Below are 72,089 nucleotides of genomic sequence, written 5' to 3' on the forward strand. Positions count from 1 at the left end.
ATATTAATTTCATGGAGCTTATGAGAGAGAACCCAGCATATCCATCAGAAAAGAGAAGAGACAGGTCATTGTTTTAGGTAAGACGCTGCATCAGAATATATTTGAACCAGTCTGTTCTCTATTCAGATGCTGACAGGCTTATTCTCCAATGTTTTTATTTTGGATTTTCAGCATTCACAGCTTTCTCTTTTCTTATTGTACGAGTGCATACATTGGGAGAAAGGGTTGAGACAGTGGGCTAGAAATTCAACTTTTGGCGATATTTTTTTGACATTTTTGCACAAAAATACCATTGCAAATACCACTATTTTTTAAAGGGATAAAATTGGCAACAAAATGCGCCCGACAGTAAAATTCGGCATTGCACGAGGGTTTGCAGTGGAAATCACGGTCCTCGCTGTCGGAAGGCTGCTTTGCTCTTTCCGCTTTGTTGCTTTAAACGTCGAATTATACACACACTCAGTTGCAGTAAAGGCAGGATCAGGTCTTTTATTTAGACATCCATACTAAACAAACCCAGTATGAAAGTTACTGAGATACTTCACAAAGGCAGCTCTCTGCTTGCTCCGATTTCCGTGGCTGCTTGTGACACACCTTCCGCGATTCCAGTGTGTAGTGTCCAATGTCTAAACTCTCAATTTTATACCAAAAAAGCCTTTGAACTTTTTTCATACATTTAGACAATTAACATGCAGACGATGTAGAATCAAAAATGGCATTATCCTGAAATCACGACAACTGCTTTCTGAATTACTATACACAAGCCAGATCATTTCCTCGCATAGTAACAAATGGTACATTCAAATAATTAACATACAGACGATGTGAATTACTGTACACAAACCAGGTGATCAGCATGCATAGATAGTATCGATGATACATACAAATAATTCATCATCATAGGCAGTCCCTCGAACCGAGGATGACTTGCTTCCATGTCACAAAGTTCACAGGCGTTTCAATAATTAACATACAGATGACCAGCACTCATTTCAATGGCAAAAAGGCACCATATCATCTAGTAGCCTGTTTTAATCCAATCTTGAATCTTCCAACTTTTAACTCTTTTGATTTCTCCAGACTGCACCGAAGCAAAGAGTTTCAGAAATGCAGCCTTGCCAACTTTAGTCCGAGGCCGATTACTGCTAAAAAGACAGGCCCTGGGAGGGGGGAAAAACACACAAAAAAAATTGCAAAAAACAAAAAAATCAAAAATCACAAAATATTTACAAGGCCTTTAACTAAGTAATCGCTGCAAAAGAATTAAAAAATAAAAGCTTTAACTTACCTTTTTTGCGGGTCTTCATACTTACCGTTGTTTCTGAGGCTGCAACACAGCTTTTTACCTGGCGGGTTGTTTCACGTGGAATACGGATGCGGCGAATGGCCAATTCAAAGCGGTATCGCGTTTTTTGGCATTGCACGACGGCGGTCCATTTTTCAATGGTATCTAAAAACTGCCGGCGCACAACTTTGGTCAATTTAGGTGAGCACCTTTTAATGTCAAAAAAGGCGAAATATCGCCAAAAAAATGGGCGCAAGGCTGGCCAATTTCTAGCCCAATAGGTTTAATTTTGACTTTTGGGTGACTGACCATTGCAGTGCATTGATTGGCCACCCGTCCCGGCAGCAAAGAGGCCCCTGTAATTTTGAGTCCCCGGCCACATTTAAATTTGGCAGGCAAGTTGTGGGGTGCCATCAGGCATCGCGATGCAGATTGCCAAACTGAGGTCCATTAGCGCCAGGCAAAGGCAGTGGAAATCAATCCCAATCTATTTGATCTTAACCCTGGAGGTCCAGTTGGTGTGTGTGTGTGTGTGTGTGTGTGTGTGTATGTGTGTGTGTGGGTGTGTTGAGTGGGGAGAGGGCAGTGGCCCTAACTATGTTGACTGATGCTTACTGTCCTAGCCTGACTTCATGCACATCACTGATGGCCACCTTAGTTATGCCAGCTTCGTGATAGTATGCTTTTTTTCTCCAATTTACTGCTAGTTTCGTGATGATGGAAAATGGCAACTGCTCATTTTTATGACTTTATGACCTCTTAAGTTTTGATTTAATTAGGTCTTAATTACTCTGGCAATAACCATTACTATCAGTCAATGACAGCAGGTGGTAAATGAAAACAATTACAGCAAATTCCGCCATGAACCAACTTACTGCTCCCATATTTGTTTTCTGCTGGGTTAAACCTGTCGACATATAGCGAAATCCAGGCCAAAGTGATTGATTGCACTTTGCATGGTATGCTATATTTTGTATTGCAGTCCATTGTTAAAGCTGATATGAAAAATGTAAAAGCACTGTTTGAAATGTGAATTTAACCAAGCCTACCTGACAGCAACATGGCAGGTTGAGTCACATGCCTGTTTTATACCCTGTCCAATTTTACTTTCTATTCAAGTCAATGGGGCGTAAAATCAGGTGGTGTATAAAACCGTGTCCAACCTGACCCTGCCCCATTCCCGCCAGGCCAAAATCGGGGCTGTGGAGTTTTAGATGATCCCGCAGAAATATCAACCTTTGTCCAACACTCTTGACTGAGATATTAACTTCTCCTTTGGGATTAGTTAATATCTATATCATCAATTTATATTGGCTCTTTTCAGTGTCACTTAATTGTGCTTTACCCTTCAGGTTCATTGATTAGAACCATAAGACCTTGATCTCCTTCAATACTATCGACCAGACATTCAATCATATGGCAAAATCCAGACATTTTTTGAGGAAACATTTTTGTGCCATTGTTCGACACAAAAAGTTTTAACTTTCTTTACATGACCTCTCCAATCAAAAACTCCTTGCTGTTGAAATAACTCTTTCTGCTATTGGAAGCACTCACGAACTGTTGCTCAAGCTGCTGCTTGCGTCAGGCACTTTTAGCTTTCATCACGTTTGGTAGGACTCCATCATTTTCACTCCTGATAGCACTATCCAGTTCATTATAATACGTCTTAGTCAAATGTTTCACCTCATTTAAATCTTGCACACAATTGGTGGGTGTGATTTAACAGAATTGTATCCCTTTGGGTAATGAAGGTGAATTCATGAATGAAATGGAGAGGGATCTGCATCCAGCAGAACACAGGGCATTCCAAAATTCCAGAGTCAGACCTATTAAAATATTATAGTGAGCTTCTAGCCAATATTAGGCCTGGTTCTGGGATCCGACCAAAGGTGAGAGGCCAAAATTTCATGTTAGCAGCAATTAAAGGGCTGTTTGGTCACTGAAAGGCAATTTCTTCAGCCCTTGTAAAAGCTCTAGATATATTAAAATTGATTTTTCTAGATTAATGGGGACTATATATATGATATAAGACAGGTACTATAATATTCATGGGTGATTTTAATCTTCATATAGATTAGACAAATCAAATTAGCAAAGGTAGCCTTGAGGACGAGTTCATAGAATGTTTTCGGGACGGTTTCTTAGAACAATACGTTGTGGAACCAACCAGGGAGCAGGCTATTTTAGATCTGGTAATGTGTAATGAAACAGGATTAATTAATGATCTCATAGTAAAGGATCCTCTAGGAAAGAGTGATCATAACATGATAGAATTTTACATTCAGTTTGAAGATGAAAAACTTCAGTCTGAAATTAGTGTCTTAAACTTAAGTAAAGGCAATTACAAAGGTATGAAGACAGAGTTGGCTAAAGTGGACTGGGAAAATAGATTAAAAGGTAAGACAGTAGATATGCAGTGGCAGGCATTTAAGGAGATATTTCATGACTCTCAGCAACTATATATTTCCGTGAGAAAGAAAGATTCTATGAGAAGAAGGAACCATGGCTAACGAAGGAAGTTAAGGATGGTATCAAATTGAAAGAAAAGGCATACAATATTGCAAAGATTAGTAGTAGACCAGAAGATTGGGAAATATTTAGAAACCAGCAAAGGATGACGAAAAAAAAATAAAGAGGGAGAAAATAGATTCTGAGAGTAAACTAATAAGAAATATAAAAACAGATAGTAAGAGCTTCTACAAGTATATAAAAAGGAAGAGAGTAACTAAAGTAAATGTTGGTCCCATAGAGGATGGGACTGAAGAATTAATAATGGGGAAACAAGGAAATGGCAGCAAATTTGAACAAATATTTTGTATCCGTTTTCACAGTAGAAGACACTAAAAGCATCCCAATAATAGTCGATAATCAAGGAGCAAAAGGGAGGGAGGAACTTAAAACAATCACTAACACTAGAAAAATAGTACTATGCAAATTAATGGGACTAAAGGCTCACAAGTCCCCATGACCTGATGGCCTGAATAAAAGAAGTGGCTGCAGAGGTAGTGGATACATTGGTTGCAATCTTCCAAAATTCCTTAGAATCTGGAAAGGTCCCAGCAGATTGGAAAACTGCAAATATAACACCACTTTTCAAGAAAGGAGGGCGACAGAATGTAGGAAACTGTAGACCAGTTAGACTAACATCTGTCATTGGGAAAATTCTGGAATCCATTATTAAGGGAGTAGTAGCAGGACATTTAGATAATCATAGTACAATCAAACAGAGTCAACATGGTTTTATGAAAGGGAAATCGCGTTTGACAAATTTATTAGAGTTATTTGAGAATGTAATGAGCAGGATGTATAAAGGTGAACCAGTAGATGTTGTATATTTGGATTTCCAAAAGGCATTCAATAAGGTGCCACATAAAAGGTTACTGCACATGATAAGAGTTCACAGTGTTGTGGCTAATATATTAACATAGATAGAGGATTAGCTACCTAACAGAAAACAGAGAGTCGGAAAAAATGAGTCATTTTCAGGTTGGCAAACTGTAACTAGTGGAATGCCACAGGGATTAGTGCTGGGGCCTCAACTATTTAAAATCTATATTAATGACTTGGATGAAGGGACCGAGTGTACTGTAGCCACATTTGCTGTTGATACAAAGATAGGTGGGAATGCAAGTTGTGAGGCGAACACAAAGAGTCTGCAAAGGGATATAGGTAGGTTAAGTGAGTGGGCAAAAATTTGGCAGATGGAGTATAATGTGGGAAAATGTGATGTTATCCACTTTGTGGGAAGAATAGAATAGCAAAATATTATTTAAATGGAGAGAGACTACAGAATGCTGCAGTACAGAGAAAGAAAGACTTGGATTTATATAGCGTCTTTCACTACCACTGGTTGTTTCAAAGCACTTTACAGCCAATGAAATACATTTGGAGTGTAGTCACTGTTGTAAAGTAGGAAACGTGGCAGCCAATTTGCACACAAGCCAAGCTCCCACAAACAGCAATGTGATAATGACCAGATTTGGACTGGATTTTCCACTTTTTTGCACCTCAGTTTGTGCCCCAGAGGTGTGGTAAATTGCGTTTTGGGGGCGTAATGCCGGGCATCCAGGTTGTCGGGCCCGGCCAGTAAATTATCCTCCTGATTTGCGCTGGCATAAAATTATAATTTGATTGAAATCAGGATGTCAATCGTCGTGCAAAATTCGGCCCTAATGCCACATAACGCCCCAGGAAATGTCTGAAAATAACAGCGTTCCCAGGGTGCAGCAGGCAGTATTGGTGGCATACTTAAATAGTGGGAGGAGGATCCAACATCGCAGGTCACATTGACTGCAATGGTTGCGCACAGCATGCTGCGTGAAGCTCCGACTTGCAAACGGCACTTTTATCTGCAGTAACAGTGTCCTTGCAAGGTCAGTGACAGAAGTTAATGAGGGCATTAATAGTTTGCCAGCGTATCATGCTGGTTGCTATTGGCAGGTGGCTTCAAGCTAGAAGAAGGGCTGCTGGTCATGTGGGCCATGGATGAGGAGAGGCTGAAGACAACTGGAAAGGAGGCCTTACCCCCGAAGGGTTTACAGGTAACAACGCTCATACCTTCAGCTCTCTGAGGAGCACTGTGTGAGAATGCTGCACTTCTGAAAGGAAGTGTTGACAGAGATATGCCATCTCCTACAGGCAGACCTACTGCTTTCCAGTGCCATCATGACAGCACTGCCTGTCACAGTGATAGTGACTGTGGCTCTGGCCTTCTATGTCTCTGGTTACTTCCAGACATGCAGCATCTCTCAGTATGCTACATATCGCTGCATTTGCCACATTCACAAAGACTCTGTACGCCCGCAGAATGAACTTCATAAAGTTCCCAATGAGCAGGGATAGCCAGAATGAGTGGGCATGTGGGTTTCTCAGAATAGCAGCCTTCCCAAGGGTTCAAGGAGCCATTGACTGTACACACGTCATCTTGCGAGCCATTGGACAACCCAGAGGTATTCAGAAATCGAAAGGGATACCACTCCCTAAACGTCCAGTTTGTCTGCGATATTGGGCTCGTCTCCAGATGTGCCCTGTTGCCTCATCATCCCCACCATGGCCAGATGCCGATGGCCCCCTGGACGCCTGTCGCGATTGTGGCTGTTCTTCCGCAAGCAGAAAACAACAGACGTGTGGTTAGCAGCAGGGTAGGGGGCAGGATGATAGCAGGAAGGTGCCACTGGACATGTACATGTGAAGGCCCCAAGCTACTTCATAATATGTCTCAATGAAGTCACATCAGTCGTGCAATCCATTGACATACCCTCACTATCCAAAAGGGGCTCAGCATCGCCCCCGGCAACTATCCGAGCTGGTGCTCCAATAAGGCAAGACACCCGTTCCTCCACATTTGTCAAGTCCAGGATCTGAGACGGGCCCCCGCCTGTCTGCCACTGCCCACGCCTGTTGTATGTGATCTTCTGCAATGAGAAAAACAGGAAGGGTTCAGAAAGGGTACACCTCCTGTTGTGCCACATATGCTTACCATAGTTCAATAGTTGTTACTGTGCGGATATGCAAATGTCTTCAGTTCAATCTGTGTGGATCTTGCATGAGCTTTGTGAGCGATTGGTAGGAGGTGAGAGGGAGATAGCATAGGGGCTCAAGGTGATCTTTATGAAACCCATATCAGCAGTGGGAGTGTACTGCGTGGAAGGTTCTCAATGATTAGGGAACAAAAGGGTAGGGGAATCCTTCATTAAGAGTCAATGACTGGAGAAGTCAGCCTTCAGCATTCTGATGCATTATGAAACCCACTCTAGAGGCTGCAAGAGTTTGAGAATGGGCAGATACATAAAAGACTTTACATAGTGTCTGACATTCATGTTGGAAGGATAGCAGGCATTCATAAATATGAAAGGTACTCACCCTGACGACCCTGGTGAGGTCGATGAACTTTTTGCGGCATTGGGTTTGGGTGCCAGTTCTGGCAACCGTGTCTGCCGCAGACATCTCCTGGGCAATTTCACACCATAATCGTTTGAAAATTGTTGGGAGCGGACTCCAACCCTCAACCAGATGGAATGATGTCCATCTCCTCTCCATTGCGTGGACTAAGTCAGCAGCCCCTGCTGAGAAACACCTGCCACACTGCCTGGCCTCCTGCTGCTCCATCCCTGCAGAAGTGCCAGAAGTCGGGTGAATCATCTGCGCATACGTGGAGGAACCTGCCGCGCTCTGAAATAACATCTGTGCCCGCGGAAACAAAAACACGACTGCGCATGCGCAAAATAGCCGCCTCTTTTATCTCCGCATTTTTGGCTCAGGCGTTCAAAGTCCGTTGTATAGCGCCTGATTTAACGCCCCCAATCATGGATCCTCATTTTTTGCCAAAAGTTGCAGTCGAAGGCGCGAACTTCTTTCAGGCGGTATCTGTACTACTCCGTCGCGATTAGCGCCCCGAAATCGGAAAGCCAAAAATCCAGCCCATTTGTATTTTTGTTATGTTGATTGAAGGTTAAATATTAGCCAGGACACTGGGGATAACTCCACTTCTCTTCTTCAAAATAGTGCCATGTTCACTTGAGGGAGCAGCTGGGGCCTCGGTTTAAGGTCTCATCCGAAAGACGGCATGTCCCACAGTGCAGTGCACCGTCAGCACTGCACTGGAGTGTGAACCTAGGTTTTTTGTGCTCAAAACTTGAACCCACATCCTTCTGACTCTGAGGCGAGTGTGCTACTAACTGAGCCACGGCTGACGGAGGGATCTGGTGGCCCTTGTACATGAAACACAAAAAGTTGGCATGGAGGTACAGCAAATAATTAGGAAGGCAAATGGAATGTTGGCCTTTACTGCAAGGGGGATGGAGTATAAAAGTATGGAAGTTTTGCTAAAACTGTACTGGGCGTTGGTGAGATCACGCCTTTGAGGATGTAACAAACTGGGTGGATAAAGGGGAATCAGTGGATGTGGTGTACTTGGACTTCCAGAAGGCATTTGACAAGGTGTCACATAAAAGGTTACTGCACAAGATAAAAGTTCACAGGGCTGGGGGTAATATATTAGCATGGATAGAGGATTGGCTAACTAACAGAGAACAGAGAGTCGGGATAAATGGTTCATTCTCTGGTTGGCAACCAATAACTAGTGGGGTGCCGCAGGGATAAGTGCTGGGCCCCCAACTATTTACAATCTATATTAACGACTTGGAAGAAGGGACTGAGTGTAACGTAGCCAAGTTTGCTGACGATACAAAGATGGGAGGAAAAGCAATGTGTGAGGAGGACACAAAAAATCTGCAAAAGGACATAGACAGGCTAAGTGAGTGGGCAAAAATTTGGCAGATGGAGTATAATGTTGGAAAGTGTGAGGTCATGCACTTTGGCAGAAAAAAAATCAAAGAGCAAGTTATTATTTAAATGGAGAAAGATTGCGAAGTGTCACAGTACAGCGGGACCTGGGGGTACTTGTGTATGAAACACAAAAGGATAGTATGCAGGTACAGCAAGTGATCAGGAAGGCCAATGGTATCCTGGCCTTTATTGCAAAGGGGATGGAGCATAAAAGCAGGGAAGTCTTACTACAGCTAAAAAGGTATTGGTGAGGCCACATCTGGAATACTGCGTGCAGTTTTCGTTTCAATATTTACGAAAGGATATACTTGCTTTGGAGGCAGTTCAGAGAAGGTTCACTAGGTTGATTGCGGGGATGAAGGGGTTGACTTATGAGGAAAGGTTGAATAGGTTGGGCCTCTACTCATTGGAATTCAGAAGAATGAGAGGAGATCTTATCGAAATGTATAAGATTATGAGGGGGCTTGACAAGGTGGATGCAAAGAGGATGTTTCCTCTGATGGGGGAGACTAGAACTAGAGGGCATGATATTAGAATAAGGGGTCGCCCATTTAAAACAAAGATGAGAAGAAATTTCTTCTCTCAGAAGGTTGTAAATCTGTGGAATTCGCTGCCTCAGAGAGCTGTGGAAGCTGGGAATAAATTTAAGACAGAAGTAGAAGTTTATTAAATGATAAGGGGATAAGGGGTTATGGGGAGCGGGTGGGGAAGTGGAGCTGAGTCCATGATCAGATCAGCCATATTGAATGGCGGAGCAGGCTTGAGGGGCCATATGGCCCAATCTTGTTCCTATTTCGTATCTTCTTAGTGTTGTGTATCTGTAAAGCATGCACTCCCATGTTCCACCACCAGGGAGCGCATCCCCTGAAGTCCCAAGGGATCCCAGCATCCCTTGGGAGCACTATAAATAAGCCGGCCCCTAAGGCCTGTTCCTCACTCTGGAGTGTCTTAATAAAGACTGAGGTCACTGTTACTTTAACCTCCCTGTGTGCAGCCTCATCTGTGTTAGGAACACAACAACTGGTGACGAGTACACGAATCCAATGCAAAGATGCAGCAAACTGTGGGCATCCTGGAGAAGTTCTCGGAGGGTGAGGACTAGGAAGCCTATGTCGAATGGCTAGACCAGTACTTTGTAGCCAACGAGCTGGACGGAGAAGGAAGTGCTACAAAAAGGAGAGCGATCCTCCTCACGGTCTGTGGGGCACCAACCGACAGCCTCATGAAGAATCTTCTGGCTCCGGTGAAACCCACAGATAAGTCATATGAGGAGCTGTGTACACTGGTTCAGGAGCATCTTAACCCAAGGGAGAGCGTGCTGATGGCGAGGTATCGGTTCTACACATGCCAGCGATCTGAAGGTCAGGAAGTGGCAAGCTACGTCGCCGAGCTAAGGCGACTTGCAGGACAATGTGAGTTTGATGGCTACCTGGAGCAGATGCTCAGAGACTTTTTTGTACTGGGCATTGGCCACGAGACCATCCTACGAAAACGTTTGACTGTAGACACACCGACCCTCAGTAAGGCCATTTCGATAGCACAGGTGTTTATGTCCACCAGTGATAACAGCAAACAAATCTCTCAGCACACAAGTGCTAGCAATGTTCATAAATTAACTGGAACTGTGTTTACGAGCAGAAATGTACAGGGCAGAAACCATGAGTCTGCAACTGCCCGCAGGCCTCAGGTGACCCAGATGACTCAGAGTCCACAACAAAGGATGAATGCAAGGCAATTCACACCTTGTTGGTGTTGTGGAGGCTTCCATTCAGCCTATTCATGCCGCTTCAAAGGATATGTTTGCAAGAGCTGTGGAACAATGGGGCACCTCCAACGAGCTTGCAGACGAGCTGCAAGCTCAGCAAAGCCTGCTAACCACCACATGGCAGAGGAAGATCGGTCCATGATGGATCAAAGCAATTTTGAGCCTCAGATAGAGGAGGCAGATGCTGAAGTACACGGGGTGTACACATTTTCGATGAAATGTCCACCTATAATGCTAAATGTAAAATTGAATGGCTAACCCGTAGCCATGGAACTGGACACTGGCGCTAGCCAATCCATCATGGGTAAAAAGATGTTTGCGAGACAGTGGTGCAACAAGGCACTCAGACCAGCCCTGAGCCCCATCCACACGAAACTGAGAACGTACACCAAAGAGCTCATCACTGTCCTTGGCAGCGCCATGGTCAAGGTCACCTACGAGGACATGTTGCACGAACTGCCACTCTGGATTGTCCCAGGCGATGTCCCCACACTGCTTGGAAGGAGCTGGCTGGGCAAAATCTGCTGGAACTGGGATGACATCCGAGTGCTATCACATGTCGATGAGGCCTCAATAACCCAGTTGCTTAACAAATTCCCTTCCCTTTTTGAGCCAGGCATTGGAAAGTTTTCCGGGGCAAAGGTGCGAAACCACTTGGTCTCAGAGGCAAGACCCATTCACCACAAGGCGCGAGTGGTACCTCACATGATGAGGGAGAGAGTGGAAATCGAGCTGGACAGGCTGCAATGCGAAGGCATCATCTCCCCAGTGGAATTCAGCGAGTGGGCCAGCCTGATTGTTCCAGTACTCAAAAGTGATGGCACGGTCAGGGTTTGCGGCATTTATAAAGTAACTATTAATCGTTTCTCGCTACAGGACCAATACCCGCTACCTAAGGCAGATGACCAATTTGCGACGTTGGCAGGAGATAAGACGTTCACCAACCTTGACCTGACTTCGGCTTACTTGATGCAGGAGCTGGAGGAGTCTTCGAAGGGCCTCACCTGCATCAACACGCACAAGGGACTGTTCATCTACAACAGATGCCCATTTGGAATTCGGTCGGTTGCAGCGATCTTCCAGAGAAACATGGAGAGCCTACTCAAATTGGTACCACGCACGGTGGTTTTTCAGGACGACATATTGGTCATGGGTCGGTACACCGTCGAGCACCTACAAAACCTGGAGGTGGTCCTCCAGCGACTGGATTGCGTAGGGTTGCGGCTGAAGAAGTCGAAACGTGTTTTCATGGCAACAGAAGTGGAGTTTTTGGGGAGAAAGATCGCGGCGGACGGTATTCGGCCCACAGACGCCAAGACAGAGGCTATCAGGAACGCGCCTAGGCCACAGAAAGTCACAGAGCTGCGGTTATTCCTGGGACTCCTCAATTATTTTGTTAACTTCCTGCCAGGGTTGATAAAGCCAGAAACATTTTATGCTCCAACAAGCTGCTTGTATTGTATAAACCGTGTAAAAGACTCGTGCTAGCATGTGATGCATCGACGTACGGAGTCGGGTGTGTATTACAACAAGCTAATGTTGCGGGAAAGTTGAAACCTGTCGCCTATGCTTCTAGGAGCTTGTCTAAGGCCGAGAGTGCCTAGAACATGATTGAGAAAGAGGCATTCACGTGTGTGTTCGGGGTAAAGAAAATGCATCAGTACCTGTTTGGCCTCAAATTTGAGCTGGAAACCGATCACAAGCCCCTCATATCCCTGTTCGCTAAAAATAAGGGGATAAATACTAATGCCTCAGCCCGCATACAAAGTTGGGCACTCGCACTATCAGTGTATACCTATACCACAGGCCAGGCACCGAGAACTGTGTGGATGCTCTCAGATGGCTATCATTGCCCACCACGGGGGTGGAATGGCGTAGCCTGCAAACTTGTTGATGGTGGCGCAGCCCACAGACTTGTTGATGGTCATGGAAGCATTTGAAAATGATAAATCACCTGTCATGGCCCGCCAGATTAGGACTTGGACAGCCAAGATCTTCTGCTGTCCCTAGTAAAAAACTGTGCACTGCATGGGAGCAGGGCCTGCATCCTTGTTGAAATGCAAAAGCTAATCAAGCCGTTCCAGCGGCGAAAGGATGAGCTGTCCATTCAGGCAGACTGCCTGTTGTGGGGTAACCGCGTAGTGCTACCCAAAAAGGGCAGGGAGACGTTCATCTCGGATCTCCACAGCACACACCCGGGTATAGTAATGGTGAAAGAGATATCCAGATCCCACGTGTGGTGGCCCGGTATCGACTCTGACTTAAAGTCCTGTGTACGGCAATGCAGTGTGTGTGCTCAGCTGAGCAACGCGCCCAGCGAGGCACCACTAAGTTTGTGGTCCTGGTCCTCCAGACCATGGTCGAGGATCCATGTCGACTATGCGGGCCCGTTTCTCGGTAAAATGTTCCTGGTGGTGGTGGATGCTTTTTCAAAATGCATTGAATGTGAAATAATGTCGGGAAGCACTGCCACCACCACCATTGAAAGCCTGAGGGCCATGTTTGTCACCCACGGCCTGCCTGACATACTGGTCAGTGACAACGGGCCATGTTTCACCAGTGCCGAATTTAAAGAATTCATGACCCGCAATGGGATCAAACATGTCACCTTGGCCCCATTTAAACCAGCCTCCAATGGGCAGGCAGAGCGGGCAGTACAAACAATCAAACACAGCCTTAAACGAGTCACAGAAGGCTCACTCCAAACCCGCCTGTCCCGAGTACTGCTCAGCTACCGCACAAGACCCCAATCGCTCACAGGGGTGCCCCCGGCTGAGCTACTCATGAAAAGGACACTTAAAACCAGACTCTCGTTGGTTCAGCCCAACCTGCATGATCAGGTAGAGAGCAGGCGGCAGCAACAAAATGTAAACGATGGTCGCGCCACTGTGTCACGGGAAATTGATCTGAATGACCCTATGTATGTGCTAAACTATGGACATGGTCCCAAGTGGATCGCGGGCATGGTGATAGCTAAAGAAGGGAGTAGGGTGTTTGTAGTCAAACTAGACAATGGACAAATTTGCAGAAAGCACCTGGACCAAACGAGGCTGCGGTTCACAGACTTCCCTGAACAACCCACAGCAGACACCACCTTTTTCGAGCCCACAACACACACCGAAAGAATCAACGATATCACTCCTGACCAGGAAATCGAACCCATCACGCCCAACAGTCCAGCAAGGCCAGGCTCACCCAGCAGTCCTTCAGGGCCAACAACACGCCAGCCCAGACATTTGTACCGAGGCGGTCCACCAGGGAAAGAAAGGCTCCTGACTGCCTCACTTTGTAAATAGTTTTCACTTTGACTTTGTGGGGGAGTGATGTTGTGTATCTGTAAAGCATGCAGTCGCATGTTCCGACAAACGTAGGTCCCCTGCAGTCAGAATCAGGGGAAGTCATAACGGGGAACAAAGAAATGGCAGACCAATTGAACAAGTACTTTGGTTCAGTATTCACTAAGGAGGACACAAACAACCTTCCAGATATAAAAGGGGTCAGAGGGTCTAGTAAGGAGGAGGAACTGAGGGAAATCTTTATTAGTCAGGAAACTGTGTTGGGGAAATTGATGGGTTTGAAGGCCGATAAATCCCCAGGGCCTGATGGACTGCATCCCAGAGTACTTAAGGAGGTAGCCTTGAAAATAGCGGATGCATTGACAATCATTTTTCAACATTCCATTGACTCTAGATCAGTTCCTATCGAGTGTAGGGTAGTCAATGTAACCCCACTTTTTAAAAAAGGAGGGAGAGAGAAAACAGGGAATTATAGACCGGTCAGCCTGACCTCAGTAGTGGGTAAAATGATGGAATCAATTATTAAGGATGTCATAGCAGCGCATTTGGAAAATGGTGGCATGATAGGTCCAAGTCAGCATGGATTTGTGAAAGGGAAATCATGCTTGACAAATCTTCTGGAATTTTTTGAGGATGTTTCCAGTAAAGTGGACAAAGGAGAACCAGTTGATGTGGTATATTTGGACTTTCAGAAGGCTTTCGACAAGGTCCCACACAAGAGATTAATGTGCAAAGTTAAAGCACATGGGATTGGGGGTAGTGTGCTGACGTGGATTGAGAACTAGTTGTCAGACAGGAAGCAAAGAGTAGGAGTAAATGGGTACTTTTCAGAATGGCAGGCAGTGACTAGTGGGGTACCGCAAGGTTCTGTGCTGGGGCCCCAGCTGTTTACATTGTACATTAATGATTTAGACGAGGGGATTAAATGTAGTATCTCCAAATTTGTGGATGACACTAAGTTGGGTGGCAGTGTGAGCTGCGAGGAGGATGCTATGAGGCTGCAGAGTGACTTGGATAGGTTAGGTGAGTGGGCAAATGAATGGCAGATGAAGTATAATGTGGATAAATGTGAGGTTATCCACTTTGGTGGTAAAAACAGAGAGACAGACTATTATCTGAATGGTGACAGATTAGGAAAAGGGAAGGTGCAACGAGACCTGGGTGTCATGGTACATCAGTCATTGAAGGCTGGCATGCAGGTACAGCAGGCGGTTAAGAAAGCAAATGGCATGTTGGCCTTCATAGCGAGGGGATTTGAGTACAGGGGTAGGAAGGTGTTGCTACAGTTGTACAGGGCCTTGGTGAGGCCACACCTGGAGTATTGTGTACAATTTTGGTCTCCTAACTTGAGGAAGGACATTCTTGCTATTGAGGGAGTGCAGCGAAGATTCACCAGACTGATTCCCGGGATGGCGGGACTGACCTATCAAGAAAGACTGGATCAACTGGGCTTGTATTCACTGGAGTTCAGAAGAATGAGAGGGGACCTCATAGAAACGTTTAAAATTCTGACGGGTTTAGACAGGTTAGATGCAGGAAGAATGTTCCCAATGTTGGGGAAGTCCAGAACCAGGGGTCACAGTCTAAGGATAAGGGGTAAGCCATTTAGGACCGAGATGAGGAGAAACTTCTTCACCCAGAGAGTGGTGAACCTGTGGAATTCTCTACCACAGAAAGTAGTTGAGGCCAATTCACTAAATATATTCAAAAGGGAGTTAGATGAAGTCCTTACTACTCGGGGGATCAAGGGGTATGGCGAGGAAGCAGGAAGGGGGTACTGAAGTTTCATGTTCAGCCATGAACTCATTGAATGGCGGTGCAGGCTAGAAGGGCTGAATGGCCTGCTCCTGCACCTATTTTCTATGTTTTCTATGTTACCAGGGAGCGCATCCCCTGAAGTCCCAAGGGATCCCAGCATCCCTTGGGAGCACTGTATACAAGCCGGCCCCTAAGGCCTGTTCCTTACTCTGGAGTATCTTAATAAAGACTGAGGTCACTGTTACTTTAACCTCCCTGTCTCATCTGTGTTAGGAACACAATACTTATGTTCTAGTACTGTGTACAGTTTTAGTCTCCTTATTGGAGGCAGGTCAGAGAAGGTACACTTGGTTGATTTCTGAGATGAAAGGGTTGTCTTAAGAGGGAATGTTGGGCCTATACTCATTGGAGTTTACAAGAATTAGAGATGATCTTATTGAAATGTAAGATTCTGAGAGGGCTTGACAGGGTAGATGCAGAGAGGATGTTTCCCCTCGTGGGTTAATCTAGAACTAGGGGGCATAGTTTCAGAATAAGGGGTGGCCCATTTATGACAGAGATGTGGAGGAATTTCTTCTCTCAGAGGGTCGTGAATCTTTGGAATTCTCTACCTCAGAGAGCTGTGGGGGCTGAGTAGCTGAACATGTTCAAGGCGGAGAGAGACAGATTTTTGAACTACAGGGGCATCAAGGATTATGGGCAACAGGCAGTAAAGTGGAGTTGAGGCCAAGGTCAGATCATGAATGGCTTAGCAGGCTCGAGGGGCCAAATAGCCTCCTCCTGCTCCTATTTTTTATATTCTTACGTACATGGCACAATTATGTTTCACCTGCTCCACATTTATTGCTGACCATGTAAAATCCCTCACACAATCTTACAGCTCTTTCATTGTTGTTCATGCACATCCATACCTCATTAAGGCACACATTCAAGCTACAACTAACAATTGAAAGCCTTGACACCTCACATCTTCAAAAGGCTTCACACATAAAAGCACTGTGACACAGCCTAACTGCATCATGCATGGTTACTTACTGACACACAATGGGCACACGTCTATCACTGTTCATTTGTTTCTTTAAGTTATAAATTATGAAGATTATCTCTATGCTTGCATAGCAAAATGGAACAAAATGGAAAGCAACATACCTGAACTAAGAAGGGTCCAAATATGACAAACCTTATGCTTCCTTGTGCAGGGACTGCAGCACAGGGCTAATATTATCCAGTTTTTATGATTGGTTACACTTCTCATTAATGCCCACACAGGTATACACAGTGCTATGCAAACATAACACATAGTACATTATAATGCAAGCTCAATTGGAAGATGTGTCATGGAGCAATTGCAGAGGTGCTGGCCACAATCTTCTAATTCACCTTAGAAACAGGGGTGGCGCCAAAACTTGAGAATTGCAAATGTTACAACTTTGTTCAACAAAGGGGAGAAAGATAAACCTGGCAATTGCAGTTTAACATCGGTGATGGGGAAGCTTTTAGAATTAATAATCTGGGAGAAAATTTACAGCCGCTTGGACAAGTATGGATCAATAAAGGAGAACCAGCACAGACTTGTTAAGGGCAAATTGTGTTTGACTAAATTGATTGAGTTTTTTGATGAGGTAACAGAGAGGGTGGATGAGGACAGTGCAGTTTATGTTGTGTATATCGAATTTCAAAACGAGTTTGATAAAGTACCACATACTAGACTTGTTTGAAAACTTGAAGCCCATGAGATAAAAGGGGCAGGAGCAGCATGGATACAAAATTGACCAACAGATAGAAAGCAGAGTTGTGCTGAATGGCTGTTTTTCGGACTGGAGGGAGGTATGCAGTGGGGTTCCCCAAGGTTCAGCACTAGGACTGTTGTGTTCCAAACACAGATGAGACTGCACACAGCAAGGTTAAAGTAACAGTGACCTCAGTCTTTATTAAGATACACCAGAGTGAGGAACAGGCCTTAGGGGCCGGCTTATATACAGTGCTCCCAAGGGATGTTGGGATCCCTTGGGACTTCAGGGGATGCGCTCCCTGATGGCAGAATATGGGAGTGCATGCTTTACAGATACACAACATCACTCCCCCACAAAGTCAAAGTGAAAATTATTTACAAGGTGAGGCGGTCGGGAGCCTTTCTTTCCCTGGTGGACCGCCTCGGTACAAATGTCTGTTCTGGTGTGTTGGCTGTGCCCTCGCTGGGCTGGCGTGTTGTTGGCCCTGCAGGGCTGCTGGGTGAGCCTGGCCTTGCTACACTGTTGGGCATGATGGGTTCGATTTCCTGGTCTGGGGTGGTGTCGTTGGTCCTTTGGGTGTGTGTTGTGGGCTCGAAAAAGGTGGTGTCTGCTGTGGGTTGTTCAGGGCAGTCTGTGAACCGCAGCCTCGTTTGGTCCAGGTGCTTTCTGCAAATTTGTCCATTGTCTAGTTTGACTACAAACACCCTATTCCCTTCTTTAGCTATCACCGTGCCTGCGATCCACTTGGGACCATTTCCATAATTTAGCACATACACAGGGTCATTCAGATCAATTTCCCGTGACACAGTGGCGCGACCATTGTTTACATTTTGTTGCTGCCGCCTGCTCTCTACCTGATCATGCAGGTTGGGCTGAACCAGCGAGACTCTGGTTTTAAGTGTCCTTTTCATGAGGAGCTCAGCCGGGGGCACCCCTGTGAGTGAGTGGGGTCTCGTGCGGTAGCTGAGCAGTACTCGGGACAGGCGGGTTTGGAGTGAGCCTTATGTGATTCGTTTAAGGCTGTGTTTGATTGTTTGTACTGCCCGCTCTACCTGCCCATTGGAGGCTGGTTTCAACGGGGTGACATGTTTGATCCCATTGTGGGTCATAAATTCTTTAAATTCGACACTGGTGAAACATGGCCCGTTGTCACTGACCAATATGTCAGGCAGGCCGTGGATGGCAAACATGGCCCTCAGGCTTTCAATGGTGGCGGTGGCGGTGCTACCTGACATTATTTCACATTCAATGCATTTTGAAAAAGCATCCGCCATCACCAGGAACATTTTAATCGAGAAACGGGCCCACATAGTTGACATGGATCCTCGACCATGGTCTGGAGGGCCAGGACCACAAACTTAATAGTGCCTCTCTGGGCGCGTTGCTCAACTGCGCACACACGCTGCATTGCCATACACAGGACTTTAAGTCACAGTCGATACCGGGCCACCACACGTGGGATCTGGCTATCGCTTTCACCATTACTATACCCGGGTGTGTGCTGTGGACATCTGAGATGAACGTTTCCCTGCCCTTTTTGGGTAGCACTACGTGGTTACCCCACAACAGGCAGTCTGCCTGAATGGGCAGCTCGTCCTTTCGCCACTGGAACGGCTTGATTAGCTTTTGCATTTCAACGGGGTTGTTGGCCCAGCTCCCATGCAGTACACAGTTTTTTACTAGGGACAGCAGAAGATCTTGGCTGGTCCAAGTCCTAATCTGGCGGGCCGTGACAGGTGATTTATCATTTTCAAACGCTTCCATGACCATCAACAAGTCTGCGGGCTGCGCCACCATCAACAAGTTTGCAGGTTGCGCCATTTCCACCCCCATGGTGGGCAATGGTAGCCGACTGAGAGCATCCGCACAGTTCTCGGTGCCTGGCCTGTGGCGGATGGTATAGTTATACGCTGATAGCGCGAGTGCCCACCTTTGTATGCGGGCTGAAGCATTCGTATTTATCCCCTTGTTTTCAGCGAACAGGGATATGAGGGGCTTGTGATCGGTTTCCAGCTCAAATTTGAGGCCAAACATGTACTGATGCATTTTCTTCACCCCGAACACACACGATAATGCCTCTTTCTCAATCATGCTGTAGGTCCTCTCGGCCTTAGACAAGCTCCTAGAAGCATAGGCGACAGGTTGCAACTTCCCTGCAACGTTAGCTTGTTGTAATACACACCCGACTCCGTACGACGACGCATCACATGCTAGCACGAGTCTTTTACATGGGTTATACAATGCAAGCAGCTTGTTGGAGCATAAAATGTTTCTGGCTTTCTCAAAAGCAATTACTTGGTTTTTTCCCCCATACCCAGTTCTCACCTTTACGCAATAACACATGTAGGGGCTCTAAGAGGGTGCTTAACCCCGGTAGAAGTTACCAAAATAGTTGCGGAGTCCCAGGAACGACCACAGCTCCGTGACGTTCTGTGGCCTAGACGTGTTCCTAATTGCCATCCGCCGTGATCTTTCTCCCCAAAAACTCCACTTCTGTTGCCATGAAGACGCATTTCGACCTCTTCAGCCGCAGCCCTACGCGATCCAGTCGCTGGAGGACCTCCTCCAGGTTTTGTAGGTGCTCGACGGTGTCCCAACCCGTGACCAATATGTCGTCCTGAAAAACCACCGTGCATGGTACCGACTTGAGTAGGCTCTCCATGTTTCTCTGGAAGATCACTGCCGCCGACCGATTTCCAAACGGGCATCTGTTGTAGATGAACAGTCCCTTGTGCGTGTTGATGCAGGTGAGTCCCTTCGAAGACTCCTCCAGCTCCTGCGTCATGTAGGCCGAATGTCTTACCTCCTGCCAGCGTCGCAAATAGGTCGTCTGCCTTAGGTCGCGGGTATAGGTCCTCTAGCGAGAAACGATTAATAGTTACTTTATAAACGCCGCAAATCCTGACTGTTCCAGTACTCAAAAGTGATGGCACCATCGGGCTGGCCCACTCACTGAATTCCACTGGGGAGATGTTGCCCTCACGTTGCAGCCTGTCCAGCTCGATTTCCACTCTGTCCTTCATCGTGTGAGGTACCGCTCGCGCCTTGTGGTGAATGGGTCGTGCCTCTGGGACCAAGTGGATCGGCACCTTCGCCCCGGAATAGTTTCCAACGCCTGGCTCAAAAAGGGAAGGAAATTTGTTAAAAACCTGGGTACATGAGGCCTCATCGACATGTGATCGCGCTCGAATGTCATCCCAGTTCCAGCAGATTTTGCCCAGCCAGCTCCTTCCAAGCAGTGTGGGACCATCGCCCGGGACAATCCAGAGTGGCAATTCATGCACCGTGCCCTCGTAGGTGACTTTGACCATGGCGCTGCCCAGGACAGTGATAAGCTCTTTGGTGTACGTTCTCAGTTTCGTGTGGATGGGGCTCAGGGCTGGTCTGAATGCCTTGTTGCATCAGTCTCTCAAACATCTTTTTACTCATGATGGATTGGCTAGTGCCAGTGTCCAGTTCCATGGATATGGGTAAGCCAATCAATTTTACATTTAGCATTATAGGTGGACATTTCATCGAAAATGTGTGCACCCCGTGTACTTCAGCATCTGCCTCCTCTCTCTGAGGCTCAAAATTGCTTTGATCCACCATGGGCCAACCTTCTCTGCCATGTGGTGATTAGCAGGTTTTGCAGAGCTTGCAGCTCGTCTGCAAGCTCGTTGGAGGTGCCCCATTGTTCCACAGCTCTTGCAAACATACCCTTTGAAGCGGCATGAATAGGGCTGAATGGAAGCCTCCACAACACCAACAAGGTGTGAATTGCCTTGCATTCATCCTTTGTTGCGGACTCTGAGTCATCTGGGTTACCTGAGGCCTGCTGGCAGTTGCAGACTCGTGGTTTCTGCCCTGTACATTTCTGCTTGCAAACATAGGTCCAGTTAATTTATGAACATTACTAGCACTTGTGTGCTGAGAGATTTGTTTGGTGTTATCACTGGTGGACATAAACACCTGTGCTATCGCAATGGCCTTACTGAGGGTCAGTGCCTCTACAATCAAAAGGTTTCATAGCATGGTCTCGTGGTCAATGCCCAGTACAAAAAAGTCTCTGAGCATTTGTTCCAGGTAGCCATCAAACTCACATTGTCCTGCAAGTCGCCTTAGCTCGGCGACATAGCTCGCCATTTCCTGACCTCCAGATCGCTGGTACGTGTAGAACCGATACCTTGCCATCAGCACGCTCTCCCTCGGGTTAAGATGCTCCCGAACCAGTGTACACAGCTCCTCATACGACTTATCTGTGGGTTTCACCGGAGCCAGAAGATTCTTCATGAGGCTGTAGGTCGGTGCCCCGCAGACCGTGAGGAGGACCGCTCTTCTTTTTGCAGCGCTTCCTTCTCCGTCCAGCTCGTTGGCCGGAAAGTACTGGTCTAGCCGTTCGACATAGACTTCCCAGTCCTCACCATCCGAGAACTTCTCCAGGATCCCACAGTTTGCTGCATCTTTGCGTTGGATTCGTGTACTCGTCGCCAGTTCTTGTGTTCCTGACACTTTAACCTCCCTGTGTGCAGTCTCATCTGTAACAGCGACCTCAGTCTTTATTAAGACACTCAGAGTGATTAACAGGCCTTAGGGGCCGGCTTATATGCTGTGCTCCCAAGGGATGCTGGGATCCCTTGCGACTTCAGGGGATGTGCTCCCTGGTGGCAGAACATGGGAGTGCATGCTTTACAAATACACAACAAGGACCACTGCTGTTTTTGATATACATTAATGATTTAGACATTGTGGTACAAAGCACAATTTTGAAATTTTCAGATGACACAAAACTTGGATGTGTAGTAAACAATGAGGAAGATAGTAATAGACTTCAAGAAGACATGGACAGGCTGGTGGAATGGGCGGGCACATAGCAGATGAAATTCAACACAGAGAAGTGTGAGGTGATTCATTTTGATAGGAAGAATGAGGAGGGACCATGCACATGCAATGGTACAGTTTTAAAGGGAGTACAAGAACAGAGAGAACGGGGGAGTGGGACTAGCTGGAGGTGCTTGTGCACAAATCTTTGAAGGTGACAGGACAGGTTAACCAAGCAATTAATAAAACATATGCGATCCTGGGCTTTATAAGAGTACAAACGCTAGGAAGTAATGCTAAACCTATATGAAACACTAGTTTAGCCCCAGCTGGAGTATTGTGTCCAATTCTGGGCACCGCACTTAAGGAAGAATGTGAAGGCTTTGGGGAAGGTACAGAAGAGATTTACTAGAATGGTTCCAGGGATTACAGTTACATGGGTAGAATAGAGAAACTGCTTGGAGTTGTTCTGCTTGGAGAAGAGAAAGCTAAGAAGAGAATTGATAGTTTAGAATCATGATGGATTTAGATAGAGTAAATAAAGAGAGCCTGTTCAAATGGCTGAAGGGTCAATAACCAGAAGGCAAAGATTTAAGGTGATTGGCAAAAGAACCAGAAGTGACATGAGGAGAAACCTTTTTACGCAACAAATGGTTAGGATTTGGAATCCACTGCATGATAAGGTGATGGATACAAATTCAATAGTTGCCTTCAAAAGGGAATTGGATAAAAATTGAAGGAGAAAAAAACCATAGGGATAAAAGGAAAGAGTGGGGGAGTGGGACTAACTGGATTACTCTTCGAAAGAGCCGGCACAGACTCGATGGGCCAAATGGCCTCATTCTGTGCTGTACTATTCTATGATTCTATGTGCATTCTAACTGTTAGGAATGCAATAAAGGTACAAACTGAGTACTGTTAAACTGAACAAGGTGCAACCTTGTTCTGCTTTATTACGGCCCAAAGTGCCTGACTCACCAAATGGCTGGCCTTTTATACCAGAGCAGCACCATGTGCGTGCTGCTCAGTGGCCTCAAACAATGACACCATCTGGTGGCTACAAACAGCATGTACATACATGACAATAATATTTATTCCGTTTCTATCATTGTAGACCTGAAATAGGATCTACCAGCACTGGCTGCTGCCCAGGACAAGAAGACACCTCATAGTACCCTACATCCCTCTCACCTTGTGTGAGCAGCAGCACAGCTACACACATCTTGGAAGGGGCAAACAGGGAGCTTGAAGAGTAGCACCAGGTGATTCACAAGTGAGACAGAGCAAGTGATGCTGACAGAGGAAGTGTAGGAATCTTCTGCCTGGATGGCCACATAGACATTACTAGTGACTGTTCTACCTTAAGAAAGACAGCAGCGTGCTGCCATTGAGCATCTTTGTCTTTCTGCTGTTGTTATTCAGTGAGAAAGGATATGGGAGGGCTGGTTATGCTGACCAGTTTATAAGCCACCTCTTTGATACATCTGTGGTGGGTGATGGCGACCTTACCTCGCTATGTTGGAGGCTGATTATAACTGATGTTGCAGCTGGTAACACAGCTGTGGAACTGCTTTAGTGGTGACCTGAAGCCAGTCATAGCCATGGAGATATGCCAGAGCCTGTAGGTATGGTTAGTGTGATGCAGGCTGTCCCACTCTGGTACCTGTTGATCTCCCTCGTACATCTTTCATCATCTTGTGCCATTGCAACCATTAAATAATGCAGCTGGGTAGCTTTCAAAACAATCCCCAACCTTAATTTTAACTTGTCTCTGCTGCTTGAATTAGATAGTTTCTTGCTCCCTGAGCTGGAGTGAATAGTGTATTGTGATCCTTTTCACATCTGCTATTCTTACACCATTTTCCTGTTGTGCCATTGGGAGAAGCTTCAATAACAGCAGACTTCCTGTGGATTTTGCAAACAATATTTGAATTATTTTCCCCCCACAGAAAAACTCCAACTATGTATTGATGCCCAAATACTGAACAAAAAACAAAACACAGTGTGAAAAAAAGACAAATGGAAAACAGCAGTAAAATGCCTTCAAGTGCTCCTGTACATATCAAGCGCCTCTTTATGCCGTCTACAGAAGAGTGAGCTGAGCACATAGCGGGTTCACCATGAATGATGAGAAATTGCTTGTGCATCGTTTACATATATTACAGGCCCACAAAATACTAAAATTAAATTCTCGTACAAAATGTGCAAGATCGATCAATGTGGGTATGAAGTCTGAATGGAAATATGCAGGCAACAGAATTCCAGCAGGGACCAAGTGGGATTTGTTTTATTGCTGAATTTCATGGACCCCACCCACCTGATTCCACTTACCGGAAAATTTCTCCTAAGTTAACCAAACTTCATCATGATGCAGATGCAAAAGATATTGGTGCAAAAGGATGTGCTCAGTGTTGTGCCTCTATTGGCATAAATCAAAGAAATAACATTCAGCTTGGAATCTGACTGTAATTTGAATTTAGTATTAATATTTCAATGATCTATTTATATTAATGTTTTCTTTGAGCTATACAATTGCTTTTCAAAGAGAACCCAAATGAAAGTGCTGTTAAGACAATTATTAAACCACAAAATAATAAATATCAATCAATAAACAAATTAACCAACAGGCCATAACGTGCTGTGCCAGGACATCTAATGGTCTTGTCTATTAGTTAGACATGCCCTTGCCCATTTAGGTTTTAAAAATGTTTTGCGTGGCAAGTTGCGCAAGGAAAACCGGGCATCTGGGGCCTGAGTGAACAGGATAAGCCACTGTGTATCTCCTTAACCAATTAGATTGAAGGATTGTGAAATTAACAGTGCACAGACTGAAAAGGAAGTGTAAATTAGAGTGGATGAATTGAATGTCAAACTAGGTAAAGAAAGAGTAATAAAGAAGGGAAAGGAAGATTGAATTAAGAGAGAGAGAAAAAAGGGAGAGAAGAAAGGAATAGTAAAAATAAAATTATATTTAAATTTTTTAAATCTCCAACAGTGAGAGTCCACACTTGTAATAGTTAATTTTTAGTGGCAGAGAGGTTGACTGGCAATAATTAACACTTATCACGTTGCCAAAAGGGTACTTAGACTGCAGTTAACTTTCTGTGGTGAGGTTAGTTTGTGTCTACCACGCAAGTACAGTAACGTCACACCACTCAATGCATTTCAATGATGAGTCAGATGCCTAGATGCCGATTCCTTGAAGCGAATGGCAGAGCGACACATCTTGGACAGCAACTTCTTGATTTCCAGATTTAACTGCGCATCTGCCCTCGCCTGAAGTTGTTGTAGCATTTGCAAATACATAACAGAGAGCGCCATTGGTCGAACCGTTACTTTGACGGCAAATTATAGGCCATTAAATCTTTTAAGTAGTAACATCCTAGTTTGTGAATAAACTTTGCAACGGTAGTTTTATTGTGTGAATTGTAATAACAGATTAAAGAGGCAATATTCTTCAATTATGGATTACAATGTGGCTTATAACAGAAGCATTGTCCGCAAGTAAAGCAGCCAAGAATCTCACATCTACATCTGTTTCTCTTATGAAATTATTATGATTTTCAGAAACACTTAAAGACCATTGGTTACAAAGATTAAATGGTGTTTCTTGGCACACTTTCATGTTAATATAGAGAAGTATTTAGCTATACAGCTGGAAGAAATTAACCATTGAACATCCCCCTGTAGAGTTTGAGCAGCCAGGCTGTACAGATCCTTGCCCCATGGAACCATTTCGTTTACGAGCACTGAGGCACACATTTTATATACCCTAATCTTCATTCAAAGTTTCTTAATGCAAATTATCCTATAAATTAAATATATAGCATTAAATTCCTACTTTGCTCTGTTGGTTTACAGTGCTTAATTTAATTTATTAATTCAAATCTTTTTAGTGCAAAAAAAAAAATTGTATTATTCGGAGTAAACTATGGTGGAATGAACAGTTCTTTGTGGTTTTATAGCAAAGTGCCAGATAGGCACTGACGCCTTCCTAAAATTCTGAGGTACAATAACTGAATTTGTCTGTGACAATTTTCCTGAATGATATTCTATTCCAAGAATTAGCATCATTTTCAACTCCAGGTCTTCACTGTAAAAATCTTATTTGAATGGATACCTCATCGATATCATGAGGAAATCTGCGAAACATCCGTAAGACAAAGGTCCTCCGCCAACCTGTCCTCGCCGCACAGCACTGCCCCCCAGTCATCAAGATCCACGGCATGGCCCTGGACAACGTGGATCATTTCCCATACCTCGGGAGCCTCTTAACAAGAGCAGACATTGACGACGAGATTCAACACCGCCTCCAGTGCGCCAGCGCAGCCTTCGGCCGCCTGAGGAAAAGAGTGTTTGAAGACCAGGCCCTCAAAACTGCCACCAAGCTCATGGTCTACAGGGCTGTAGTAATACCCGCCCTCCTGTATGGCTCAGAGACATGGACCATGTACAGTAGACACCTCAAGTCGCTGGAGAAATATCACCAACGATGCCTCCGCAAGATCCTCCAAATCCCCTGGGAGGACAGATGCACCAACATTAGCGTCCTCGACCAGCCTAACATCCCCAGCATTGAAGCACTGACCACACTTGATCAGCTCCGCTGGGCAGGCCACATAGTTCGCATGTCAGACACGAGACTCCCAAAGCAAGCGCTCTACTCAGAACTCCTTCACGGCAAATGAGCCAAAGGTGGGCAGAGGAAACGTTACAGAGACACCCTCAAAGCCTTCCTGAAAAAGTGCAATATCCCCACTGACACCCGGGAGTCTCTGGCCAAAGACCGCCCTAAATGGAGGAAGTGCATCTGGGAGGGTGCTGAGCACCTCAAGTCTCATCGTCGAGAGCATGCAGAAATCAAACGCAGGCAGCGGAAAGAGCGTGCGGCAAACCTGTCCCACCCACCCTTTCACTTAACGACTATCTGTCCCACCTGTGACAGAGTCTGTGGCTCTCGTATGGGACTGTTCAGCAACCTAAGGACTCATTTTAAGAGTGGAAGCAAGTCTTCCGCGATTCCAAGGGGCTGCCTATGATCAATATCTTAGAAATGTGAATATGAGCAAATATCTCAAGAATCAAAGCTCTGTAGTCCTGCCACATCCAGTCGTGAATGGTGGTGGAGAATTAAACAACTAATGGGAGGGGGAGGCTTCATGAATATCCCCATCCTCAATGATGGGGAAGCCCAATAAGTGAGTGCAAATGACAAGGCTGAAGCGTTTGCAAATATCTTGAGCCAGAAGTGCAGAGTGCATGATCCATATTGGCATCCTCCTGAGGTTCCCACCATCACAGAAGCCAGTCTTCAGCCAACTTGATTCACTCCACGGTATATCAAGAAATGGCTGAGCACACTGGATGCAGCAAAGGCAATGCGCCCCGACAACATCGCAGCTGTTGTGCTGAAGACGTCCTCCAGAACTAGCCATGCCTCTAGCCAAGCTGTTTCAGTACAGTTACAACATTGGCATCTATCCGACAATGTGGAAAACTGCTCAGGTATGTCCTGTCCATAAAAATCAGGAAAATCCAATCTGGTCAATTACCGCCTCATCAGTCTACGTTCAATCATCAGCAAAGTGATGGAAGATGTCGTCGACAGTACTATCAAGCGGCACTTACTCACCAATAACCTGGTCACCGATGCTCAGTTTGGGTTCCGCCAGGACCACTTGGCTCCAGACCTCGTTACAGCCTTGGTCCAATCATGGAAAAAAGAACTGAATTCCAGAAGTGTGGTGAGAGTGACTGCCCTTGACATCAAGGCAGCATTTGACTGAGTGTGACATCAAGGAGCCCTAGTAAAACTGAAATCAATGGGAATCAGGGGGAAAACTCTCCACTGGCTGGAGTCATACCTAATACAAAGAAAGATGGTTGTGGTGGTTGGAGGTCAATCATCACAGCCCCAGGAGATCGCTGCAAGAGTTCCTCAGGGCAGTGTCCTAGACCCAACCATCTTCAGTTGCTTCATCAATGACCTTCCCTCCATCATAAGGTCAGAAGTGGGGATGTTCGCTGATTACTGCACAGTGTTCAGTGCCATTCGCAACTCCTCAGATAATGAAGCAGTCCATGCCCACATGCAGCAAGACCTGGATGACATTCAGGCTTGGGCTGATAAGTGGCTGGTGGGGCATCAAACACCACCGTTAACCATCAGAAAGTCAGGCCTGGTACCTAGGGCACAGAATGAGCTCTGTCAGTGACTTTCTGATTTGAAATTCAGGATTTTTTTTGATAGAAACATAGAAAATAGGTTCAGGAGTAGGCCATTCGGCCCTTCGAGCCTGCACCACCATTCAATAGATCATGGCTGATCATTCACCTCAGTACCCCTTTCCTGATTTCTCTCCATACCCCTTGATCCCTTTAGCCGTAAGGGTCATATCTAACTCCCTTTTGAATATATCTAATGAAATGGCCACAACAACTTTCTGCGGTAGAGAATTCCGCAGGTTAACAACTCTCTGGGTGAAGAAGTTTCTCCTCATCTTGGTCCTAAATGGCTTACCCCTTATCCTTAGACTGACCCTTGGTTCTGGACTTCCCCAACATTGGGGAACATTCTTCCTGCATCTAACCTGTCCAATCTCGTCAGAATTTTGTATGTTTCTATGAGATCCCCTCTCATTCTTCTAAACTCCAGTGAATACAAGCCCAGCCGATCCAGTCTCTCCTCATATGTCAGTCTTGCCATCCTGGGAATCAGTCTGGTGAACCTTCGCTGCACTCCCTCAATAGCAAGAATGTCCTTTCTCAGATTAGGAGACCAAAACTGAACACAATATTCCAGGTGTGGCCTCACCAAGGCCCTGTACAACTGCAGTAAGACCTCCCTGCTCCTATACTCAAATCCTCTACCTATGAAGGCCAACATTCCATTTGCTTTCTTCATCGCCTGCTGTACCTGCTTACCAACTTTCAATGACTGATGTACCATGACACCCAGGTCTCATTGCACCTCCCCTTTTCCTAATCGGTCACCATTCAGATAATATTCTGCCTTCCTGTTTTTGCCACCAAAGTGGATAACCTAACATTTATCCACATTATACTGCATCTGCCATGCATTTGTCCACTCACTTAACCTGTCCAAGTCACCCTGCAGTCTCTTAGCATCCTCCTCACAGCTCACACTGCCACACAGCATAGTGGCATCTGCAAACTTAAAGATATTACACTCAATTCCTTCATCTAAATCATTACTGTATATTGTAAATAGCTGGGTTCCCAGCACTGAACCCTGCGGCACCCCACTAATCACTGCCTGCCATTCTGAAAAGGACCCATTTATTCCGATGCTCTGCTTCCTGTCTGCCAACCAGTTCTCTATCCACATCAATACATTACCCCCAATACCATGTGATTTGACTTTGCACACTAATCTCTTGTGTGGGACCTTGTCAAATGACTTTTGAAAGTCCAAATACACCACATCCACTGGTTCTCCCTTGTCCACTCTACTAATTACATCCTCAAAAAATTCTTGAAGATTTGTCAAGCATGATTTCCCTTTCATAAATCCATGCTGACTAGGACCGATTCTGTCACTGCTTTCCAAATGCTCTGCTATTTCATCTATTTCATAATTGATTCCAACATTTTCCCCACTAACTATGTCAGGCTAACTGGTTTATAATTCCCTGTTTTCTCTCTCCCTCCATTTAAAAAAAATGGGGTTACATTAACTACCCTCCAGTCCATAGGAACTGATCCAGAATCAATAGAATGTTGGAAAATGATCACCAATGCATCCACTATTTCTATGGCCACTTCCTTAAGTACTCTGAGATGCAGCCTACCAGGCCCTGTGGATTTAACAGCCTTCAATCCCATCAATTTCCCAAACACAATTTTCTGACAAATAAGGATTCCCTTCAGTTCCTCCTTCTCGCTCGACCCTCGGACCCCTAGTATTTCCGGAAGGTTATTTGTCTCTTCCTTAGTGAAGACAGAACCAAAGTATTTGTTCAATTGGTCTGCCATTTCTTTGTTCTCCATTATAAATTCACCTGATTCTGACTGCAAGGGACCTACGTTTGTCTTCACTAATCTTTTTCTCTTCACATATCTATAGAAGCTTTTGCAGTCAGTTTTTATGTTCCCTGCAAGCTTACTTTCATACTCTATTTTCCCCCTCCTAATTAAACCCTTTGTCCTCCTCTGCTGAATTCTAAATTTCTCCCAATCCTCAGGTTTGCTGCTTTTTCTGGCCGATTTATATGCCTCTTCCTTGGATTTAACACCATCCCTAATTTTCCTTGTTAGCCACGGTTGAGCCACTTTCCCCGTTTTATTTTTACTCCAGACAGGGATGTACAATTGTTGAAGTTCATCCATGTGATCTATAAATGTCTGCCATTGCCTATCTACCCGTCAACCCTGTATGTATCATTCGCCAGTCTATTCTAGCCAATTCACGTCTCATACCATCGAAGTTAACTTTCCTTAAGTTCAGGACCCTCGTCTCTAAATTAACTGTGTCACTCTCCATCTTAATAAAGAATTCTACCATATTATGGTCACTCTTCCCCAAGGGGCCTCGCACAACAAATTTTCTAATTAGTCCTCTCTCATTACACAACACCCAGTCTAGGATGGCCAGCTCTCTAGTTGGTTCCTCGACATATTGGTCTAGAAAACCATCCCTAATACACTCCAGGAAATCCTCCTCCACCGCATTGTTACCAGTTAGGTTAGCCCAATCAATATGTAGATTAAAGTCGCCCATGATAACTGCTGTACCTTTTTTGCACGCATCCCTAATTTCTTGTTTGATGCCATCCCAACCTCACTCAACTGTTTGGTGGTCTGTACACAACTCCCACTAGTATTTTCTGCCCTTTGATATTCCACAGCACTACCCATACAAATTCCACATCATCCGAGCTAATGTCCTTCCTTACTATTGCATTAATTTCCTCTTTAAGCTGCAATGCTACCCCTCCTCCTTTTCCTTTCTGTCTATCCTTACTGAATGTTGAATACTCCTGGATGTTGAGTTCCCAGCCTTGGTCACCCTGGAGCCATGTCTCCGTAATCCCAATTATATCACATTCGTTAATAGTTGCCTGCGCAGTTAATTCATCCACCTTATTACGAATACTCCTTGCATTGAGACACAGAACCTTCAGGCTTTTCTTTTTAACACTCTTTTTAACACTCTTTGTCCCTTTAGAATTATGCTGTAATGTGGCCCATTTTACCCACCTCTGTCTCCCATTCAGATGGAGGGTGAGGAAGTTGGATCCCTAATCAGCGTATTAAGCTTAAATAAAGAAGACTATGAAGGTATGAGGGCAAAGTTGGCTAAAGTGGACTGGGAAAATAGATTAAAGTGTAGTGCGGTTAATGAACAGTAGTATACATTTAAGGAGATATTTCACAACTCTTAAGAAAAATATATTCCAGTGAGGAGGAAAGGTATAAGAGAAAAGATAACCATCCGTGGCTAACTAAAGAAATAAAGGATGATATCCAATTAAAAACATGGGCACACAAAGTGGCCAAAACTAGTGGGAGGACAGAAGACTGGGAAGCTTTTAAAAGCCAGCAAAGAATAACTAAAATAATAATTAAGAAAGGGAAGATAGACTATGAAAGTAAACTAGCACAAAATATAAAAACAGTAGCAAGAGTTTCTATAGATATATAAAAAAGAAAAGAGTGGCTAAAGTAAAGTAGAGGACGAGACCGGGGAATTAGTAATGGGGAACATGGAGCTGGCAGAAACTCTGAACAAATATTTTGTATCGGTCTTTACGGTAGAGGACACTAACAATATTCCGACAGTGGATAGTCTAGGGGCTATGGAGGCGGGGAGGAACTTAACACAATCACAATCACTAAGGAGGTGGTACTCAGTAAGATAATGGGACTAAAGGCAGATAAATCCCCTGGGCCTGATGGCTTGCATCTTAAGAGATGTGGCAGCAGGGATTGTGGATGCATTGATTGTAATTTACCAAAATTCCCTGGATTCTGGGGAGATCCCAGCAGATTGGAAAATTGCAAATGTAACGCCCCTATTTAAAAAAGGAGGCAGACAAAAAGCAGGAAACTATAGACCAGTTAGCCTAACATCTGTGGTTGGGAAAATGTTGGAGTCCATTATTAAAGAAGCTGTAGCACGACATTTGGAAAAGCAAAATTCAGTCAGGCAGAGTCAGCATGGATTTATGAAGGGGAAGTCATGTTTGATAAATTTGCTGAAGTTCTTTGAGGATGTAACAAACAGGGTGGATAAAGGGGAACCAGTGGATGTGGTGTATTTGGACTTCCAGAAGGTATTTGACAAGGTGCCACATAAAAGGTTACTGAACAAGATAAAAGTTCATGGGATTGGGAGTAATATATTAGCATGGATAGAGGATTGGCGAACCAGCAGAGAACAGAGTGTGAGGATAAATGGTTCATTCTCTGATTCGAAACCAGTAACTAGTGGGGTGCCGCAGGGATCAGTGCTGGGACCCCAACTATTTACAATCTATATTAACGACTTGGAAGAAGGGACTAAGTGTAACGTAGCCAAATTTGCTGATGATACAAAGATGGGAGGAAAAGCAATGTGTGAGGAGGACACAAAAACTCTGCAAAAGGACATAGTCAGGCTAAGTTAGTGGGCAAAAATTTGGCAGATGGAATATAATGTTGGAAAGTGTGAGGTCATGCACTTTGGCAGAAAGAAATCAAAGAGCGATTCATTATTTAAATGAAGAAAGACTGCAAAGTGCCGCAGTGCAGCGGGACCTGGGGGTACTTGTGTATGAAACAACAGGTAGAGCAAGTGATCAGGAAGGCCAATGGTATCTTGACCTTTATTGCAAAGGGGATGGAGTATAAAAGCAGGGAAGTCTTACCATAGCTATACAAGGTATTGGTGAGGCCACACCTGAAATACTGCGTGCAGTTTTGGTTTCCATATTCACGAAAGGATATACTTGCTTTGGAGGCAGTTCAGAGAAGGTTCACTAAGTTGTTTCCGGGGATGAGGGATTTGACTTATGAGGAAAGGTTGAGTAGGTTGGGCCTCTACTCATTGGAATTCAGAAGAATGAGAGGTGATCTTACCGAAACGTATAAGATTATGAAGGGGCTTGACAAGGTGGATGCAGAGAGGATGTTTCCACTGATGAAGGAGACTAGAACCAGAGGGCACGATCTTAGAATAAAGGGCCGCCCATTTAAAACACAGATGAAGAGAAATTTCTTCTCTCAGAAGGTTGTAAATCTGTGGAATTCACTGCCTCAAAGAGCTGTGGAAGCTGGGACATTAAATAAATTTAAGACAGAAATAGACAGTTTCTTAAACGATGAAGGGATAAGGGGTTATGGGGAGTGGGTGGGGAAGTGGAGCTGAGTCCATGATCAGATCAGCCATGATCTTATTGAATGGCGGAGCAGGCTCGAGGGGCCATATGTCCTACTCCTGTTCCTATTTCTGATGTTCTTATGTTCTTATGTAGAAAAGAGCAGCTATTGGAAAATATGCAGTAGGTTTCCTGAGTCCAGAGCACCATAGCTACTACCCATGCAGTCATCACGGTTCCTCACTTGAACCCATCTGCCTGCATCAGCACAAAAGGCTGTCATTCCCTCAATTTCTGATTGTGTCTCATCATAAGTACATAAGAATACAAGAATTAGGAGCAGGAATAGGCCATTCAGCCCCTCGAGCCTGCTCCACCATTCAATGGGCCCAAGTTTCTGCCCCCTTTAAAAACAGCGCACCTCCATAAGGTGCGCCGACTTTCTAGAATAAAAAGGGCGCTGAAAACTTACCTTCTAATTCTCCGAGCTCCTCAGGATGTCTTCAGCCTAGGCGTAGCGCAGCACAAGATGTGGGGGCGCGGAGCCAGGTCCTGGCGCTGAAAACAGTGCTGGGACCTCTGCACATGCGCGCTAGAGTGTGCGCGCATGTGCAGTAACTCTTCGCAGCCCGACGCGCTGCAGTTCAGCCTCCTGTCCAGCCCCCCCCACATTCAACCTCCTGTTCAGCCTCCCCCCCTTGCATTCAGCCTCCGTTCAGCCTCCCCCCCGCTTCCGTTCAACCCCTCCCCCTCCCCCATCCCCTTCCACCCCCTGTCTCCGCACCCCCTTGCCCCCCCACCCACTGTCAGAAACACAGAGAGTCACAGAGACAGAGAGAGAGACACTGACAGAGAGAGAGAGACATTGACAGAGACACTGACAGAGACAGAGACAGAGACAGAGAGACACTGACAGAGACAGAGAGAGACACTGACAGAGACACACGAAGAGAGACATGGACAGAAACACAGAGAGGCTGACAGAAACACCTTCCTTCATATAAAGGTAGGACTTCTATTTTTTATTTTTTAATTAATTGCTTATTACTTTTTGTGCTTCGTTTAGTGCTTGGTGCTTTCAATGTACTGCTTTATTTAATGCTTAGTGCTTTTAATGTACTTATGCTTCTTTAATGTTGTTCTGAAGGTGTTTAGTGCTTTGGAAAATCTTCTAACTTCCATTTTCCCCCACCCCTACCCCCGTCCCCATTGATGTTGATGTGTCTGCCTCAGCCGGGAGCCTACACTTGCTTATTTATAAAAAGAGAAACAACTGTCCTCACTCAGCAGATATAAGGCAAAATATAATCGCAAGAGGTTTTAGGCCATTTTAAGTGATGTGTTTAATGCTTTAGTCCTTTGTGTTTAATGCTTCCCACTCCCCCGCCGCCACACACCCCCCGTGCCTGCATTGAATTTTACTCTAGGTAAAGTTTTTCAGAACTTACAAAAGAGAACACTTACTCCATTCTAAATTAGTTTGGAGTAAGTTTTCGCTGCCTAAACTTGCAAAACAGGCCTAAGTGGCTGGACACATCCCCTTTTGAAAAAAAACGGAACTAAAATGAAACTAAACTAACTCACTAGAACTGGAGCAAACTAAATGCCGAGAATTGCGATTTCTAAGATACTCCAAACTAAACTAGTTGCTCCAAAAAAATTGGAGCAACTCCACCCGAAAGTTGGGCCCAATAAAATCATGGCTGATCTTCTACCTCAACTCCACTTTCCTGCACTGTATCCCCATATCCCTTGAATACCTTAATATTCAAAAATCTATTAAACGATCGATTAAAAGATCACCAGAATGTTATCCTACATGTAATTACACAGGGGGTGATTTTAGTGCCACTGTTTGTATCCAAAAATGGAACAGTAATGGACCAAAATGACAAGGGAAACAGAACCAATGATTGACTAACACATTCCCACTCAGTTTTTCCCATTCAATCCTGGTGGCCAGAGCTCTAACTGGAAACAGGCGAGAGCTTAATGATTATACGTTAATCGGGATCAAATTATGTGGTTATGACCCCCAATGCTATTTTTATTTCTGCCTGTCAGATTACCTCACCTCAGTGGTGGGAAAATTATTGGAAAAAATTCTGAAGGACGGGATGAATCTTCATTTTGAAAGACACAGATTAATCAAGGTCAGTCAGTACAGATATGTTAAGGAAAGATCGTGTCTGACTAACTTGATTGAAATTTTTGAGGAGGTAACAAGAGGGTAGATGAGAGAGTGCATTTGATGTAGTGTATATGGAGTTCAGCAAGGCTTTTGATAAGATCCAACATGGCAGACTGGTCACAAAAGTAAAAGCTTATGGGATCCAGGGCAAAGAGGCAAGTTGGATCCAAAATTGTCTTGAAGCAGAGGATAATGGTTGATGGGTGTTTTTGTGACAGGAAGGCTGTTTCCAGTGTGGTTCCGTATGGCTCAGTGCTGGTCCCTTGCTTTTTATGGTATACATCAATGATCTAGGCTGGAGATTAGTTTGAAGTAGGTTCAATTTTAAATTTAGAATTATTTTGAAACATTGGCTGCATGTAACCAGTACCAAATGAAAGTCTGGTATTGATTTTGAGTGTTATACATGTTTTGGAACCTATTAAAAATAAAGATTAAGAATGGAATGCTGGTTAGAGTCATTAATGTTACTGAACAAAGCAGTATTGCCTGGAGCGGGAAGCACGTGGCGGAGGTGTGGCGAGTGATCGAGGCAAAGGAGCAATGAGGGATCATGGATGAGATTCAGTGGGTGATCGTGGCGGAGTACCAGCGAATGTTTGGTGCGGAGGAGCGGCGGGAGATCGTGGCGGTGGTGCTGCGAGTGTTTTGTGGCGGAGGAGCTGCGAGAGATCATGGCGGAGGTGTGGCAAGAGAGTGTACGGGGTCCAGAAGAGCCAAGGGCCCAGGGGCATCACGAGCCAGCCCACACTGTGTGCGCACTAGTTCCATGCAGCAGAGCAGGTCTCCAGTCATCCTGGTTAACTCTTGACACTGGATAAAGGCCGTGTGGTGGCTGATGTGCAATGGTCACCACACATTAAAAAAATCCACGCACAGGCATCTTCCACCCCTTCAATTAGAGTTCAGGACTGGAACATCGGGTCCTTCATTGAAACATTTGTGAACGCATGTGGAAGCACGTCATCCTCGTTTGAGGGACTGCCTATGATGATGAGACTGGAATATAGGGGATATAGAAACATAGAAACATAGAAAATAGATGCAGGAGTAGGCCTTTCGGCCCTTCGAGCCTGCGCCGCCATTCAATAAGATCATGGCTGAACATTCCCTCAGTACCCCTTTCCTGCTTTCTGTCCATACCCCTTGATCCCCTTAGCCGTAAGGGCCATATCTAACTCCCTCTTGAATATATCCAATGAACTGCCATCAACAACTCTCTGCGGCAGGGAATTCCACGGGTTAACAACTCTCTGAGTGAAGATGTTTCTCCTTATCTCAGTCCTAAATGCTAAAATCGGCTGTGCGGTTGATAATGAAGAAGAAAGCTGTAGTCTACAGGAAGATATCTATCAACTGGTCAGGTGGTCAGAACAGTGGCAAATGGAATTTAATCCGGAGAAGTGTGAGATAATGCTTTGGGGAGGGCTATCAAGGAAAGGGAATACATATTAAATGGTAGGACACTGAGAAGTGTAGAGGAACAAAGGGACCTTGAAGTGCATGTCCACAGATCCCTGAAGGTAGCAGACCAGGTAGATAAGGTGGTTAAGAAGGTGTGCGGCATGCTTGCATTTATTAGCCGAGGCATTGAATACAAGAGCAGGGGGCTTAAGCTTGAACTGTATAAAACACTAGTTAGGCAACAGCTAGGGTACTGCATGCAGTTCTGGTCACCACATTACAGGAAGGATATGATTGCACTGGAGAGGGTACAGAGGAGATTTACAAGGGTATTGCCGGGAGTGGAGAATCTTAGTTATGAGGACATGCTGGGATCAGATAGGCTGGGTTTGTTTTCATTGGAACAGAGGAGGCTTAGGGGAGACCTCATTGAGGTGTATAAAATTATAAGGGCCCTGGATATAATGGATAGAAAGGGCCTATTTACCTTAGCAGAGGGGTCAACAACCAGGGGGCATAAATTTAAAGTAACTGGTAGAAGGTTTAAAGGGGATTTGAGCGGAAATGTCTTCACCCAGAGGGTTGTGTGGGTCTGGAACTCACTGCCTGAAAGGGTGGTAGAGGCAGAAACCCTCATCACATAGTGGGCTCTATTTTCCTCTTTGTCAATTTTTGGCGCTCAGGAGGATATACGGCCGATTTGTTTGTGCACGATTGCAGCGAAAAAAAATATATAACTTTTGCCAAAGTAAAATTTAATGAAGGACAAAGACAAAGAGAAGAAGAAAGGGGAAAGGCCAAGAGATTTCCAGCAGAAGAAATTGAGCCCCTGGTAGACATCATTGAGAGGAGATGGGATGTGCTTGAGAACAAAGGAAGTGTGTGTGCGTGCGTGCGTGCGGCCACCACAGCAGAGGAAGTTATGTCATGGATCAACCGTGCAAGGTCAAACACTGGAGGTGGTGCGCCAAGTAGGCCGCAACCAACAGCCGTGGAACAGAGGACCGCTGATATGATTAAATCTCGCAAGAGAAGAACAACCAACAATGTGGACGCTGGGCTTGTTTTCAACTGGACCTGCGAGTCGCCGGCAACATACAAACTTTGAGGAAAGTTGCAAACTCAAGATTGCTCCAAAAATCAGCGGACGCCAAATGGTGGTGAACTTGAAGTAGTGTGTGTGTGTGTGTGTGTGCGCGTGCGTGTGTGTGTGTGTGTGTGTGTGTGTGTGTGTTCATGAGCAGTTCATCAGGTGGGATCCCAGTGAGTGTGGTCTCGTGCGGTAGCTAAGCAGGACTCGGGATAGGCGAGTCTGCAGTGAGCCTTCAGTACCCTCTTCAAGCCTTGCTTGATGGTTTGCACTGCTCTCTCTGCCTGACCCTTGGACGCTGGTTTAAACGGGGTAGATGTGACATGTTTGATCCCGTTACGGGTCATGATTTCTTTGAACTCAGCACTGGTAAAACATGGCCCGTTGTCGCTCACTAGGACATCGGGTAAGCTGCGTGTGGCAAACATGGCCTGCAGGCTTTCAGTGGTGGCAGCGGATGTGCTAGCCGACATTCAATCTCACATTCAATGCACTTGGAGTACGCGTCTACAAGCACAAGGACCATTTTACCCAAGAATGGGCCTGGATAGTCGACATGTACCCTAGACCACGGTTTGGAGGGCCAAGACCATAAACTTAGCGAAGCCTCCCTGGGTACATTGCTTAACTGCGAGTGTGTATTAAATCTGTGAACGCAGAACTCTAAGTCTGCATCGATACCGGGCCACCACATGTGGGATCTGGCTATCGCTTTCATCATTACGATGCCTGGGTGGGTACTGTGGAGGTCATTGATGAAGGTGTCTCTGCCCTTCCTGGGGACCACTACTTGATTGCTCCACAGAAGGCAGTCTGTCTGTATAGACATTTCATCTTTGTGCCGCTGGAATGGCTTTATCTCTTCCTGCATTTCCACTGGGACACTGGACCAGCTCCCGTGAAGCACACAGCTTTTGACTAGAGATAATAAGGGGTCCTGGTTTGTCCAGGTTTTGATCTGCCAGGCAGTGACGGGTGATTGCTCACTCTCAAATGCTTCCATAACTATGGCTAGATCTACGGGCTGCACCATTTCCACCCCCGTGGTGGGCAATGGCAGCCTACTGAGTACATCGGCGCAGTTTTCTGTGCCTGGCCTGTGGCGGATGGCGTAGTTGTACCACGATGGGAAATGTGAGCGCCCATCTCTGGATGCGGGCCGATGCGTTGATATTTATCCCTTTACTCTCGGAAAACACGGATATAAGTCAGTTTCCAATTCGAATTTTAGCCCAAACGGGTATTGATGCATTTTCTTTACCCCATAGACACACGCTAATGCTTCTTTTTCAATCATGCTGTAGGCTCTCTCGGCCTTAGACAGACTCCTGGATGCATAAGCAACCGGTTGCAATTTCCCGAAATCATTAGCTTGTTGCAATACACACCTGTGCCATATGACGACGCATCACATGCTAGTACCAAACATGGATCATACAACACAAGCAATTTGTTTGAGCATAACAATTTTCTCGCTGTTACAAAGACATTTCCTTGGCTTTTACCCCAAACCCATTCGCCCCCTTTTCATAGTAAGATATGTAAATGTTCTAGCAGTGTGCTGAGACCTGGTAAGAAGTTACCAAAGTAGTTCAAGAGTCCCAGAAACGACCGCAGCTCCATCGCGTTCTGTGACCTCGGTGCATTCTCAATTGCCTCCATCTTCGCGTTGGTGGGCCTGATGCTGTCCGCCGCAATCCTCCTTCCCAGGAACTCCACTTCAAGCGGCAGGAAAACACACTTTGAGCATTTTAACCTGAGCTCCATGCGGTTGAGTCGACTAAGAACCTCCTCCAGGTTCTGAAGGTGCTTGACTGTGTTCTGACCTGTGACCAAGATGTAGTCCTGTAAGACCACAGTGTGCGGGACCGACTTCAGTAAACTTTCCATGTTTCTCTGGAATATCGCCGCCGTTGATCGGATTCCAAACGGGCATCTGTTATAAACAAAAAGACCTTTGTGCGTGCTGAAGCAGGTGAGGGCCTTCGATGATTCCTCCAGTTCCTGCGGTCATGTAGGCTGAAGTCAGATCCAGCTTCGTGAACGTCTTTCCTACCGCCAGCGTTGCAAAGAGGTCTTCGGCTTTTGGTAGTGGGTATTGGTCCTGCAGAGAGAAACGATTGATCTTTGTAATCGCCACAGATTCTGACGGTGCCGTCTCCCTTGAGGACTGGGACAATAGGACTGGCCCACTCGTTGAACTCGATCGGTGAAATGATGCCATCTCGTTGTAGCCAGTCTAGCTCAATCTCTACCCTTTCTCTCACCACGTATAATACTGCTCTTGCCTTGTGAAGGATGGGTTGCACCCCCAGAATTAGGTGGATCTGCACTTTTGCTCCTTGAAATTTCCCGATGCCTGGTTCGAACAGCTAAGGAAATTTGTTTAAGACCTGGGCACACGAAGTGTTGTCAGCGGGCGATAGCGCTCGGACGTCGTCCCAGTTCCAGCGTATCTTTCCTAGCCAGCTCCTGCTGAGCAGCGTGGGACAATCACCCGGTACCACCCAGAGTGATAGCTTGTGCACCACTCCATCGTAGGAGACCTTTGCAGTAGCACTGCCGATTACAGGAATCAGTTCTTTAGTGTAAGTTCTTAGTCTTGTGTGAACTGGAGTTAAGACTGGCCTTTGAGGTCTTGTTGCACCACAACCTTTCGAAAGTCTTTTTGCCCATGGTGGGCTGGCTCATGCCCGTGTCCAGCTCCATTGACACCGGGATTGCATTTACTTCAACATTCAACATTATCGGGGTCAATTCGTGGTGAATGTATGCACCCCATGTACCTCTGCCTCCTCTATCTGAGGCTCTGGTTCGTAGTGATCCTCCATGGATCTGCCCTCCTCTGCAACATGGTGGTTTGCAGGTTTAACAGGCTTAGCAGCAAGCCTGCACACTCATTGGAGACGTCCCATTGTTCCACAGTCCTTGCAAACATATCGTTTGAATCAGCATGAATGGAAACGATGATCACCCCCGCAGCGCCAACAAGGTGTTAATGGCCTTGCATTCATCACCCTTGATTATGGACTCTGAGACATCTGCGGATGTGTTGCTGCAGGTGTCGCTCTATATTTGGCAGCGCTCTCTTCCCCATCTAGCTCGTTGGCCACGAAGTATTGGTCGAGTCGCTCCACAAATGTTTCCCAATCATCTCCCTCCAAAAATTTCTCCAGGATGCCCAATGTTCTCTGCATCTTTGGGTTCGCTATCTGTATCTCGTCGCCAGTTGTTGTGTATGGAGAAAGAGTCAGACTGAACACTGTGAGCTCAAAGTAAAGTGTGACCGTAATCTTTTATTGCAGGTCTCCAGAGTGCCTCTCCAACCTGTGAAGCCTCCTTAAATACATGTGCTCCGAAGGGATTATGGGATCTGTTGGGACTCCGGGGATGAGCCCTCTGGTGGCTGTACAGAGTAAATACAAGTCCACATATATAACAATCTGAATGGTGACAGATTAGGAAAAGCGGAGGTGCAACGAGACCTGGGTGTCATGGTACATCAGTCATTGAAAGTTGGCATGCAGGTACAGCAGGCGGTGGAGAAGGCATGTTGGCCTTCATAGTAAGAGGATTTGAGTATAGGTGCAGGGAGGTCTTACTGCAGTTGTACAGGGCCTTGGTGAGGCCACACCTTGAATATTGTGTACAGTTTTGGTCTCCTAATCTGAGGAAAGACATTCTTGCTATTGAGGAAGTGCAGCGAAGGTTCACCAGACTAATGCCCGGGATGACAGGACTGACATATGAAGAAAGACTGGATTGACTAGGCTTATATTCACTGGAATTTTGATGAATGAGAGGGGATCTCATTAAAACATGTACAATTCTGACGGGATTGGATTGGTTAGATGCAGGAAGAATGTTCCCGATGTAGTGGAAGTCCAGAACCAGGGGTCACAGTCTAAGGACCGAGATGAGGAAAAACTTCTTCACTCAAGAGAATTATGAACCTGTGGAATTCTCTACCACAGAAAGTTATTGATGCCAATTCATTAGAAATATTCAAAAGGGAGTTAGATGTTGCCCTTATGGCTAAAGGGATCAAGGGGTACGGAGAGAAAGCAGGAATGGGGTACTGATGTTGCATGATCAGCCATGATCATATTGAATAGTGGTGCAGGCTTGAAGGGCTGAATGGCCTACTCCTGCACCTATTTTCTATGTTCCTAGAGCTGGAAAGTAGGATTAGGCTGATTGCCACTTGGCCGGCACGGACACGATGCGCCAAAATGGTCTCCTTCCTTACTGTAATTTTCTATGATTCTATGATTACCATCAGTTCCTGCTTCTACCAACTAAACATGGACAATACAAGTCAGGCGTCTTTGGCCAGGGGCTCCCAGGTGTCGATGGGGATGTTGTACTTTATGAAGGAGGCTTTGAGGTTGTCCTTGAAATATTTCCTCTGCCCACCTGCGGCTCGCTTACCGTGTAGGAGTTCAGAGTAGAGCGCTTGCTTTGGGAGTCTCGTGTCGGGCATGCGAACAATGTGGCCTGCCCAACAGAGCTGGTCGAGTGTGGTCAGTGCTTCGATGCTGGGGATGTTGGCCTGATCGAGAACACTGACGTTGGTGCGTCTGTCCTCCCAGGTGATTTGCAGGATCTTTCCGAGGCATCACTGGTGGTATTTCTCCAGTGATTTGAGGTGTCTACTATATATGGTCCACGTCTCTGAGCCATACAAGAAGGCGGGTATTACTCCAGCCCAATGACCGTAAGCTTGGTGCCAGATTTGAGGTCCTGATCTTCGAACACTCACTTGCTCAGACAGCCGAAGGCTGCACTGGTGCACTGGAGGCGGTGTTGAACCTTGTTGTCGATGTCTGCCCTTGCTGATAATAGGCTCCTGAGATATGGAAAGTGTTTCACATTGTCCAGTGCCGTGGACCTTGATGACTGGGGGGCAGTGCTGTGTGGCGGGGTCAGGTTGGTGGAGGACCTTTGTCTTACAGATGTTTAGTGCAAGGTCCATACTTTCGTACGCCTTGGTGAAGATGCTGATGCTGACTTGGAGTTCAGCCTCTGAATGTGCGCCGATGCAAGCGTTGTCTGTGTACTGTAGTTCGACGACAGAGGATGGGACGGTCTTGGATCTAGCCTGAAGGCGACGAAGGTTGAACAGGTTCCTACTCGTTCTATAGTTTAGTTCCACTCCAGCAGGGAGCTTGTTGATGTCAGGTGGAGCATTGCAGCGAGGAAGATTGAGAAGATGGTTGGCGCGATGACCCTGCTTGACCCTGGTCCGGGCGTGGATTGGGTCTGTGGTGGATCAGTTGGTCAGGATCACGGCTTGCATGTCATCGTGGAGCAGGAGAAGGATGGTGACAAACTTTTGGGGGCAGCCGAAACGGAGGAGAAGGCTCCGTAGTCCCTCGCAGCTAATAGTGTCAAAGGCCTTTGTAAGGTCAAAGAAGGCTGGTGCTGTTCCTTGCATTTCTCTTGCAGTTGTCGTGCCATAAAGATCATGTCCATTGTACCCCGTAGTGGACGGAATCCGGGAGGAGCTCCTCAGCCACAGGGAGAAAATGGTTGAGGAGGATTCTAGCGATGACTTTCCCAGTGGCTGACAACAGGGAGATTCCTCTGCAGTCAGACTTGTCCCCGTTTTTAAAGATGGTCACGATTACTGCATCTCTGAGATCTCCCGGCATGCTCTCCTCCTTCCAGATGAGAGAAATGAGGTCATGCATTCGTGCCAATAGTGCCTCTCCGCCATACTTTACGCCTCAACGGGGGTTCCATCTGCTCCTGATGCCTTGTTGTTCTTGAGCTGACGGATGGCCTTTTCTACCTCATGCAGTGCTGGGGTTTTGCTGAGATGGTGGCAGGTAGCATGCTGCAGGATGGAGTCGCAGACACTCGTGTCAAAGGCAGGGTCTCAATTAAGGAGATCTTCGAAGCGCTCCTTCCAGCCGGTCCTGATTGCCGCGGTGTCCTTGATGACTGTCTCCCCATTCTTGGCCAGCAGTAGGGTGGGGCCTTGGGTGCTTGGGCATTGGATGGACTTGACTGCGGTCATATACATCATGTACCTATGTATCTATAGGCTGAGCACCCTTTTGTTAAATGCAGCTGGCCAACCCAATGGCAACCAATCAGCTTTCAGGCCTGACTCCCTGCTCACATTTTGTTGCCTTAAGATGAGAACTAAGCCATGGGAGGGGTAAAGTCTGTATTGGCACCTGTGGCACAGATTACCTCTGCATTATGGGTGTGGCAGTGCCTGTACCACAAGCACGTGCAGCCTACATATTTGTGTTAATGGAAAACTGTTCTCATGCTTGCTCTACAAGATAAAATCTTGTAGAATTAATGGGAAGCTGCTACAGTGGATTAAGAATTGACTGCATGCCCACAGGCAGAGTTGTTATCAATGGCTGTGTATCTGTTTGGAACCCACAGGGATCAGTGTGGATCTCACAGGGATCAATGTTAAGGTCTTTGATTTTTATTATCTTTATTAATGATCTAGATGTAGGTGTTGGAGGAATGTTCTGCAAGTTTGCGGATGATACAAAGATTTGTGCAGGTGTTAAGACTGTGGAAGAAATGAAACTACTGCAAGCAGTTCTCAATGTGTTGGGGAAATGAGCCCGTTTGGAAAATGGTATTTAACTTAAGTGCATTGTCATGCGTTTGGACATGTCCAATGCTAAACACACATAGGGCCTGAAATTCATCAGGATGTAAGGTCCGCCCATTTCTCAGTGGTCTTCTGGTGGTGCATCGTTTAAAACCGCCGGAATACCACCGAGACCGAAGACCACTAATTTGGTGAAAATGTTTTCTGCGGTATGTGAGCAGTGTGCAGTGGGCAGTATGCAACATTATAGTCGATCAAAATCGACTTTCTTGTCGATGGACGATGCAGCACTGCACTGTGCATGAGCAAATTTTTTTTGTGCTGTTTTTTTCACAGATGCTTTTTACCTGTGATTTCAGGGGTCAGGGGTCACCTGCGCATGCACAGAGAGTTGAAGTCGAGGGAGAGAGAGTGAGAAGGAGCAGCAAAGTAGTCGAGGGTCAGTTGTTTTCATCAGAAATTCCAGAGTCAAATAATATTAATAATAATACAATATCAATAATAATAATACATATTTTATAAATAAAAAATCACGTAGATATTATAAATATAAATATAATGGAAATGCTGAAAAAGAAGTCGAAGCGCAGGAACATCGAAAAGGACGGGAGGTTGAGGGCGCCCGCCTTCGACAAGACGGAGCTATCTGTCCTGCTGGAGAACATCATGGAGAGATAGTCCGACTTAACGAAGGGTGGTCGTGGAAGCCCCCCCAAAAGGAGCACAACAGAATATGGGACGAGATCAGGGAAGCTGTCTCTTCCACAAGTACAATGGTACGCACTGGAGAAAGGTGTCGTAAGAGGTGGAACGACCTGGTGAGGGTAGCAAGAGTAATGATTTTATTTATGCACCCCCCATGTGCCAAGTACCATGCAAATGTAGGTTCAGTGTCACACGGATGATGTTCTTTATCCCAACGTTATGGCAATGTGTTTGTGCTTTCAAGCAATGACAAGAGGATCAACCCAGTGAGCATGTGTGTGCGCGTGTGTGCGAGAACCTGTGGTCTGCGATGTTAAATGGATTGAAGACTTTACTTTACTTTACTTTCTGCAGAAGAAGACATCTGCAATAGCAACGGATCAGCGACGTATAGGGGGAGGACCCCCAACACAAGGACCCTTGACGGAGATTGAGATCCATGCCCTTTCGCTGGTCGGGGATACCAAGCGTGTAACCAACTGCATTGGAGCTGACCCACCCATACATGATGGTCAGTTCAATACAATCCCTGGTCTGTGTTGGTCATGTAATGTAAATATAACTGTAATGTTGGCCTCATGTAATGTAAGTTTATTGCACTGCAATGTTGGGGGCATGTAACGCTATGCATATGTATATATGTATTGTCTATCTGCAATATGTAATGCATAATGCAGCAGTGATGGACATTTCAGAGAGACTGTGCTATGTCACTGTACTCATGTACTCATGTAACCCTGACCCCTCCCCTGGTGCCAAGCACTTTTAAATGTTGTTTTATACTTCCAGACTCAGGATTCAGACCAGACGACAGACCCACTGCCTCCACCTCTGGCATCACCCAGCTCTCTACCGACTTCACCTGAGGAAGAGGAAGAGGAGGCTCATCCTGGAGCCAGTGGAGGTGGGGGTGAAGGTAGGGCTGCAGGTCTGCCTCAATGAGCTGGCAAATCTCAGTGATCACCTCTTTTCAGAAGCACAACCTTCGAACGCACTGTCGATTGGTCAGGTCCAAGTATGAGTGCTTCTCCCTGAAAATCCTTTGGGGGTAAAGGCCTTCTCCTCATGTCTGCAACCTCCTCCATTACTCTGATAATTCTGTTCAATAAACCGTCACCCATCTGGATCCTGCATTAGACAAGTAGTCAGCAATACAGGCTGAGATAGTACAGGCCCCATTCTTTTTAAATCTCTAGGATCTCCTTAAATATCCTGAGATAAACACAAATGATTTTTCAATGAAAAAAAATTAACTCAAATGCCTTCTATCTTAATAATGTACTCAGTACCAATAAAAATACCTTTCCTACTGCTGCTGTGCTGCTTTTGCTGACTGTTCCCGATTTCAAAATGGGGCACCGAGCACTACCGCCCATTCAAGATTGAGTAAAACCATCTTCTCCAGGACAGTATGCAGCTCCGGTGGTATGTCGGCGGTATGTCATGAAACTTGCACTTTTTGGGCGTTATGCGGGCGGTTCTACATGGCGGATGGTGTGCATACCGCTTGGCGGTATGTCAATGATGAATCTTCCGCCGAGCGGTATGTACCTGTTTTTTGACGAAACTTGTATTTTTCAGCGGTAAGCGGGCGGTAGGTCGATGAATTTCGGGCTCATACACTTTATAAGGAATAGTACAAATGTCTGTGGTGTAAAAGAAAGATCTTGATGTCATAGTTCATAAATCTATAAAGGTTCTCGATCAATGCCACGAAGCTATATCTAAAGTAATTAGAGTACTGGGCTGCATGCATGGGACTATGGAATAGAAAATGAAACATACCATTTTGACCTTGTACAAAACCTTGGTTAGGCCTCATTTAGAATACTGTGTCCAGTTTTGGTTCAGACACATGTTGGATAAACTAGAGCTTTGGAAAAGGTTCATAAAGAGCCACAAGATTGATTCCCAGTTTAAAACACCTTAGAAACATAGAAACTAGGTGCAGGAGTAGGCCATTCGGCCCTTCGAGCCTGCATCGCCATTCAATGAGTTCACGGCTGAACATGCAACTTCAGTACTCCATTCCTGCTTTCTCGCCATACCCCTTGATCCCCCTAGTAGTAAGGACTACATCCAACTCCTTTTTGAATATATTTAGTGAATTGGCCTCAACAACTTTCTGTGGTAGAGAATTCCACAGGTTCACCACTCTCTGGGTGAAGAAGTTTCTCCTCATCTCGGTCCTAAATGGCTTACCCCTTATCCTTAGACTGTGACCCCTGGTTCTGGACTTCCCCAACATTGGGAACATTTTTCCTGCATCTAACCTGTCTAAACCCATCAGAATTTTAAACGTTTCTATGAGATCCTCTCTCATTCTTCTGAACTCCAGTGAATACAAGCCCAGTTGATCCAGTCTTTCTTAATATGTCAGTCCCGCTATCCCGGGAATCAGTCTGGTGAACCTTCGATGCGCTCCCTCAATAGCAAGAATGTCCTTCCTCAAGTTAGGAGACCAAAATTGTACACAATACTCCAGGTGTGGCATCACCAAGGCCCTGTACAACTGTAGTAACACCTCCTTTCCCCTGTACTCAAATCCCCTCGCTATGAAGGCCAACATGCCATTTGCTTTCTTAACTGCCTGCTGTACCTGCATGCCAACCTTCAATGACTGATGTACCATGACACCCAGGTCTCGTTGCACCTCCCCTTTTCCTAATCTGTCACCATTCAGATAATAGTCTGTCTCTCTGTTTTTACCACCAAAGTGGATAACCTCACATTTATCCACATTATACTTCATCTGCCATGCATTTGCCCACTCACCTAACCTATCCAAGTCACTCTGCAGCCTCATAGCATCCTCCTACTCTTTGCTTCCTGTCTGACAACCAGTTCTCAATCCACGTCAGCACACAACCCCAATCCCATGTGCTTTAACTTTGCACATTAATCTCTTGTGTGGGACCTTGTCGAAAGCTTTTTGAAAGTCCAAATACACTACATCAACTGGTTCTCCCTTGTCCACTCTACTGGAAACATCCTCAAAAAATTCCAGATTTGTCAAGCATGATTTCCCTTTCACAAATCTATGCTGACTTGGACCTATCATGTCACCTCTTTCCAAATGCACTCCTATGACATCGTATAATTGATTCCATCATTTTACCCACTATCGATGTCAGGCTGACTGGTCTATAATTCCCTGTTTTCTCTCTCCCTCCTTTTTTAAAAAGTGGGGTTACATTGGCTACCCTCTACTCCATAGGAACTGATCCAGAGTCTATGGAATGTTGGAAAATGACTGTCAATGCATCCACTATTTCCAAGGCCACCTCCTTAAGTTCTCTGGGATGCAGTCCATCAGGCCCTGGGATTTATCGGCCTTCAATCCCATCAATTTCCCCAACATAATTTCCCAACTAATAAGGATTTCCCTCAGTTCCTCCTTCTTACTAGACCCTCTGACCTCTTTTATATCCGGAAGGTTGTTTGTGTCCTCCTTAGTGAATACCGAACCAAATTAATTGTTCAATTGGTCTGCCATTTCTTTGTTCCCAGTTATGACTTCCCCTGATTCTGACTGCAGGGGACCTACGTTTATCTTTACTAACCTTTTTCTCTTTACATATCTATAGAAACTTTTGCAGTCCGTCTTAATGTTCCCTGCAAGCTTCCTCTCGTACTCTATTTTCCCTGCCCTAATCAAACCCTTTGTCCTCCTCTGCTGAGTTCTAAATTTCTCCCAGTCCCCGGGTTCGTTGCTATTTCTGGCCAATTTGTATGCCACTTCCTTGGCTTTAATACTATCCCTGATTTCCCTTGATAGCCACGGTTGAGCCACCTGCCCTTTTTTATTTTTACGCCAGACAGGGATGTACAATTGTTGTAGTTCATCCATGCGGTCTCTAAATGTCTGCCATTGCCCATCCACTGTCAACCCCTTAAGTATCATTTGCAAATCTATCCTAGCCAACTCACGCCTCATACCTTCAAAGTTACCCTTCTTTAAGTTCTGGACCATGGTCTCTGAATTAACTGTTTCATTCTTCATCCTAATTTCGAATTCCACTATATTATGGTCACTCTTTCCCAAGGGGCCTCGCACAACGAGATTGCTAATTAATCCTCTCTCATTACACAACACCCAGTCTAAGATGGCCTCCCTCCTAGTTGGTTCCTCAACATATTGGCCCAGAAAACCATCCCTTATGCACTCCAGGAAATCCTTCTCCACCGTATCGCTTCTAGTTTGGTTAGCCCATTCTATATGCATATTAAAGTCACCCATGATAACTGCTGCACTTTTATTGCATGCACCCTTAATTTCCTCCCCAACATCACTACTACTGTTTGGAGGTCTGTACACAACTCCCACTAACGTTTTTTGCCCTTTGGTGTTCGGCAGCTCTACCCATATAGATTCCACATCAGCCAAGCTAATGTCCTTCTTAACTATTGCATTAATCTCCTCTTTAACCAGCAATTCTACCCCACCTCCCTTTCTTTTTATTCTATCCTTCCTGAATATTGAATACCCGTGGATGTTGAGTTCCCAGCCCTGATCATCCTGGAGCCACGTCTCTGTAATCCCAATCACATTATATCTGTTAACACCTATTTGCACAGTTAATTCATCCACCTTATTACGGATACTCCTTACATTAAGACACAAAGCCTTCAGGCTTGTTTTTTTAACACCCTTTGTCCTTTTACAACGATGATGTAGTGTGGCCCTTTTTGTTTCTTGCCTTTGTTTAATCAGCCTTCCACTATTGCTTTTTACCTTTCTACCATCTGTTTCTGACTCCATATTACTTCGCCCTGTCTCGCTGCATAGGTTCCCATCCCCCTGCCATGTTAGTTTAAACACTCCCGAACTGCATTAGCAAATGTTACCCCTAGGACAGCAGTTCCAGTCTTGCCCAAGTGCAGACCGTTCCTTTTGTACAGGTCCCACTTCTCCCAGTACTGGTTCCAATGTCTCAAGAATTTGAATCCCTCCCTCTTGCACCACTGCTCAAGCCACGTATTTATTCTAACTATCCTGCTCCCTCTACTCTGATTAGCACGTGGCACTGATAGCAATCCAGAGATTACTAATTACTACCTTTGAGGTCCTACTTTTTAATTTAACTCCTGGCTCCCTAAATTGTAGGACCTCTTCCCGCTTCTTACCTATATCGTTGGTACCTACATGTACCACGACAACTGGCTGTTCACCCTCCCTCTCCAGAATGCTCTGCAGCCGGTCTGAGACATCCTTGACCCTTGCAGCAGGGAGGCAGCATACCACCCTGGAGTCTCGTTTGCGGTTGCAGAAACTCCTATCTATTCTCCTTACAATAGAGTCTCCTATCACTATAGCTCCCGCACTCTTTTTCCCACCCTTCTGTGCAGCAGGGCCACCCATGGTGCCATGAACCTGGCTGCTGGTGCCTTCCCCTGGTAAGTCACCTCCCCCAACAGTATCCAAAACAGTATATCTGTTTTGGAGGGAGATGACCACAGGGGACTCCTGCTCTACCTTCCTGCTCTTGCCTTGTCTCTTGGTCACCCATTCACTATCTGTCCTAACCCTTACCCGCGGTGTGACGAACTCACTAAATGTGCTATCCACAACATTCTCAGCATCGCGCATGCTCCAGAGTGAGTCCATCTGCAGCTCCAGTGCCATCATGCGGTCTGTCAGGAGTTGCAGCTGGACACACTTCCCGCTCACATAGTAGTCAGGGACACTGGAAGCGTCCCTGATTTCCCACATAGCACAGGAGGAGCATGACACGGGTCCAAGCTCTCCTGCCATGACTTAACCCTTAAATTAATTTACTTAAACACCAAATAGCTACTTAGTAGTTTGCTGCCAATTAAACCAATTTAAAAGTCAGTCTAAAAGGGAGTTATACTTACCAGTCGAACAGCCAACCACTTACCAGCTTGGCTGTGACATCACCTCTCGATTTCGCATCCTTCTGTCTTTGTCTGCAGCTGGTTGGGCTGGTCTCTGGGCCTCCGTCTCCTACTTTCGCACTCCTTATCAGCTGCTCTAGTGTCAGCACTGGTTGGAAAAACAAATCAAAGCAGCACCTGCCACCCCCCACTTGCCCAAACACACCCACTTACCAAACTCACAAATGCCACTCTATGTTGCTGCACTGTGTGCTCTGCACGAGCTGCCTCTTTTTAAACTGTATCTAGGTCAGATAACTCACTACTGGTCAGTTGTTTACAGAACTGGTTTTAACTAGCTGCTAATTGCCTCCTACTGGAGAGTTACCTTGTTTTTCTCTGCCTAAACCTGAAAGATTTTCAACTATTTAACTTTTCCCCTTTAAATTAAACTGCTACTTACTTAGAAGCTACTGGCAATTGCCACTAACAATTTACTCCAGCCTCCAAATGGTTTAAAGAGAATAACCCTTAAAACTCACCCACTTACCAAACTCACAAATGCCACTCTATGCTGCTGCATACCCACAGAGGTTTAACAAGCTAGGTCTACATACTTTAGAGGGGCAATTTGATTGAGGTCTATAAAAAAACAAAGGGACTAGATTGTGTGCACGTAAACAAAGTATTTCAATTAGATTAGTTGGGAAGGATCAGGGGTGATGGAAGTTACACAAGGGGAGAATTGGTTTAGATGTTACGTGAGTCACCTTTGCTCAGAGAATATTAGCCCTAAGGAACAAGTTGCCTGCTTTTGCAATGAGTAATGATTAATTATATACCTTCGAGAGAAAGCTGGACCAGTTCCTGGCTGTTTAGTGGTTTGTTGTAATTTTTCATTTAATTTACTTGTACCTTTTCTCTGAGATAGAGGTTCTGGGTTCAAGCCCCATTCCAGAGACCTGAGCACAAAATCTAGACTGACACTCTATTGCAGTACTGAGGGAGTGTTACAACAGTGACACAACCTTACACAAAACTCTCTTTGTTGCATAACCCACTAACACTGATTACCTCCTATGTGAACTTGTCTTCATTCTTGTGCCTAGATATTGCTATATGTGCAAGGTCAAAATTTGAAGATTCTCAATTTTCCACCAATTTCCATTCTCCATGGGGGTTCCTGAATTATCATGGATAATAGATGGTCTACTGTATTTCATCCACCCTAGTTTTCCTCTCTGTTGACTCTTTTTTGATATTTATTTTATCTCTTACTAGCTTGTCATTCATTTTGGTCCTTTTTTAATTCATTCCCCCATCTTTTTAGATTCATTACCAGCATGGGCCATTACCTGCTAAATGATAGCCCTCCCAGGTCTCTGCGATTCTGTTTATAATAAACTGCTGGTAAGTGTGAGAAAAATAACCCTCAAGTGACTTCATATGAATATCTTTCAGACTTTTGTTCCCTTCATCTGCACAATTACCTGGCCTACTTATAGCCTTATAGCAGGATTAAATCGTTATCTTACCATTCTGTGGCAGTCCATCGTAACATCACCACACTGCCCATAGTTTAAAAAAATTTCCTCACTATTTTATTTGTGCTTTGTGTTTCTTTTTCCAGTCCTGGTTTCTCTTGCTCAGATATCTGGCTGCGTAAGTACAGGTTAACAAGATGTAGAAAAGGGATCTGAATTCAAGGTCAGTGTATCACAGCATCTTTGACTCTATTCCTGAGACTGGATGTTCTACTGTGTTCACTAACCTAACCCTAACCCTATCCCTAACACCAACCCTAATCCTAACACTAATCCAAGGCATCAAAAGCTGTACCATGCAATGCCATTAATTCCAAGATGCACAGTAAAAAGTTAACAACTATTATTGAATTTACATGAGGGCTTAATTCATCTAAATAAGGTTGACAGCAATTTCATAGACTTAACTGTACGTCTGAGCAAAATAAAATGATTAAATTCACATAACGGGATCCCCTTTTTAATAAATTATTAAAACCTATTGATGAGAAGAATAAGTCAACAATTCCATCCATAGGATTTACTGTGCTATTATCTAAAGAGTTGTAATATTTCTTTAGTTTCAAATATTCAGCCTCCTGATTACATCTGAATTATTCTTCATCAAAAAAGCTGGCTAGAAAAATTGGGAATCCTTTAAAAAAATGTTCTAACTTGTCACCATTGGCAACCTCGGCGTTCTACACAGCTTATATTTGCCTAATAATTAAACATTACGCCCCCAACTGATGGCTACAGAGAAAACCTAACTTTTGCTACTAAACTGCAGAATAGTAGAAAAGTAGAAGATCAATGGACTTGTTGAAAACAATAACAACTTGTATTTATATAGCTCCTTTAGAGGAGTATTATGAGATAAAACATTTGACACTGAGCTGCCCAAGTAGAAATTAGCAGAGGTGACCAAAAGCTTGGTCAAAGAGGTATGTTTTAAGGAGAGTCTTGAAGGAGGAAAGAGAGGTAGAGAGGCGGAGAGATTTAGGCAGGGAGTTCCAGATCTTGGGGCCAAGGCAACAGAAGGCACGTCCACCAATGGTTGAGCAATTATAGTCAGGGATGTTCAAGAAGGCAGAATTAGAGGAGCGCAGACAGCTCAACAACAACAACAACTTTTATTTATGTCATCATCATCATAGGCAGTCCCTCGGAATTGAGGAAGGTCCACTCCTGAAGTGAGTTCTTTGGTGGCTGAACAGTCCAATACGAGTGGGACAGGTGGGACGGACAGTCGTTGAGGGAAGGGGTGAGTGGGACTGGTTTGCCGCATGCTCCTTCCACTGCCTGCGCTTGACCTCTGCATGCTCTCGGCATTGAGACTCGAAGTACTCAGCGCCCTCCCGGATGTACTTTCTCCACCTAGGGCGGTCTTTGGCTGGGGACTCCCAGGTGTCAGTGGTAATGTCGCACTTTATCAGGGAGGCTTTGAGGCTGTCCTTGTAATGTTTCCACTGCCCGCCTTTGGCTCATTTGCCGTGAAGGAGCTCCACATAGAGCACTTGCTTTGGGAGTCTTGTGTCTGGCATGCGAACTATGTGGCCTGCCCAGCGAAGCTGATTGAGTGTGGTCAGCGCTTCAATGCTGGGGATGTTAGCCTGGACGAGGACACTGATGTTGGTGTGTCTGTCCTCCCAGGGGATTTGCAGGATCTTGCGGAGACATCGTTGATGATATATCTCCAGCGACTTGAGGTGTCTTCTGTACATCGTCCATGCCTCTGAGCCATATAGGAGGGCGAGTATTACTGCAGCCCTGTAGACCATGAGCTTGGTGGTAGATTTGAGAGCCTGGTCTTCAAACACTCTTTTCCTCAGGTAGCCAAAGGCTGCACTGGCGTACTGGAGGCGGTGTTGATTCTCCTCATCAATGTCTTCTTTTGTTGACAAGAGGCTCCCGAGGTATGGGAAATGGTCCACGTTGTCGAGGGCCACGCCATGGATCTTGATGACTGGAGAGCAGTGCTGTGTGGCGAGGACAGGCTGATGGAGGATCTTTGTCTTATGGATGTTTAGTGTAAGGCCCATGCTTTCATATGCCTCAGTAAATACATCGACTATATGGGCCTTTATTTATATAGCGCCTTTAACGTAGTAAAACGTGTCAAGGCTTTTACAGCAGTGTTATAAAACAAAACAGATAAATTTGACATCGAGTCACATAAAAAGAAATTACGGCAGATGACCAAAAGCTTGGTTAAAGAGGTACGGCTAGATTTTCCACATTTTTTGCATGCTTAACGCCCACTTAATGTCCATTTTACCGCTGAAATGACATATAACGCCATATATCGCCCATTTAACCACAAAATGGAAACCGATGGGCATTTTTCAGAACTTATCGCCGAGCGTTACTTTCCCCATGTGCGTAATGCCGGGAAAAAATAATATCGCCCGCCCACGTTTTTTGGGCGGAATCATCAGAATGGGCGAAATCAACGGCCATAATATCGCCCAGCATTAGTTTCCGCATGGAATTAACGCTGAGATTCAATAGTACCGACTGCCCACTTTTGTTTGTTGTGCAGGTCACATTTGCCGAAACTAACGCCCCGGAGATCGCCCACTATCACTTTCACCACCTCGCACACATATCGGCCACAATATCGCTCGCCCAAAATACCGCCCAGAAAAAGTGGAACTGTACTGAACTAAAGCCAGCGGTGCAGCTGCCATTTAAAAAATCACAGGTTGCTGCATTCAAAAGGCTGCTTCAACTTCGGGGCAGTTTGGATTGATTCTGGAATTCTTCTCAGGTGAAGTGACCATCTCAAGACATATTTTCAGACTCTGGACTATTGGGGGTTTACTCCAGCTGTATTTTAGTGAGGAAATTATTGCTTCTGATCACTCGCTATTATACTTTGATTGGAATGGGCCCAGCCATTTCTCAGCCTGCATCGATTAATACACAGAGGCTGCAGACTGCAGATGGCTCAATGTGTGATGCACATCATTATGTGCCCAATTTAAGATGCGCAAGAATGAGAAGGAGGGCCAGACCATACACACCCCGCACATACAGGGAAAAGAGGTCTTACCTCAACATGTCCGAGCACACCTGCCTTCGGAGACTGCGCTTCCACAAGGTGGTAATCAATGAAATATGTGAGCTCATCAGGCCACATATGCAGCCTGCCATCAGGACATCATTGTCGGTCGAGATCAAGGTCACCGCGGTACTGTCTTTCTACGTGTCCGGTTCCTTTCGAGCCTCCACGGTCGAGATTTTCCCTTTGTCTCACCATGCCACCCATCGTTGCATTAGACATGTCATGGAGGCCCTGTACGCGCGAAGGATGGACTTTATCAGCTTCCCCATGACCACGGAGGCTCAGACTGACAGGGCTGAAGCATTCTACCATATTGCAAAGTTCCCCAGGGTGCAGGGAGCAATACAATGCACTCACATCACCATGCGGGCATCTTCTCAGGAGCTTTGTCGTAACAGAAAAGGATTTCACTCCCTGAAGGTCCAACTAGTTGTCGACCACAACCAGATCATAATGGCAGGGAATGCCAAATGTCCGGGCAGCTTCGATGAGACTCACATCCTGCGTGAGAGCACTGTCTCTGACATCTTTAAGAGTCAGCCACAAGAACAATGCTGGATGCTTGGTGACAAACGATATGGCCTAGCCACCTGGCTGATGACCCCCCTGCATGACACCCACACCGAGGCCGAGAAGCGATACAACCAGAGCCACAGAGACACATGCAATGTGGTCCAGAAAACAATAACTGTGCTTAAGCAGCGCTTCAGATGTCTGGACCACTCAGGAGGGGAGCTACACTACAACAGGACAGGAGAGTGGAGAGCACCAGTTCAAACTATCACAGGAGCATCCAGTCGTGCCCCGGTAACTGCCCCCAAAGGAAGTGAAGTGTGGGAAATTGCACTCCACTTCCATTGAGGGGTGGTAAGACCAATTCTGTGGCGGGAGCACGACTTCCACGCTGGGGGCTAAAGTTCCCTGCCCCAGAAGGTTACCGTCCCCAAGATGGGAGCCTGTGCGGGGAGGCAGAGGGAAGTGGAAGGGAGACGGGGGCGGTGGATGGAGGGGAGAATGGTGGAGGTTGGGGCGGAGAAACCCAAGGCGGGGGATGGGAGGGGCCACATTGCAGCGGAGGTCTGGGGGGGGCGAAGTGTGTTGGAGGGGCGGGCCTGGGGGCTCTGTGCCTCGGTGCGGGGAGTGTTCGGAGTGGGGTGGACGGGTTGACTGCGCAGATGGCGGTTGGTGGATGTGGTGTGGTTGGCGTCGCGGGGGCATGGCTCCGGGGTGGCCGGGGCTGGGGGCTCGACATCCGGGGGTGTTCGGCATTTGGGAAGGATTCTGACGGGACGGGGCGGGTTGGGTGCGGGGGGAGTGTTCCCGGTGTTCGGTGGGTCCGGAGCCGGGGGGTGGGCACGGTCTTGGGATGGGGGGTGGGCTGTTTGGGGCTGGGATTGGGAGGGACTTCTTCGCTCGGGGAGTTGTTGGCCTGTGGGGTTCCCTGCCGTGGAGAGTTGTTGATGCCAGTTCATTGGATGTGTTCGGGAGGAAGTTGGATGTGGTCCTTGCAGCTGGGGGGGTCGGGGGGGTGTGGAGGGGACGTGGTGGGTGGGTGCTGGGGTGGGTGATCAGCCATGATCTTGTTGAATGGTGGTGCAGGCTCGAAGGGCCGAATGGCCTACTCCTGCACCTATTTTCTATGTTTCTATGTTTCTAACCCCTGAGCAAGTCGGTAAATTTGTGGTTGTGTGTTCCATGCTGCACAACCTGGCTATCAGGAGGGGACAATAATTGCCAGAAGGGACTGATGCTCCACCTCAGGAGAGAGAGGAAGAGGATGACGAGAGGCTGGACGCTGACCTAGGGCTAGACAATCAGGCTGGCTATGCAACCATACCCTCGACCCCCTCCAGACCGCAGGTACGTGGTTACATAGCTGCAAGACCCTTACGTGAGGAGCTGATATCTGAATGATTTGCCTGAAAAAACGTTGCTGTGAGTGACAACGCTGACACACTGCTGTGTGTGTGCAACTCAGATATCAATGGTGCCCATCAACTTGGTGCCAGTTAAAGTTTACGTTGATTGAAGTTAAGTTTTATCTACCCCTTTCATGTTAACGGTCCAGCTATCTGAGACAATGTGCAACAAGTTATGTTCAATAAAAATGTTTTTATACCAACATTGGTCTGAAATCATAAATATCACGGGCAAAAACAGACAAACCCTGCCCACACCCCACCTTTTCCACCATTGACATCAATCAAATGTTCAACGTGTCCAGCAACACAGAATACAAATGCAAAGCAGGAGGGTGGTCCCCTCCTCCCATACATTACAACAAATTGCATACACCCAGATGGAGATAGAACACAGCCATCACCTGCGCACATGCGCCTCACTTTCCTTCTCCCCGCCCCTTCTTCTCCCAACCTCTACCCCTTCCCCTCCTCGCTCCATAGCGCCTGGCCAAAGAGCTCCTCAGGCGATGCCTCATTGCAGGGAGATGAAGGCAGAGGCGGTGGTTGCACGGGTACGGGAGTGGGGGGGTGCCGAGGGGGGACCATTCTCTGATCCAGAAGCAGGATCTTGGTCCCGCCTCTCATCTGTCATTCGTAGTGGTGGTGTGGAACCTACGGGAGGAGTGCCACGATCCGGGACCACTGGGAGGCCTGTGCCAGCAGTGTTCCTGGCTATCGCCTCCAGGGCCTCCGCCATTCGCGGAACGTATGCAGCTGTCGGATTATGCCCCCCAATGCTTCGACGAGCTTGTCACCAATGTATACAGTCCTCCTGGACAACTGTACCATCTCTCCGCTCTTATGTGGCGCTCGTGGACCAAACCTGCTGTGTCCATGAAACCTCTGTAGGGTCGGTGCCGTTACAGGGACAAATTGGCTGCCCTGTGGTGAGGTGCTTGGGGCCAGTACCTGCAGAGTGGAGGTGGGAATGACTGGCGGAGCACTGGATGGCCTTGGGGTGGAATGGCTTCTGGAGCATGGCGATGCAGGTTCCTTGAAGTCGGCGCTCTCATCCATGGAGAACAGATCCAGCAGATTGACGGGCGAGAATTGGAGCTCCTCAGCAGATGTAGGATTGTCCGGCGAGTCTGGCCCCGCGCCCCCACCTTCTGGCCTCTGTGGTCTTGCCTGGGCCCATGCTGCTGGCTGAGCTGCAAAACACAAATGAGGTTATTAGAGGAAAAGGGGGTGCTCGGGTCACAAGGTGATTCCAGCGCTACACACAGCATATGCACGACAAAAGCACCACCACTATCAAAATCATCACATACATTATATTACATGACCATCAACACATTTGCATTGCAATGGTTTTCATTAGGCCAGCATTATTTCTAAGCCAATTTTAGAAATCACCGATCATATATGATTGTTCGGATATGAGTGGATGTGGCATCTATTGACTTTACATCACGCAATGGTGTCAACTTTACTCACATCACTTCACTTCAGGGTCTGCAGATGTGCCCGTGGCTGTCCGGGTGTGCTTCCCCATGAGTGCGCGCACTCGCTCCTCCATCTCAGTGATGTCGGTGATGACTGGTGGCCCCCCACCCGTTCGCCTCTGCACAGACCTCATCGTCGATAGCTTCTTCTGTAAAAGGTGACAGGGCGACATGGCATGAGGTCATTGCGTGATATCATTGCTAGGTACTGTCACAGAGACTGATACAACACATAACCGACAGATGTAATCATGATTATTATGATAATTATCATTCTTTGCCTAAAGACGTACAAAGTGACCGCAGGCTTTAAGTAAAACATTCCCGGTAAAAGTGAAAGACCTCACATCTGCTGATAGTCACTCATGACTGTTACAAATCAAATTATATAAATACATAAGTACATGTAAATAAATTTAATATTTATTCTTGAGGATCCCACAAGGTCGTTCCATTGTTTGCGGCATTGGTTGCCCTCACGCACCTCATTGGTCGTCAACGAGACCACCTCTGCTATCTCGGCCCATATCTTCTGGTAGGCCTTTGGGGTGGGCTTCCCATGCCCTCCCTGTGTCAAATCGCCCCAGCGTAACTCGACCTGTAGGAGGGAGGCATTTGCCTCATCCCGGAACCTCCTCGCTCTTTTGCACCCTCCAATGTGCTCCTCTCCCAGCTTACTGCTCTCGCCAGCATCACTCTCCACAGCGTGCTGTGTCACCTCCTCCTCTCCCTCCATTATAGGCCAAATTCAGGCAAATATGTGGCTGGTAACAGCTAATTTTTGTTTCCCTAAAGAGCTAAACTCTCCCTCCCTCCTCCCAAGGCAACCATACCACACCCACACATGTCTTCAGTCCCTCTCAGCTCCCTCTCTCACTGTCTCCTCTTCTGCGCATGTCATGATGACCCTTGACCTCCTGAATCATGGGAATTGAGCGTTGCCATGCTGTTGCTAAGGACGGTGACACTTTACGGCAGAAGGTCAGAGATTTAACGCTACCGCCCATTTCATATCGCTCACGGTAACGCCTGATTTCAAAAATGGAGACTAGGTGCTTTGAGAATGGGCGAGAAGCCATCGATCTGAAAATCCATTTTTACTTCCCACGCCGGAAATAATGCTTATTTTTGAGCGATCTGCACAAAAGTGTAAAATCTAGCCCATAGGTTTTCAGGAGCATCTTAAATGCGGAAAGAGAGGTAGCGAGCTGGAGAGATTTAGGGAGGGATTTCCAGAGCTTAGGGACAAGCAGCTGAAGGCACAGCCACTGATAGTTGAGCAGTTATAATCAGGGATGCTCAAGAGGGCAGAATTTGAGGAGAGCAGACGTGGTATTGTGAAGCTCAAAGAGATTACAGAGAATAGAAGGAGGCATTTGCAAACAAAGATGAGACTTTTGAAATCGAGGCGTTGCTTAACCGGAAGCCAATGTAGGTCAGCGAACACAAGGGTGATGGGTGAGCGGGACTCAGTGCGAGTTAAGGCATGGGCAGCCGAGTTTTGGATCACCTCTAATTTAGGTAGGGCAGAATATGGGACACCATCCAGGAATGCGTTGGAATCGCCAAGTCTAGAGGTAACAAAGGCATGGGTGAGGGATGCCAGGATCCACTCTCTCTGACACCATATCGATATGTCTGAGCTCTCTAACATCATCTAATTACATCAGACCACCAGATTTCTGCACCAGAAACAACAACAACAACTTGCATTTATATAGCACCATTAACATAGTAAAGCGTACCAAGGCACTTCACAGGAGCGATATTAAACAAAATTTGACACCAAGCCACATAAGGAGATATTAGGGAGGATGAGAGATACGTTTTAAGGAGCATTGTCAAGGAGGAAAGTGAGGTAGGGAGGCGGTGAGATTTAGTGACAAAATTCCAGAGCTTAGGGTATAGGCAGCTGAAAGCATGGTCATGAGGTGGTGGAATGATTAAAATCGGGCTGTGTAAGAGGTCAGAATTGGAGGAGCTCAGATATCTCGGAGAGTTGTCGGGCTGGAGGAGATTACAGAGATAGGGAGGGTCGAGGCCATGAAGGGATTTGAAAACAAGGATGCAAATTTTAAAATTGAGGAGTTGCTTAACTGGGAGCCAATGTAGGCCAGCGAGCACAGGGGTGATGGATGAGCAGGACTCCGGCAGCAGAGTCTTGCATGACCTTAAGTTCATGGAGGGTGCAAAATGGGAGGCTAGCTTGGAGTGTGTTGGAATATTCAAGTCTCGTGGTAACAGAGGCATGGATGAGGGATTCAGCAGGAGATGTGCTGAGGCAGAGGCTGAGTTGGGCGATGTTACGGAGGTGGAAATAGGCAGTCTTAGTAATTGCACGGATATGTGGTCGGAAGCTCAACTCGGGGTCAAATACGACCAAGGTTGTGAACAGACTGTTTCAGCCTCAGATATTTGCCAAAGAGAGGGTTGGAGTCAGTGGCTAGGGAACAGAGTTTGTGGTGGGGACCGAAGACAATGGCTTTGGTTTTCTCAATATTGGAGGAAACTTCTGCTCATCTAGTACTGGATATTGGACAGGCAGTCAGACAATTTAAAAACAGTGTGGAGGGTGGCGGGGGGAATCAATTCATCATCTAAACAAGATACCAGCGGCAAAGCTTCATACATCACTCCTTCTGCCTGTTGAACCTTCTTCTAGACAGTGTCTCTTGTCATGGTTGCTAACTATGGGTAATTTGCTTCCATTGGTCATCCAGGAGATATTGGAGCACATGCGCTAATTGTGCATTTAGGGCAGTAATTTTGTGAGATGGTGTGAAGTGACTGGCCATTAACTAAATTGACTTCTGGGAGTGAATATTTCTGATACATATTAGTATACAGATCCTATATTAATTCATTTATTGTTTGCTAAGCAGCAAGGAACATGAAACCATCATAGTGCGGTCGCTACGCCCAAGCTGCTCACCCACATCTACCTGATCTATTTTGTTATTCATAACTAGATCTAGCAATGCATGCATATGAGTAATGGGTTTTGTATACATTTTAAGAATTCTATTCTCCTTTTGCTATTTACTTCCTGTCTTGCCCACTTGATGAATGGGTTATTAAAATCTCCAAGAACAATTATTTTAGCCTTGATTTTAACTCCAAGGGGAGGATGGGTAGCGAAATGAATTGGAAACTCACTGGCTGCTTGAGAAATGAGGCCTGAGCTATTTTAATTAACGGGCCTTATTAAATGGAAATAAAACTCTGAGGGGTGGAAATTTGGTCGCATCTCTGTTGCGGCGTTAATTCAGGAGGGGCGGTAATTTTAGCGCCTTGAAACATTTTGTGCCTCCTACCCAGAAATTTGTCAGCATTGGCTGAAGAGCTGAAGGGGGCAGTAAATCAGCCATTACACACCTGACCTGGGGTGGGGGGGATGGGCATTAATGAAAATGCTGGCGCTAAATGTTGCCGAACCATTGCGCATGCTCCAAACTCCATACGATTCAGATGCCAGGAAAAGCCAAGTCTTAAAGGCGCAGCAAGGTAAGTATGCACATGCGCAGCTTCACCTCCTCACTGACCCTAGAGCGGGAAAATGGAGGAGCAGGGAGGAAGGCACCACTTCTCGGCCATGGCCCTTGGGGCCTTGCTTGAGGCTGTTAAGAGGCGCAACAACGTGCTATATCCTGGAGGGGGATGAAGGCCATCACCAAGGGTCTTCAGGAGGCTGTGAAGGTAGGTGGCCCAGCACATTTCTGCCCACTACACAGTGGCCAGGACAGCAACACAATGTGTCAAAAAATTCAATGACCTCACTCGGATCATCAGGGTGAGTACCCTTTACATTCACCTTGCAATGCGTTCATTTGAGCCTCACTGTCTTACACAATGTAAAGGCTTTACACTGCCCACCCCATCTCTATGTGTACCAGGTCATGCTCCTCATTGCTGGACACACCCTAAAAGCTCTCTATCACCTCATTAGACATGGCTCACCCATCCAAGCATTTCTCATCTTCTAGCTCCCGACTCAGCCCGAGGACACCCACCAACACCTTTTAACTCTCCATAAGCAGTCACGGGCCTTCAGCCTCATACTTATTCGTAGTTCTTTGTCCCCAAATCCCACCATTGACACATCCACTGTGCGCTGCCACGCAGGCTGAGGTGCAGAGATTCACACCTTGGGACATTAATATCAAGTCACATACTGCAGACACATGTGGCACACAAGTAGCTACAGACCCATTGACAACTTCTTGTTTGGTCATTGCAGGCCAAACTCGCCCACAACAACCGCGAGCAGTAACGGACGGGAGGTGGGGAGCTCGATCTCCAGGACCTCACCGTGGTCGAGGAGAGTGTGTCATCCCTCATGGGCGCACCAGTCGGGGTGGTGACGACCAGTGAGGCAGAGCCCCCGCTCGACAGTGACGGTTTGTGAAAGAGTTGTCCATTTTCTGTGAGACCCCGACCTTTGAGCCCAAGTGCCTTACAACATGTGGCTCCAAAATAACGATGCCCCCTCCTTCTTACCTTCCTGCCCCCTCCCCAACTGCTACCACATGTGTTGCTTTGTGCTTACAGATGATGAGCCAGATGAGCTGCAGCCTGCCCGTTAACTGCCATCATCACACGAAGGGGAAGATGAGGAGGACGTGGAAACGTGTGTGGCCACAGAGCGGGACCCGTCCTCAGTGCCAGCGAGTGGGGAGACCAGCTCGGTGGAAGAGCCCACGTTCCTGGGGTTTGTTGATCCTGATGCTCCTGGCCCCAGTGGCCTGCAGCAATGCTCAGCGCGAGGGGGCCAGCTATCCGGAGGGTCAGTCGGCCCAGGAGTCCTGCTTAGAGTCAGGCAGATGAGGACCTGGATTGGGAGGCTATATTCGTGGATTCCATGCCGATGCACCGTGAGCTTATGGGTGCACTGGGGAGGGTGCTGCAGTGCGTGAATGCGCTTGCTGTGAGTGTGGCGGAGGGCGCTTCAAGCATTGCCCATTCCTCTCAGCAGTGCACTGAGCCCATCCTTGCCCGGCTAAACCGAGAAGCGTAGCTCAATGAGCGACGGTCAGGACTTAGAGGTGATAGCGCATGCCGTGGTTAACGTGCTGAAGCCATGCAAGGTCTTCGTGATGTCATGCAGACACTGGTTGCTGGCATGCACTCTCGGACGGCAGCGTTTCAAGCACAGGTTGAGCTTATACAGTCTCAGAGTGATGCCATACAAGCACTGTCTGCCGCTATCCTCTCTGCTATCCCCACAGTCGGATGGGGAACAGGCGGTGACGCAGGTCAGCAATCTGTGGTTGCAGATATTGCTCCTGATGCTCTGGCTCCGCCTCGGAGGAGTGGCAGTGTGCCGCTGGAAATGGAAGATGCTGTCCTTCCTCACGATGACAGCATTCCGGCTCCCACCACTGCCAGTCCACTGCCACGTCCTGCACCCGAGCCATCCCACACTGCTGCTGCCCATCCTGAGGCGGTGCAGTCAGCAGTTGGGCCTTCCATGCCTATAGCTGGTCCAGGGCGTCATCATTGGCCATCTGCCCTGTCTCTGTCAGACACACGGCAGCCCTCCAGTGGCCTTGTTGCAGGCACTGTGGTCACATTGAGGAGGAGCAGCATGCATGGGAGGGGGTGAGGCAGAGTGGTGGGAAATACCAGCGCAAGACCCACTGACCAAATGTCTCCCCATGGGATCGCTGTAGAAATGTTATGAAGTATCATCATTTTTTGTGTTCTTTGAAGGGGCGCGTGCTCCATTTTGTTTTACTTGTGGGTGTGGAGTTTTTGGGGTTGTTTGAGGAATATATGAAAAAAAAACTTTGACTGCTTCCTTCAGCCTCTGGTGTATGACTGTGGACTTGTGACGGAGATGTGGCATTATCATAGCACAATGCGCGGTCATTATTAGCTGAATCTCTCAGCTCCCCCCATTTAAGCAAACTGATCCCTTATGAGCTGACGCCGAGTAGCCCTGGCACCGACAGCATTGGCAGGCTGCCTGCTCCGTGGTTGCTGCTGGTCCTTGTCATCTTGCTGGACATTCAGGGGCTCGCCAGACTCCTGTTCCTCTTCCTCCTCCTCCTGAGGTGGCCTATGATCCCCGTTGGCAAGGCCTGGGCCCTCATGATGGCTAAGTTGTGCAACATGCAGCACACCACAATGAATAATGAGACCTGGTGACCTATTGAAGGCTGCCTCCAGAGCTGTCCAGGCATCAGAATCGCTTATTCAGCAGCCTAATGTCTGCTCTATGATGTTGCGGGTAATGGCATGGCTCTAATTGTAGCATTTCTTCAGTTCTATAGTGGGATTGTGGAGGGGGGTCATTAGCCAGGTGGCCAGGCCATATCCCTTGTCCCCAAGCAGTCAGCCTCGGCCTTCCCACGGTGGCTGAAACAGTCAAAGTACAGTGCTCTCCCGGAGGTTCAACAAATCATGTAAGCTTCCAGGATAGTGAGCATTCAGTGTGAGGATGTGCTGCATGTGGTTGCACACCAGCTGCACATTTAGGGAGTGGTATCTCTTTCTATTTCTGAAGACTTCTGCATTCTGGAATGGTGCTCACAAGGCCACGTGTGGGCAGTCAATTTCTCCTTGCACCCTCGGGAAGCCCGCTATCCTGCCAAACCCACATGCGTGTTCATTTTGTTTCTTACTGGGGAAGGTAATGAAGTCCATTCTACATGTGTAGAGAGCTGTGTGACATCGCAGATGCAGCATATGTTCTCTGATGCAGCCTGGAAGGAGACTCTCGGAGGCATAGAAGGTGAGTGCCACCATGACCTTCAGTGCGACGGGCAGCAGAGTCATGGTGCCGATGTGAAGCTGCAGGTCTGCCTGCAGAAGATGGTATATCTCTGTAACAACTTCCTTTTGGAAGTGCAGCCTTCTGACACAATGCTCCTCAAACAGGTCCAGGTATGAACGTTGCTGCCAGTGAAGCCATGGGGGGTAAGGCCTCCTGTCCTGACATCTAGGGGCTCTCCTCCTTCGGTTGCAACATGGCCAACATCCCTTCTCTCTTGATGCCGTCTTGCTAGAGTGTGTAGAATGTGATGCTGGCGAACTAGTAACGTCCCCATTAAAGTTTTCAAAATGACTTTTTCTCAAGCTGAACTGTTGTCTGTCTGCCACTGCAAACTCAGAGGCTCACGCACCATGCTGTGTGTAAACGTTGCACTGACTGTGACCTCTGAGGGAAACGTTTCCTCATCCATTTAAGTAACAACTCTGGAAGGCTGTACAGAATGTTTTAATAAAATCGGCTGTGTGGTTGATAATGAAGAAGAAAGCTGCGGACAGCGGGAAGGTATCAATCAACTGATCAGGTGGGCAGAACAGTGACAAATGGAATTTAATCCAGAGAAATGTAAGGTAATGCATTTGAGGAGGGCTAACAAGGAAAGGGAAAACACATTAAATGGTAGGATACTGAGAAGTGTAGAGGAACAAAGGAACCTTGAAGTGCATGTCCACTGATCCCTGAAAGTAGCAGGCCAGGTGGATAAGGTGGTTAAGAAGACATACAGAATGCTTGCCTTTATTAGCCGGGGCATAGAATACAAGAGCAGGGGTGGGTTATGCTTGAACGGTTTAAAACACTGGTTAGGCTACAGTACTGCGTGCAGTTCTGGTCACTGCATTACAGGAAGGACGTGATTGTACTGGAGAGGGTACAGAGGAGATTTACGAGGATGTTGCTGGGAGTGGAGAATCTTAGCCACGAGGACAGATTGGATAGGCTGAATTTGTTTTCATTGGAACAGAGGAGGCTGAGGAGAGACCTCATTGAGATATATAAAATTATGAGGGGCCTAGATATAGTGGATAGAAAGGGCCTAGTTCCCTTAGCAAAGGGGCCAACAACCAGGGGGCATAAATTTAAAGTAATTGGCAGAAGGTTTAGAGGGGATTTGAGGGGAAATTTCTTCATGCAGAGGGTTGTGGGGGTCTGGAACTCACTGCCTGAAAGGGTGGTTGAGGCAGAAACCCTCACCACATTTAAAAAGTACTTGGAAGTGCACCTGAAGTGCCGTAACCTGCAGGGCTACGGACCTCGAGCAGGAAAGTGGGATTAGGCTGGATAGCCTCTTGTTGGCTGGCATGGACACGATGGGCCGAAATGGCCTCCTTCCATGCTGTAAACTTCTATGATTTTATGATTTATGATACAGGGATTGACAAGTTGAGAATCTATCCAATTCTTTCTGCAGCTGGCTTAATTTCGCGAGGTGTTAGATATAATTAGTTAAGTGGCTGTTAAGCCACTTTAGAAGTGTGAAACCAACATTGTCAAATGTTTGGCATTAACGTTAACACCAAAGTGCTGAAAGATTCCTCCCAATTGAAAACTTGGAAGATGTTACATAGAAGAATCTTAGCATTAATAAACTCAAAGAAATGAATGTAAACAACTCCTAGAACCAAAAGCAGAAAACTGCTTGGCAGTGTCTTTTTTATCTGAGTGCTAAAGCTACCTTTTGAAAGATATTACTCCTCCTTTCCTTTTCTTGGATAATTTAAAATACATGCAGTTAATGGGAGGAACTGGTTTATTGAAGCTACAGAGAACCAAAGCTATACTTTGCAGTTTGTTTAATGTGCACCAGTAAATAATTGATAAAATACTGGTCCCATTCATAATAGATTGGATGTTATGTTATCATCGCTTCTTTTCAGGTCAGGGTTCAAATTTCCAAAACAAACACAATATTAATCATGCTCCACTAGCTAATGTTGTTGATTTTGGAGCTGGAGGTTTCATAATAGAGACTTTTACATATCTTGAAAAGCAGGAGGTACATTACAACAGGTGGATGGATATATTCCAGCAGATAGAAAGGCTTCTAATATAGTGCAGTTACCCTTTGGGAGACATAAAGAACATATCTAAAATGCACGCCACTATTACCATTGGGGCACTGAACTTCTTTACCAACTTTCTTTTTCTTCTTATTGCTATTGCTTTCATACAGAGTGGAAGGATTCCATGGAGCATACATTCACTATTACTAATAATGAGGAGAAACGTCTTCACCCAGAGAGTGGTGAGCCTGTGGAATTCTCTACCACAGAAAGTTGTTGAGGCCAAATCACTAAATATATTCAAAAAGGAGTTAGATGTAGTCCTTATTACTAGGGGGATCAAGGGGTATGGCGAGAAAGCAGGAATGGGGTACTGAAGTTGCATGTTCAGCCATGAACTCATTGAATGGCGGTGCAGGCTAGAAGGGCCGAATGGCCTACTCCTGCACCTATTTTCTATGTTTCTATGTTACTCATGGGATGCTGCAGTGTCAGTAATTACAGCAATACATAAGGAGACAGCAACTTGTACAAACTGACTAAATGGGTAGATTGTCGTGAAGTGATGTTACAGAACAAGGACATATAAACATGCTGCCACTCTTGCCTCCATCTTGTTGCTGTGTGAGATTCTTATAAAGGTCCACAAATTAAGTTTTGGAAGGAATGGTGTGAACTCTACCTTTCCTGATCGTAGATGCCCAGGTCATCAAGTTCAAGGTTCACCAATCATTGGGGTAGGGATGGATGACTGAAAGACAGTACCACTTGGAACCAGTAACAGGAGGATAAGAGGTATCTTCACCCAGGGAGTAGAGTTTTTAATCTCATTGGATACCATATAGCACTGCTTCTTGTTAGCACTGGTGCAGGATGGTTTCTGCTGAGAATCCAGTCAGACGGAGATCACCTCTTACAGAAGGTAGATACTGCCGGGAATTCAAGGCCAGAGTAATCTCCTGATCTAGTTTCGACCGGCAAGGTGGGTCGGAGATGAATTTCGCAGATTTTTTTTCTCCCCAATAGGCCTGGATTTTTAATCTGTTTTTTTGCCTCTCCCAGGAGATCACATGATTTTGGGTGCGGTGGAGTACATATGTTGTGATATGCAAGGTATCGCAATTGTGTGGGACAGGCTTCATGGATCAAATGGCCTTTACCTGTCCACCATTGTTTGTATGTTCGTAAGGGGCAGAATCTCCAGAATTCTACATTTTAAACTGAGCAGAAGCTGTTACAGGTGCGCTGTGGTCAGTCTTTTCAATGAAAGTCCAAAGAGTAATCTCATTCCAATGCCTTGAAACCCACCATTTAGAGCAACATGTGCACATCATACATGCTTGACACTGGTAGCCGCAGACAACATAAAATTACCAAGGACATCTTACTGTGAGTTGCCACTCTCAGGGCTCAGGTGTGACCGGGTCCTGCACTACTGACTGTAATCAATGTGAGAGTGTTGCCAAACACCAGTGATGCATATTAAAGAGCACTGGTTACTTTGAAGCTTTGTATGTCTTTATAAAATAATGTGTTATTCTTTGGACTCCATCTGGATAATATTGTACTTGACATCCGACTGACAAAAGGCTCTCCATTATGACCTGTTTACCTGAGCTGTTTTGAATGGAAAATGAGGTCAGTCTTTCATCACCTTTAAGAAAGCTGTTCTCAAACCCCAACAGGTTTCAAAACTGCAACAAATACAGCGTGCTTACAATGAAGGTTGATTGCTGCTTTGCAGAAACAGAAAAAAAATAATAGCTTTTTTTTTAAGTGTTCATTTGGGATTTTGTTATTTCAAATGCATTACTTCAGTACAAGAATGGCTCAGTTGAACAGGCCCCACTTCACGATTTACAGCTATAATCTGGTCTGATACTTCAATGCAGCATTGAAAGAATATTATGTTGTGGAAGGTGTCATCTTTTGGATGAGATGTTAAGCTCCAGTAAGTGGTGTGCCCAGGTCCAGAAATCTTGGGCTGCGGCCTGTATTTCCTACAAGTGCCACCACTAGCTAGAAGCATCAGAATGCAGAATCAACATTTAAAACCAAGCTTCCATGTGCTTGTTCAGGTACATGTAAAAATCCCATGCCACTGTTCAAATAAGAGAAGGGCATTTTCCTGGTAGTCTAACCAGCATTTTCCCTCAACCAGCAGCAGATTACCTGGTCATCCACTCATTTGGTATTTATGGAACCTTGTTACATGCAAATTGCCTGCTGTTTGATTAAACTTCGAACAGGTTTACATCGGCCATTTTCATTTTAAATGTGAACAAAGGAATTTATGATGGTTAGTTAACAGAGAAGTGTAACTACATTTCAAAATATAATGCATTGGTCATAATTGGCCCGGAATTTGTGGTGGATAATAACAGCGAAGGAATGTGGAAATCCTGAAGTTGCGGTCAGTCATTCACCGCTCCGACACTGGCTGCGCTCTGGATCTCTTGACTGATCTTCCGCATCCCCGGGCGAGATTGAGCTATTTGCCCATCTCTTGCCCAGTGCATGTCCTTCAAAAAGGAGTTAGATGAAGTCCTTACTACTAGGGGGATCAAGGGGTATGGCGAGAAAGCAGGAATGGGGTACTGAAGTTGCATGTTCAGCCATGAACTCATTGAATGGCGGTGCAGGCTAGAAGGGCCGAATGGCCTACTCCTGCACCTATTTTCGATGTTTCTATGTTTCAAACTTTTACGCCTGGTAAAAGCAGGCAACTAGCCTACTTTTACCAGCGTAACACTTCTAAAACATAGAAAAATTTAATTTAAATACATATTTTTATAGTTAAAAACCCTATCTGGGATAAGGTAAGTTTATTTTAAACTCTATTAAAACACATTAAAAAACATTTAAAACATTTAATTAACTTTAATTTCAATTCATTTTAAATCTGTGAGGTGTTTTTTTAATTTATTATGTTGTGTTTGGGTGTTTTAGGGGGTTATTCTCATTGATAGTAATGGGAACTCATAATATCGGAGTTCCCATTACTATCAATGAGAATACTGTACCATGATTGATTGTCCAGGCCCACGTGACTCCAGCTTCTCCGTGTGTAACTAGATGATGTGGGTTGCTGCGAAGTGCGAGAAGAGAAGGCCTCCGACCAGAATCCAAGGTGCCTCCGGGACCGCCAGGTACTTTCGCAGACCAGAATTTCAGCGCCATCAAGTACGTTTTTCTTTCAAAAAGTACATCATTATAAACATATTTAGATAAATTATTACTAAAGTTTTTATATGACTTGACAAAATTTTTTTTAGTTAAAATCATTTCCTTACACAATTTGCTAATGAGGTCTAATTCAATGTGAGCATTTCTGAAATAAAAAGATCAGTAGCATTGTACATATATTTGCAAATCTACTTCTTATTAAAAATCTTGGCTTAGATATTGCAGTTGAGGGCTTACCTCCGGAGTATGCCTCCAACCTGCGAATTATTTACAAACCTATCCCAGGGCGCCCAGGCTGCATAGAGTTCTGGTCTCGGGCCTCCAGGAGGACGGATCCCAGGGACGCAGGCGGTTCGCAAGTGTCCCTGAGATCACGTTGGCCTAGTCCTCCAATCACAAAGGAGGATTCCATTCCAACCATTTACAAAGGGAATCCCCTAATGATATGCAATGGAATCCCCAAATAATTATACAATTTACAGAATTCTAATAATTAGAGATGGACTGAATTGCAATTTTATTCATAAATCTCTTTGTTGCATCAACCTCAATGAAAATTTAAATTTTTGATAAATAATTTTAAACATCTTAATCCAGGTGAATATATGCATAAACTCAGTTAAAGTGTAGGTGCATTATTTTGGATTTTTAAATGTTTTACTTAAGCCTTACGCTGACGAAAGCAGGCCCTATGCCTGCTTTTACCAGCCATAAGCAGATTGGAAAACTGCAAATGTAACGCCCCTATTTAAAAAAAAGAGGCAGACTATAGACCAGTTATCTTAACATCTGTGGTTGGGAAAATGTTGGAGTCCATTATTAAAGAAGCAGTAGCAGGACATTTGGAAAGGCAAAATTCAGTCGGACAGAGTCAGCATGGATTTATGAAGGGGAAGTCATGTTTGACAAATTTGCTGGAATTCTTTGACGATGTAACGAACAGGGTGGATAAAGAGGAACCAGTGGATATGGTGTATTTGGACTTCCAGGAGGCATTTGACAAGGTGCCACATAAAAGATTACTGCAAAAGATAAAAGTTCATAGGGTTGGCGGTAATATATTAGCATGGGTATGG

The sequence above is a fragment of the Pristiophorus japonicus genome, chromosome 5 (genome assembly GCF_044704955.1).
Source record: "Pristiophorus japonicus isolate sPriJap1 chromosome 5, sPriJap1.hap1, whole genome shotgun sequence".
Classification (NCBI taxonomy): Eukaryota; Metazoa; Chordata; class Chondrichthyes; family Pristiophoridae; genus Pristiophorus; species Pristiophorus japonicus.